The following is a 72,089-nucleotide window of genomic DNA, read 5'->3' as shown; positions in this document are numbered from 1 at the left end:
CCGCCGCAGGCTCGCCCTACACTCCATACCCCACCTTTCCTCTGCCTGAGTGAGACAGAGCCCCTGAATCAGCTGCGCCTTTAACCCCGTCCTGTCTGAGCAAAGAACAGATGCCCTCAGGTGACGTAAACGAAGAGGCGGGTCCAAATCCAAAGCTGAACCGCAGGAGCTGTGCGAACAAGGAAGAGAAAGGGAAATTTCTCCCAGCAGCCTCAGGACAGCTGATTAAATCTCCACAATCAACTTGATGTACCCTGCAACAGTGGAATACCTGAATAGACAACGAATCATCCCAAATAGAGGAGGTGGACTTTGGGAGCAACAATATACATATATATTTTCCCTTTTCCTCTTTTTGTGAGTGTGTATGTGTATGATTTTGTGTGTGATTTTGTCTGTATAGCTTTGCTCTTACCATTTGTCCTAGGGTTCTGTCTGTCCATTTTTTTTTCCCTATTACTTTTCAACAAATTTTTCTTAATAATTATTTTTTATTTTTTATTTTAATAAATTTTCTTTTATTTTCATCTTTCTTTCTTTCTTTTTTTTCTCCCTTTTATTCTGAGCCGTGTGGATGACAGGCTCTTGGTGCTCCAGCCAGGCGTCAGGGCTGTGCCTGTGAGCTGGGAGAGCCAAGTTCAGGACACTGGTCCACAAGAGAACTCCCAGCTCCACGGAATATCAAACGGTGAAAATCTCCCAGAGATCTCCATCTCAACCCCAAGACCCAGCTCCACACAACGACCAGCAAGCTACAGTGCAGGACACCCTATGCCAAACAAATAGAAAGACAGGAACACAACTCCATCGATTAGCAGAGAGGCTGACTAAAATCATAATAATGTCACAGAAACCCCAAAACACACCACCAGACGTGGACCTGCCCACAAGAAAGACAAGATCCAGCCTCATCCAACAGAGCACAGGCACTAGTCCCCTCCACCAGGAAGCCTACACAACACACTGAACCAACTTTAGCCACTGGGGACAGACACCAAAAACAACGGGAACTACGAACCTGCAGCCTGCGAAAAGGAGACCCCAAACACAGTAAGCTAAGCAAAATGAGAAGACAGAGAAGCACACAGCAGATGAAGGAGAAAGGCAAAACCCCACCAGACCTAACAAATGAAGGGGAAATAGGCAGTCTACCTGAATAAGAATTCAGAATAATGATAGTAAAGATGATCAAAATCTTGGAACTAGAATGGAGAAAATACAAGAAACGTTTAAGAAGTACCTAGAAGAGCTAAAGAGCAAACAAACAGTGATGAACAACACAATAAATGAAATTAAAAATTCTCTAGAAGGGATCAATAGCAGAATAACTGAGGCAGAATAACGGATAAGTGACATGAAAGATAAAATAGTGGAAATAACTACTGCAGAGCAGAATAAAGAAAAAAGAATGAAAAGAATTGAGGACAGTCTCAGAGACCTCTGGGACAACATTAAACACACCAACATTCGAATTATAGGGGTCCTAGAAAAAGAAGAGAAAAGGAAAGGGACTGAGAAAATATTTGAAGAGATTATAGTTGAAAACTTCCCTAATATGGGAAAGGAAATAGTTAATCAAGTCCAGGAAGCACAGAGAGTCCCATACAGGATAAATCCAAGGAGAAACACGCCAAGACACATATTAATCAAACTATCAAAAATTAAATACAAAGAACAAATATTAAAAGCAGCAAGGGAGAAACAACAAATAACACGCAAGGGAATCCCCATAAGGTTAACAGCTAATCTTTCAGCAGAAACTCTGCAAGCCAGAAGGCAGTGGCAGGACATATTTAAAGAGATAAAGGAGAAAAACCTACAACCAAGATTACTCTACCAAGCAAGGATCTCATTCAGATTTGACGGAGAAATAAAAAACCTTACAGACAAGCAAAAGCTAAGAGAATTCAGCACCACCAAACCAGCTTTACAACAAATGCTAAAGGAACTTCTCTAGGCAGGAAACACAAGAGAAGGAAAACACCTACAATAACAAACAAAAAAACAATTAAGAAAATGGTAATAGGAACATACCTATCGATAATTACCTTAAATGTAAATGTATTAAATGCTCCAATCAAAAGACATAGACTGGCTGAATGGATACAAAAAAAAGACACGTATATATGCTGTCTAAAAGAGACCCACTTCAGACCTAGGGACACATACAGACTGAAAGTGAGGGGATGGAAAAAGATATTCCATGCAAGTGGAAATCCAAAGAAAGGTGGATTAGCAATTCTCATATAAGACAAAATAGACTTTAAAATAAAGACTATTACAAGAGGCAAAGAAGGACACTACATAGTGATCAAGGGATCAATCCAAGAAGAAGATATAACAATTGTAAATATTTATGCACCCAAAATAGGAGCAACTCAATACATAAGGTAAATACTAACAGCCATAAAAGGAGAAATCAACAGTAACACAATCATAGTAGGGGACTTTAATACCCTACTTTCACCAATGGACAGATCAACCAAAATGAAAATAAATAAGGAAACAGAAGCTTTAAATGATACATTAAACAAGATGGACTTAATTGACATTTATAGGACATTCCATCCAAAAACAACAGAATACACATTCCTTCAAGTGCTCATGGAACATTCTCCAGGATAGATCATATCTGTGTCACATATCAAGCCTTGGTAAATTTAAGAAAATTGAAATCGTATCAAGTATCTTTTCCAACCACAAAGCTATGAGACTAGATATCAATTACAGGAAAAAAATCTGTAAAAAATACAAACACATGGAAGCTAAACAATACACTACCTAATAACCAAGAGATCACTGAAGAAATCAAAGAGGAAATCAAAAAATACCTAGGAAAAAATGACAATGAAAACATGACGACCCAAAACCTATGGGATGCAGCAAAAGCAGTTCTAAGAGGGAAGTCTATTGCAATACAATCCTACCTTAAGAAACAAGAAACATCTCAAATAAACAACCTAAACTTACACCTAAAGCAATTAGAGAAAGAAGAACAAAAAACTCCCAAATTTAGCAGAAGGAAAGAAATCATAAAGATGAGATCAGAAATAAATGAAAAAGAAATGATGGAAACTATAACAATGATCAGTAAAACTAAAACCTTGTTCTTTGAGAGAGAAACAAAATTGATAAACCATTAGCCAGACTCATCAAAAAAAAAAAACAAGGAGAAGACTGAAATCAATAGAATTATATATGAAAAAGGAGAAGTAACAACTGACACTGCAGAAACACAAAGGATCATGAGAGATTACTGCAAGCAACTATATGCCAATACAATGGACAGCCTGGAAGAAATGGACAAATTCTTAGAAATGCACAACCTTCTGAGACGGAACCAGGAAGAAATAGAAAATAGGAACAGACCAATCACAAGCACTGGAATTGAAACTGTGATTAAAAATCTTCCAGCAAACAAAACCCCAGGACAAGATGGCTTCACAGGCGAATTCTGGCAAACATTTAGAGAAGAGCTAACACCTATCCTTCTCAAACTCTTCCAAAATATAGCAGAGGGAGGAACACTCCCAAACTCATTCCACAAGGCCACCATCACCCTTATACCAAAACCAGACAAAGATGTCACAAAGAAAGAAAACTACAGGCCAATATCACTGATGAACATAGATGCAAAAATCCTCAACAAAACACAGGCAAAGAGAATCCAACAGAACATTAAAAGGATCATACAACATAGTCAAGTGGGGTTTATCTCAGGATTGCAAGGATTCTTCAATATATGCAAATCAATCAACGTGATACACCATATTAACAAATTGAAGGAGAAAAAACATATGATCATCTCAATAGATGCAGAGAAAGCTTTCGACAAAATTCAACACCTATTTATGATAGAAACCCTCCAGAAAGTAGGCATAGAGGGAACTTTCCTCAACATAATAAAGGCCATATATGACAAACCCACAGCCAACATCGCCCTCCATGGTGAAAAACTGAACCCATTTCCACTAAGATCAGGAACAAGACAAGGTAGCCCACTCTCACCACTATTATTCAACATAGTTTTGGAAGTTTTAACCACAGCAATCAGAGAAGAAAAAGAAATAAAAGGAATCCAAATCGGAGAAGAAGAAGTAGAGCTGTCACTGTTTGCAGATGACATGGTACTATCCATAGAGAATCCTAAAGATGCTACCAGGAAACTCCTAGAGCTAATCAATGAATTTGCTAAGGTAGCAGGATATGAAATTAATGCACAGAAATCTGTTGCATTCATATACACTAATGATGAAAAATCTGAAAGTGAAATTAAGAAAACACTCCCATTTACCACTGCAACAAAAAGCATAAAATACCTAGGAATAAACCCACCTAAGGAGACAAAAGACGTGTATGCAGAAAATTATAAGACACTGATGAAAGAAATTAAATACTCTACAAATGGAGAGATATACCATGTTCTTGGAATGGAAGAATCAACATTGTGAAAATGACTCTACTACCCAAAGCAATCTACAGATTCAATTAAATCCGTATCAAATTACCACTGGCATTTTTAACAGAACTAGAACAAAAAAATTCACAATTTGTATGGAAACAAAAAAGACCCCGAATAGCCAAAGCAATCTTGAGAAAGAAAAACGGAGCTGGAGGTATCAGGCTCCCTGACTTCAGACTATACTACAAAGCTACAGTAATCAAGACAGTATGGTACTAGCACAAAAACAAAAATATAGATCAATGGAACAGGATAGAAAGCCCAGAGATAAACCCATGCACATATGGTCACCTTATCTTTGATAAAGGAGGCAAGAATATACAGCGGAGAAAAGACAGTCTCTTCAATAAGTGGTGCTGGGAAAACTGGACAGGTACATGTAAAAGAATGAAATTAGAACACTCCCTCCCTAACACCATACACAAAAATAAACTCAAAATGGATTAAAGACCTAAATGTAAGTCCAGACACTATCAAACTCTTAGAGGAAAACATAGGCAGGACACTCTATGACATAAATCACAGCAAGATCCTTTTTGACCCACATCCTAGAGAAATGGAAATAAAAACAAAAATAAACAAATGGGACCTAATGAAACTTAAAAGCTTTTGCACAGCAAAGAAACCATAAACAAGACGAAAAGACAACCCTCAGAATGGGAGAAAATATTTGCAAATGAAACAACTGACAAAGGATTAATCTCCAAAATTTACAAGCAGCTCATGCAGCTCAATATCAAAACAACAAACAACCCAATCCAAAAATGGTCAGAAGACCTAAAGAGACATTTCTCCAAAGAAGATATACAGATTGCCAACAAACACATGAAAGAATGCTCAACATCATTAATTAGTAGAGAAATGTAAATCAAAACTACAATGAGATATCATCTCACACCGGTCAGAATGGCCATCATCAAATAATCTAGAAACAGTAAATGCTGGAGAGGGTGTGGAGAAAAGGGAACCCTCTTGCACTGTTGGTAGGAATGTAAATTGATACAGCCACTATGGAGAACAGTATGGAAGTTCCTTAAAAAACTAAAAATAGAACTACCATACGACCCAGCAATCTCACTATTGGGCATGTACCCTGAGAAAACCATAATTCAAAAAGTGTCATGTACCAAAATGTTCATTGAAGCTCTATTTATAATAGCCAGGACATGGAAGCAACTTAAGTGTCCATCGACAGATGAATGTGTAAAGAAGAGGTGGCACATACATGCAATGGAATATTACTCAGCCATAAAAAGAAAAGAAATTGAGTTATTTGTAGTGAGGTGGATGGACCTACAATCTGTGATACAGAGTGAAGTAAGTCAGAAAGAGAAAAACAAATACCGTATGCTAACACATATATACGGAATCTAAAAAAAAAAAAAAAAGGTCATGAAGAACCTAGGGGCAAGACAGGAATAAAGACGCAGATCTACTAGAGAATGGACTTGAGGATATGGGGAGGGGGAAGGGTAAGCTGGGAGAAAGTGAGAGAGTAGCATGGACATATATACACTACCAAATGTAAAACCGATAGCGAGTGGGAAGCAGCTGCATAGCACAGGGAGATATGCTCGGTGCTTTGTGATCACCTACAGGAGTGGGATAGAGAGGGTGGGAGGGAGGGAGACGCAAGAGGGAAGAGATATGAGGACATATGTATATGTATAACTGATTCACTTTGTTATAAAGCAGAAACTGATACACCATTGTAAAGCAATTATACTGCCATAAAGATGTTGAAAATAAATAAATAAACAAAAAAGAAATACTTGAAAGAAAAATAAGTATTTTCTTTTCTTTTGCAATTTCAAGCTTTTCATATAGCACCATTTTCTCTATTTTTCTCTGCAATCTATATCTTACAAATGATGGTCTCCTACATTTTATGGAAAAAAACAATCATATAACTCCTTCCTGTTTAGAACTAATAATTAATGATGCTAATCTTAGTTATGTTTGTACTTTCAAGAAAGACTAGATGTAGAAAATTTTTATTTAAATGGTAAAACTTCAAATGTGAGTGTCAGGAGGCTACTGGCTAATTTGTCAATCTAATAGAGAGTCATATGAAGTGGAAGGTTATAATTTTTGTGTCTTATCCCTACTGAATAACCACCGACTTTCAAAAGTAATCATTGGTTGTAACCTTAAAAATGTCGCTGTGTTTCAACTTGGTGATATAATTCTTAAAAAGTTAAGATAACAAACATCATTTGCTGGAGCAGTTGATAACATACCCATCGTTCCCTCTCACCTTTTAAATTTGGCACACAGTAATTTAGATTTGACTATGTGCCTGACACTTTTCCCAGTGCTTTGCAAATATTAACTATATAGTCTGCATTAATAAGAAATTTTTGAGGTAAGTCCTATTATTAACCCCATCACATAAATGAAGAAGCTGTTGTTAAATGTGTCATGTCAAATACATGGTTGATGAAGATCATCTTTCAATGGATTCTTAAGGCAATATATTCAGAATTTAAACATTAAAGCAACTTTTCAAAGAACAAAACCTTCCTCATCATAATTTGGAAAGGAGATAAACATTTTTCAATGTATAATCCTTAAATTAAAAAAAAAAATTTATTGGAGTGTAAGTTGCCTTACAATGTTGAGTTAGTTTCTGCTGTACAGTAAAGTAAATCAGCTATACATATACATATACCCACTCCTTTTTGGATATCCTTCCCATTTAGGTCACCAGAGAGCATTGAGTAGAGTTCCTTTTGCTATACAGTAGGTTCTCATTAGTTATCTTTTTATACATAGTAGCGTATATATGTCAATCCCAATCTCCCAATTCATCCCACCCATCCTTTCGCCCCTTGGTGTCCATATGTTTGTTCTCTACGTCTGTGTCTCTATTTCTGCTTTGCAAATAGGTTCATCTGTACCATTTTTCTAGATTCCACATATATACATTAATATATGATATTTGACTTTCTGACTCACTTCACTCTGTATGACAGTCTCTTGGTCTGTCCATGTCTCTGCAAATGGCACAATTTCGTTCCTTCTTATGGGTGAGTGATATTCCATTGTATATATGTACCTTATCTTCTTTATCCAGTCCTCTGTTGATGGACATTTAGGTTGCTTCCATGTCCTGCCTATTGTAAATAGTGCTGCAATGAACATTGGGGTGAATGTATCTTTTGGAATTACGGTTTTCTCTGGGTATATGCCCAGGAGTGGGATTGCTGGGCCATATGGTAGTTCTATTTTTAGTTTTTTAAGGAACCTCCATGCTGTTCTCCACAGTGGCTGTATCAATTTACATTCCTACCAACAGAGCAAGAGGACTCCTTTTCTCCACAACCTCTCCAGGATTTGTTTGTAGATTTTTTGATGATGGCCATTCTGACTGGTGTCAGGTGATACCTCATTGTAGTTTTGATTTGCATTTCTCTAATAATTAGTGATTTTGAACATCTTTTCATGTGCCTCTTGGCCATCTGTATGTCTTCTTTGGAGAAATGTCTATTTACATCTTCTGCCCATTTTTTGATTGGGTTGTTTTTTTGATATTGAGCTGCATAACCTGTTTGTATATTTTGGAAATCAATCCCTTCTCAGTTGCTTCATTTGCAAATATTTTCTCCCATTCTGAGGTTTGTCTTGTTTATGGTTTCCTTTGCTGTGCAAAAGCTTTTAAGTTTAACTGGGTCCCATTTGTTTATTTTTGTTTTTATTTTCATTACTCTGGAATGTGGTGGGTCAAAAAAGATTTTGCTGTGATTTATGTCAGAGTGTTCTGCCTATGTTTTCCTCTAAGAGTTTTATAGTATCCAGTCTTGCATTTAGGTCTTTAATCCATTTTGAGTTTATTTTTGTGTATGGTGTTAGGGAGTATTCTAATTTCATTCTTTTACATGTAGCTGTCCAGCTTTCCCAGCACCACTTGTTGAAGAGACTGTCTTTCCTCCACTGTATATTCTTGTCTCCTTTGTCATAGATTAGATGACCATAGATGCGTGGGTTTATCTCTGGGCTTTCTATCCTGTTCCATTGATCTGTAGTTCTGTTTTTGTGCCAGTACCATACTGTCTTGATTACTGTAGCTTTGTATTATAGTCTGAAGCCAGGGAGCCTGGTTCCTCCAGCTCCATTTTTCTTTCTCAATATTGCTTTGGCTATTCAGGGTCTTTTCTGTTTCCATACAAATTAGAACAAAAAATTTTACAATCCTTAATGTTTTTGTTATTTACTATACCAAGAAACTTGGAACAAACAGTCAGATGATTGGAGTATCCGATTTGGTGGGATATTCTCTTTCCCAGGATATTTCAGGAGTATGGAAATGGACTTTATCTGACAGTAGAATTTTGGTAGAGTCTTACTACACAATCCTTGAATATATGAAGATGTCATCACCTGGAGAATTATATAGCTTTTATTATCTCATAATTATCTCATAATTATTTATGAGGTAAATAATTAATAAATAATTATTTAATTATAATTATGAGTATTATTCATATTATGAATATTTATGAACTATTATCTCATGATATTTATGGGGACATAAAGCCCAATGCCTTTTGACCCTTTGTGAGGAATGAGATCTATCACCCTGTGATCTTGAAGCACCTAATTTCTTTCATAGTAACATTCACAAGCTTGTGCCATGTAATCTATTTTTAAGAATGAAATTCTGCTTACCAAAATATCTACACTTTAAAATTGGAAAGTTATAAAGTCATAAAATAAAATAAAGACTACTGATTAGGATTCTACCATTGGAGATGCCCCATTTATTTTAGTCACAAAGAAGTTATTTTACTAACTGCCTTAGCTTTTTTGATATATTGAAGATATTGATTTCTCTTATCAGAATTTTTTAAAAATTCAAAATATGTCCCTATTTCTCTGTGATCTGATATCTTAAGAAATAATTTAAGAGGTTATTTGTAGCATGTAAGCAATATTCCAATCAGTTGGCAAAAAAATAAGACATTGACACTTGGCACTAGTTGAATTCTGGACATAGATAAATTAATTTTAAATTAAACTGTTTAAATATTTTAATTAATTAACAGTGTATAATCTTTTGCTAACATTTTACCATGATTTTTCTTGACTGGCTCTTCTGATTCTTTTTCTTTTAACTGCTGAAAATAGTTAATAAAACAGACTTCTGATTACAGTAAGAAGATCCTTATATGCTTTTACTTGAGTCATTTGGTGTTTACCTTTCTAATACGGATAAACAACACATTAATTTGATTTTTACATATGAAGCTTATTAAAAATGTACTGAAGGTACGATAACTGTACCTTATCAATATTTGAATATTCTTCTTACAGAGAGAGTAAGAAAGATAAATGGATTGCTTTGCTGTATATTGTAAGACCTGTTCCTTATTTCCATTAAGTTTGAACTATCAAAAACTGATAGAAAATGATATTAGAGATAGATTATAAACCCATTACAAAGATTGATTAGATATTAACAATTTTCTATAATTGCTTCAGATAGCTCTTTCTTTCTCTCTGCATGTGTGTATATTTCTCTCTTAATGTAAAATTCAGCACATTAAACTAGATCCCTAGCTTCTGCCCTTTCTAAGACTGTCCACACTCACAGTAACCAGTCTTTTGAATTTGGATGTATCCTTCAGTTTTGTGTCTTTATATACATCTAAAAATCTATATTCTATTGTTTTATAAGGATTTCTATTGTTTTATAAGGATTTGAATATTTGGTATAATATACTACATACATATGTATGTATGTGTATATATATATATATATATATATATATTTCCATATATATTCTTTTTCAGATTCTTTTCCATTATAGGTTATTATAGGTTATTATAGGATATTGAATATAGTTCCCTGTGCTATATAGTAAGTCCTTGTTTTTTTTTTATCTATTTTATATATAGAAGTGTGTATCTGTTAATTGCAAACTCCTAATTTATCCCTCACCTGCCCTTTCTCCTTTGGTAACCATAAGTTTGTTTTTTATGTCTGTTAGTTTATCTCTGTTTTGTAAATAAGTTCATTTGTATTATTTTTTTAGATTCCAAAAATAAGTGATATCAAATGATATTTGTCTTTCTCTGTCTGATTTACTTCACTTAGTATGATAATATCTAGGTCCATCCATGTTGCTGCAAATGGCATTATTTCATTCTTTTTCATGGCTGAGTAATATTCTGTTGTGTATATATACCACATCTTCTCTATCCAGTCATCTGTTGATGGACATTTAGGTTGCTTCCATGTGTTCAATATTGTAAATAATGCTGCCATGAACATTGAGGTGCATGTATCTTTTCAAATTAGAGTTTTTGTCTTTTCTGGATATATTTTTAACAATAAAAGCATAAAATTTTTAAATGCCTTGAAACATGGAACTATCCAGTAGTGTCTAGTACATGGCAAAGAGCACATTGTTGGTAGAGAAAATGGCAAGGTCAAAATGGCAAACATTATTAAATGCATGTTGTGTCCTGAATACTGCAAGTACTCCAGGTTGGCTGAAGCACAGGATGCATGTGTAAGGTTCTAATAGAGATAAGTCTGCAAAAGCAGATTGGGCCATATGGTAGGCTGCTGCTTTGATGACCAGCCTTGAGATTGTCTACTAGTTAAAAACATTTCTTCTTTAAGTGCGTTAAATATTTCTGTTAATCCATGTTGCTTAAACTTCTTTTAATTAATATATCTTTCCTATGAAAATTGTGCAAAGGCAAATGTTAGCCTTACACTATGGGAATTGCTCAAATTCTTATTTTTTTTATAAAAAAATAATGATTCCTGAATTCAGTTTACTCTAAAATGTACATTAAACCCATAAATATGTATTCCACTTATTTTCACACTGATAAATTCCAAATGCTCTACCATTCTGTATGTAACTGTACTGAGATAATACTACCAACTTCATGTAGAAAATAAAACCATGATGTTAGAATTTTCTTACTCAAACATTCTTATATTTCTCTTTTCACAAAGGATGAGAAAAAAGAAGCCAAAATATACTAATTTTTGGTCCCAATTATACTAGACAATATTTACTTTTATTCTTCAACTTGTTGCTGACTTTTTGAATCTGGTTAGGTAGACAAGTGCTTATTTTCATATTACCTTACTAGAAGTCTATCTTACTAGCAATAAACTTGTATTTGAAGTTCATTTAACTGAGCAGTATAGGGACAAGCAATTAGAACTATCTCTGGGAAGAACCTATAAAAGGTACTAGTTTGCTAAGGATGCATCATAAGACTTACTCTCTGATATTCAGGCAGCAGGCAGTGCCCAATCCTTTTAAGATTGTACTTTCATTTTCTGTTGGCCCCATTAAAATTTCCAGAGATGTTTGTAGTAGAGGGGATTACAGACAGTGGCAAAACCATAAATCCCTAAAGGAGAGTGGTGTGGACATCGTAAAAATACATGTGCTAGACCAGGCTAGTTGGTAATGCAAGAATGGTTCAAACTACTAATACACAGTAAGGGAGAGTCACAAATTTGAAACATAGTATATGGGCTAAAGTGAAACCATCTCAACTCTTAATTAAATAATTACATAGAAATTGTATATCTTGACCTAATAAACAAAAACTGTGGTGTTTAAAATTTTATTTATTTGTTTTTTTTTTTTTGTCTCTTTTGATTTTTTTCCATGAGCTTTCCTTTTATATAAAAGATCCTGGTACACTTTTCTCTGCCATTCAAAAATAGCTTTATATAGAAGCTTTTCAGGGAAATCTAGTCTCTCTCAAACAGGTACTTTTTTTTTTTTTTTTTTTAAAGGATTTTCTTATTTATTTATTTATTTATTTTTGGCTGTGTTGGGTCCTCGGTTCGTGCGAGGGCTTTCTCCAGTTGCGGCAAGCGGGGGCCACTCTTCATCGCGGTGCGGGGACCGCTCTTCATCGCGGTGCGCGGGCCCCTCTCCATCGCGGCCCCTCCCGTCGCGGGGCACAGGCTCCAGACGCGCAGGCTCAGCAATTGTGGCTCACGGGCCCAGCCGCTCCGCGGCATGTGGGATCCTCCCAGACCAGGGCTCGAACCCGCGTCCCCCGCACTAGCAGGCAGACTCCCAACCACTGCGCCACCAGGGAAGCCCCAAACAGGTACTTTTAATAACCTAATTAGATTGTCTGAGTGCTTCACTGTTACAATGATAGACAATATATAAACACCCCGGCTGTCACCTGAACACTCAGCATAGCCAAATTTGCATCTGAATAGTCGACACAATGTATTTTTTGCTTTTGGATCCACTGCATCATGCATTCTTTTAGTCTTTTGTAAAAGAAAAATCTGCAGCAAAATTGCAGAAAGCCTTGTTAATTCATTTTTTAATGAATAATGCCCTTTGGCATTCTCTTTGATAGTCATTGTTTGCTGGAATGAACAGCGTACACTTCTCTTTTGGATTACTACAGCCCTTTTCAAGCTTGAATATGCCTTGGGGGTAAAAGAGAGAGTTATCCATTTGTACACAGGAGGGAAAGTACTTAGATGAATACCAAAATAGAAGTATTGGGGTGCATAACAAATTTGCTTAGTGGAGATTGAGGGCTAAGTGACTTTGTCCATGGAATAACATTTTAATAGGATGTATAAATTAACGTTATACCTTAACATACAATGTGAAATAAATAATTTAAGCAGTTTCTACGACAATATAACAAATAGTAATTTCCAAACTATGTTTTTCTTTGTTTTTGTATACTTTTATGGGCCAAAGTTGAAGTCATTTTAATAAATATTCATGGAGTGGGTACAAAAATACAGTTACTGTGTAAAAAGCTGAGGATATAGGCAAGCATGAAATGTAATCTCTAACTTTAGGATTTATATCCTATTAGAGGAGATGGACAAGTACCTATGATAAAATATGATTAGTGGCATAATAGAAACACAGCAAGTACAATTATAGCTAAATGGAAAGAGCGATTCATTTTGTACAGAGGGACATCTGGACAGATTTTACAAAACATGTAACACTTGAAATGAGAATTTTGAAGCACTAGTTGTCTTGTGTAAAGGGGTGTCAAAGGCTTTCAACAGAGGGAGCACAGCAGGCAAAATACTGGGTCAACGGAAATCCTTGGGTAATGGTGAGGATGAAGATAAGAGGCAGGTCTGGAGGAGTCTGGGAAATGGCAAGAGATGAGGCTGGGAAAATAAGATGTCAGGATCAGTTTCAACTTACATTTGCCTTTGTAGAATAGTCTATTCTAAGATCTGACAATCTGAGGCCCATGATGATTCCTGGACAGTTATTTATATGTGTTCATCAATTGTTTTGAAACAGTTGCCATTGAATACCAGTGAATATTTTAATAATTTGGAATCAGAACAACATTTTAAATTAGCTCCTTATTCTGGTAATTCCTTTCTGTATTATTAACTGGTCTATCCCAAGAGTAACGTCAATGAAGCAAGAGGATAAAAATTACATAAATATAATAGGGTTTATAGGTGTGGAATTAAAGATTCCATCCCATCAAAATGTTCAGTCAAGGATGGAGGATTCCAAGGTCAATTAAGTTTGGGAGAGTAAATAATAAATTTTCTTTTTACAAGAGTCACATTCAGAATGAAGTTCTGAAAATTTTGAACTAGACAATCTTATATAACTTTGTTAAGCTCACTTGTTTGAACAAAAATATATATTTTTTCTTAACGTTAAAAATGAATGACAGATATCAGAGATGCATGATTTACCAGGTGAAACATGAACCAATTATTTTTTTCTCAAGTCCATTTTCTTGCCTGTCTGTTGCTGGTCTTTGTATGACAGGGGCTGACTATATAGGCTACATTGTCCAAGTTCCTGTAGTAGCAAACTTGTGACTGAGTTAAATCAATTAGGAAGCAGTGGTGCTGGATTAGAGGGTGGAACTAAGGGAGATGCCAGGGTATTTCCTTCCTTTCTCTGGCAGATCCCATATCCCCCCTTGGCTCCAACTCTGAGTAAAGGGCCTCTAAATGGTTCCAGCAGCTTGTGGTTCACCCATTTTCTAGGTGCCAGTGTCACCACCTCTTGACTTTATAATACACTTGGAGCTTGCAGTGTCTCCTGCTGTTGCTAATACTTCACCATCCCCAGTTTGACTTCACAGCTCTTCCATTATCAGTGTGACAGACTCCTTCTATATCAAACATTTTGAGAAAGTTTCTGTTTCCTTAGATGGAATCTGACTGATACTGCACCTTAAAATTCTCTTCTCAGATGTTAGATTTCCACAATTGCTTTAAGAGTTTAGTATTGTATCCCTTCCTTACACATAAAAGACTGTGAGATAAAGAGTCTGTAATTCTATCAAGTTTTAGTGAATCCAAAACCAATGCTGCTTCACATTAAAAATGTCATTTTGCAAAAGCCCTCTCTAAGGAAGCAAGGAGAAAAGGAATATGAATATAAAGGAGTGCTTGAACTCCCAGCTTCAGTCATCTTCCTCATTACCAAGATGCACACTAAATCTTATTACAACTCAGGTTTGAGAATCTTGTCTTTAAGGTCTTCATCAACAGCATCTACAACCTCCTGCCCTTATCATAGAAGTCAGAACGGAGGAAGGGCATTTTTTCCTCCTAGTCCAGATTTTTAAGATGACATTCCAACCTACATTTTTGTTGAAAGCTATTTGAAGCTATGTAAGTATATTTAAAAACTATGATGGATACAGTATTGGCACAAAGCCCAATTTTTTTCCTTATGTATCTAAGTCTGTAATAAGAAATAATGCTGGTTTTTGGGAATTCCCTGACGGTCCAGTGGTTAGAACTCTGTGCTTCCACTGCAGGGGGCACGGGTTCAATCCGTGGTCAGGGAACTAGGATCCCACAAGCTGTGTGGCACGGCCAAAAAAAAAAAAAAAAAAAAGGGAGAGAAATAAAGCCGATTTTAGTGTTGTATGTATGTCTTCTAACCTGTTAACAGTCTAGTCTGTTAGCATTTAGTACTAGTTCTAGCTAGGCAACATTAAGTGACCCCTGCCTCCTTTTGGAAACTAAAAAAAAAAATTTTTTTCTCTTTTATCCTAGATAAAAAATTCAAGCCATTAGGAAATACTGAGAGAAGACCATTATAATTTGTTTTTATCTAGGTCTTTTTTATACAGTAGTGTTTTCTTTTTCATTGTCTCTTCCCACCTGCTACTCAATGACATAATTAAAACTTAAAACATCAAAATCACTTCTTTAGGGACTTCCCTGATTGTCCAGTGGTTAGGACTTTGCCTTCCAATGCAGGGCATGTGGGTTCGATCCCTGGTTGGGGGCTAAGCTCCCACATGGCTCGTGGCCAAAAAACCAAAACATAAAACAGAAGCAATATTGTAACAAATTCAATAAAGACTTTAAAAATGGTCCACAACAAAGTAATCTTAAAAAAAAAGATAAACGTTAAAAAAAATCACTCCTTGAAAAATATACAATATTCCTAAGCAAGTTGAACTCAATAGGAGTAAGATCTTCAGAAATTAATGCCAAGTGTCTAATTCTTTACCTCTCTCTCTCCATGATTAATAATAGTGATCCTATTCTCTCTCTTTTTTAATTTAACAATTCAAAAACAATGGTGGTATATATTTTATTTCTTTTGGTGAATCAGTAGACAAAATGCTTTTCACTGACATCAAATCTCAAAACAGTGATTTCAAGGATATATTTCGAACAGGGGACATTCACTGGAAAAATAGTTGTGTTTTTAGGTAGCTGACTTTTCCCCAAGCTTTGACAGATTTTTTTTTTCTTTCTTTTTAGTGTTCTTTTCAGGGAACAGTAAACTTTCAAAAACATGTCAGAAACCACTGATTTTTATATGTAAGATTCTTAGGCTTTGAACAAAGTGATATTTTGTAGGATCAAAAGTCTTGTAATTTTGGGGGTTAACAATTAATTTTCTCAACATTTACTGTACTGGAAACTCTCTTTTGAGATGTAGAAGATGCACATATGAAATTAATTAACCATGAAGTAAAAGTTAATCATGCACAGGGATCATACAGGTTTCAGTTAAGGCAACTTCAAACATTGGAAAAGATGGAGTATCAACAGAAAGGAGCATCTAGTTAAAATCTGAAAAAGGAAAATGTATCTAAATTTGGTGCAATTTCAACATTTTGTTTGAACTACCCTTTCAAATACTCATTCCAACAGAAAGTTATAGGCAATGAGATAACACAGAATGGAAGTAAGCAAGCCACATGGTTATACAGAACCCGTCTAGCAGTATTATTTTGGGAGTCCTAATAACACTTACCTTAAGATCAAAAAAATCTCATTCTAAGCCCTTAAAAATTATGTTAAAAAATCTGTGTATACATATGTTCATGTTTTACAAAGTGATAGGGACAAATTGAAATTCAATAGACTAGACTACTTTGGTCTTTAGGGAGATATTAGAAAAATTTTCTTATTTTAGTGCAGCTAATTAATTATAACTCCAACTGTAAATATAGTTCTGTGCTTGTATTTTGTATATGCAACATGTATTTAAGGTTGTGCCTACACAGTGAATTTTAGGCAATAATTTATTCAATGTAATGAAATAAAAATGAAAGTTATTCTCCAAACAGAGAGGAATCTAACTCTCTAATGTTCAGCACAGGGTCTCTTCATTAAAGACCTCAAGTGATGTATGTTGAGTTCATGTCTGAACCCTGGTACTTACTGTGTATGTCACTTTGAATATATGGTTTACACTTCACTTTGGAAATCATCTAAAATAGCTTCATCATAACACCCTTAGAACATTAAAGAAGGTAACGTAAGTTATACGACTCAAAAGACTAAAAAATTGACAGTGAAATTTTAATCCTTTTTTATTCAAAATCTGCTTATTCAGTTTAAGGTGCTTTTAATCACAATAACACAAATGGACTTTGTGACTTTGACAGTTTAAAATTCTTAGATATTTCTGAATGACAACAAATAAAGTATTGTATTAGATTTATTTAGAAGCCATGTTTACTCCAAAAGCAATAATTATATGGCAATTTATTCCCAGAATTTTACTTTCCAAAATGAAAAGTAAAGTGTTCATTTTCTTCTTATAGTTTATCAAACAAATATTTAATAATAAATATGTTCCTGATATTGATGTGGATCTGAGTATGTATTTTACAAAATAAATTGCAGTCACTTCAGATGACTTATATACTTACTTCTTTAGAGGTACAGATTTTATACACTTGTGTGAAAACAGAGCCTAGAAAAATAAGTGTTGGTAGAGCTAGTGGAAATGTAATCTGTCAGAAGGATTTTGTTAAAGTAAAACAGCTATAATCTATTCGTTTTGCAAGATCTCCTCCAAACTTATACCAAGTTGGCTACAATCTTGGATGTACTCCAAAACTAATAAACAGAAATGGAAAATTCAGAGGGATTACAGGGAATCAAACAATACCTTTCAAACGTGGTAATGACTAAAACGAGGACACTCCATGTACTAATAATGAAATTTATCTTTCAGAATTCTCAGGCTTCTGGATTTGGAAAACAAGCAGAATAGCTATTCTTGTTGGATAAAAATGTTCTTTTATATAAGTGCTGTCTGAGAGGAGGTGCTTCACAAAAAAGCAAACAAACAAAAAAATGAACTGAGTCAAATCATTCTAGGTCCTTATGTAGAATGATAAATAATAGAGCAGAGTTAATGCTTAAGGAGTGTACTATAGACACAACTTTAAACCACTCAGCAAAACTAGGAGGATTTTTCTTAAACTCTATAGATGAACAAATTAAGCCATGGGTTTATTAAGAAACTTGCTCAGGCTCAAAAACCCAAAAAGTAAGAGAAAGAATTTATTTATTTATTTTTATTGGAGAATAGTTGCTTTATAACGTTATGTTACTTTCTGCTGTACAGCAAAGTGAATCAGCTATACATATACATATATCCCCTCTTTTTTGGATTTCCATCCCATTTAGGTCACCATTGAGCACTGAGTAGAGTCCCCGGTGCTATACAGTATGTTCTCATTAGTTATATATTTTATACATAGTATCAAGAGTGTATATCGGTCAATCCCAATCTCTCAATATCTCCCACCCACCTCCTTTCCCCCTTGCTATCCAAAAATTTGTTCTCTATGTCTGTGTCTCTATTTCCGCTTTACAAATAAGATCATCTACACCATTTTGCTAGATTCCACATATATGCGCTAATATACTATATTTGTTTTTCTCTTTCTGATTCACTTCACTCTGTATGACACTCTCTAGGTCCATCCACGTCTCTACAAATGACCCAATTTCGTTCTTTTTTATAGCTGAGTGATATTCCATTGTATATATGTACCTTATCTTCTTTATCTATTCCTCTGTTGATGGACATTCAGGTTGCTTCTATGTCCTGGCTATTGTAAACAGTGCTGCAATGAACACTGGGGTGCATGTATCTTTTGGAATTATGGTTTTTCTGGGTATATGCCCAGGAGTGGGATTGCTAGGTCATATGGTAGTTCTATTTTAAGTCTTTTTCAGAAACCTCCATACTGTTCTTCATAGTGGCTGTATCAATTTACATTCCCACCAGCAGTGGAAGAGGGTTCCCTTTTCTCCACAAACTCTCCAGCATTTATTGTTTGTAGATTTTTTGATGATGACCATTCTGACCAGTGTGAGGTGATGCCTCACTCATTGTAGTTTTGATTTACATTTCTCTAATAATTAGTGATGTTGAGCATCTTTTCATGTGCCTCTTGGCCATCTGTATGTCTTCCTTGGTGAAAAGTCTCTTTAAGTCTTCTGCCCAGTTTTTGATTGGGTTGTTTGTTTTTTTGATATTGAGCTGCATGAGCTGTTTATATATTTTGGAGATTAATCCTTTGTCAGTTGCTTCATTTGCATATATTTTCTCCCATTCTGAGAGTTCTTTTTGGCTTGTTTATGGTTTCCTTTGCTGTGCAAAAGCTTTTAAGTTTAATTAGGTCTCATTTGTTTATTTTTGTTTTTTATATTTATTACTCTAGGAGCTGGTGGGTCAAAAAAGATTTTGCTGTGGTTTATGTCAAATAGTGTTCTGCCTATGTTTTCCTCTAAGAGTTTTATAGTGTCTGGTCTTGCATTTATGTCTTTAATCCATTTTGAGTTTATTTTTGTGTACGGTGTTAGGGAGTGTTCTAATTTCATTCTTTTACACGTAACTATCCAGTTTTCCCAGCATCACTTGTTGAAGAGACTGTCTTTTCTCCATTGTATATTTTTGCCTCCTTTGTCATAGATTAGGTGACCATAGTTGAGTGGGTTTTTCTCTGGGCTTTCTATCCTGTTCCATTGATTTATATTTCTGTTTTTGTGCAGGTACCATACTGTCCTGATTACTGTAGCTTTCTGGTATAATCTGAAGTCAGGGAGCCTGATTCCTCTAGCTCCATTTCTCCTTCTCAAGATTGCTTTGGCTATTCCAGGTCTTTGTGTTTCCATACAAATTGTAAAATTTTTTGTTTTAGTTCTGTGAAAAATGCCATTGATAATTTGATAGGCATTGCATAGAACGTGTAGATTACTTTGGGTAATATAGTTATTTTCAAAATATTGATTATTTCAATCCAAGAACATGGTCTATCTCTCCATCTATTCATGTCGTCTTTGATTTCTTCCATCAGTATCTTATAGTTTTCTGAGTACAGGTCTTTTGCCTCCTTAGGAAAGCTTATTCCTATGTATTTTATTCTTTTTGTTGCAATGGTGAATGGGATTTGTTCCTTAATTTCTCTTTCTGATCTTTTGTTGTTACTGTATAAGAATGCAAGAGATTTCTGTATATTAATTTTGTACCCTGCATCTTTACTAAGTTCATTGATTATCTTTAGTAATTTTCTGGTGGCATCTTTAGGATTTTCTATGTATAGTATCATATCATCTGCAAACAGTGACAGTTTTATTTCTTCTTTTCCAATCTGGATTCCTTTCATTTCTTTTTCTTCTCTGATTGCTCTGGCTAGGACTTCCAAAATTATGTTGAATAATAGTGGCAAGAGTGGACATACTTGTCTTCTTCCTGCTCTTAGAGGAAATGCTTTCAGTTTTTCACCATTGAGAATGATCTTTGCTGTGGGTTTGTCATATATGACCTTTATTATGTTGAGGTAGGTTCCCTGTATGCCCACTTTCTGGAGGGGTTTTATCATAAATAGGCATTAAATTTTGTTAAAAGTTTTTTCTTCATCTATTGAGATGATCATATGTTTTTTATTCTTCAATTTGTTAATATGGTGTATCACACCAATTGCTCTGTGGATACAAATCCTTGCACCCCTGTGATAAATCCCACTTGATCATGGTGTATGATCCTTTTAATGTATTGTTGGGTTCACTTTGCTAGTATTTTGTTGAGCATTTTTGTATCTATGTTCATCAGCCATATTAGCCTATAATTTTCTTTTTTTGGTGATATCTTTGTCTTGTTTTGGTATCAGGGTGATGGTGGCCTTATAGAATGAGTTTGAGAATGGTCCTCCCTCTGCAATTTTTTGGAAGAGTTTGAGAAGGATAGGTGTTAGCTCTTCTCTAAATGTTTGATAGAATTTGCGTGTGAAGCCATCTGGTCCTGGACTTTTGTTTGTTATAAGATTTTTAATCACAGTTTCAATTTCATTACTTTGATCGGTTTGCTTTTAGTTTCATTGATCTTTGCTATTGTTTTCTTCTTTTCTGTTTCATTTACCTCTGCTCTGATCTTTATGATTTCTTTCCTTCTACTAACTTTGCATTTTGTTTGATCTTCTTTCTCTAGTTGCTTTAGGTATAAGACTAGGTTGTTTATTTGAGATTTTTATTTCTTGAGGTAAGATTGTATTGCTCTAAACTTCCCTCTTAGAACTCTTTTTGCTGCATCCCATAGGTTTTGGGTTGCTGTGTTTTAATTGTCATTTGTTTCTAGGCATTTTTTATTTCCTCTTTGATTTCTTCAGTGATTTCTTGGTTATTTAGTAGCATATTGTTTAGCCTCCATGTGTTTGTGTTTTTTACAGTTTTTTTCCCCCTGTAATTGATTTCTAATCTCATAGCTTTGTGGTCAGAAAAGATGCTTGATACTATTTCAGTTTTCTTAAATTTACTGAGGCTTGATTTGTGACCCAAGCTGTGATCTATCCTGGAGAATGTTCCATGTGCACTTGAGAAGAAGATGTATTCTGTTGTTTTCAGATGGAATGTCCTATAAATATCAATTAAGTCTATCTGGTCTAATGCATTATTTAAGGCTTGTGTTTCCTTATTAATTTTCTGCCTGGATGATCTATCCACTGGTGTAAGTGGAGTGTTAAAGTCCCCCACTATTATTGTGTTACTGTTGATTTCCCCTTTTATGGCTGTTAGCATTTGCTGTATGTATTGAGGTGCTCCTATGTAGGGTTCATAAATATTTACAACTGTTATATCTTCTTCTTGGATAGACCTCTTGATCTTTATGTAGTGTCCTTTCTTGTCTCTTGTAAAAATCTTTATTTTAACGTCAATTTTTCTGATATGAGTATTGCTACTCCCACTTTCTTATGATTTCCATTTGCATGGAATATCTTTTTCCTTCCGCTCTCTTTTAGTCTGTATGTGTCCCTAGGTCTGAAGTGCATCTCCTGTACACATCATATACATGGTTCTTGTTTTTGTATCCATTCAGCCACTCTGTGCCTTTTAGTTGGAGCATTTAATTTATTTACATTTAAGGTAATTATCAATATGTATGTTCTTATTACCATTTTCTTAATTGTTTTGGGTTTGTTTTCATAGGTCTTTTTCTTCTCTTGTGTTTCCCACCTAGAGAAGTTCCTTTAGCATTTGTTGTAAAGCTGGTTTGATGGTGCTGAATTCTCTTAGCTTTTGCTTGTCTGTAAAGCTTTTGATTTCTCTGTTGAATCTGAATGAGATACTTGCTAGGTAGAGTAATCTTGGTTGTCGGTTTTTCCCTTTCATCACTTTAAATATGTCCTGCCATTCCCTTCTGGCTTGTAGTTTCTGCTGAAAAATCAACTGATAACCTCATGAGGATTCCCTTGTATGTTTTTTGTTGCTTCTCTTACTGCTTTTATTATTTTTTCTTTGTATTTAATTTCTGTTTGGTTGATTAATATGTGTCTCATCGTGTTTCTCCTTGGGTTTATCCTGTATGGGACTCTCTGCACTTCCTGGACTTGATTATTTCTTTTCTCATGTCAGGGAATTTTTCAACTCTAATCTCTTCAAATATTTTCTCAAACACTTTTTCTTTCTCTTCTTCTTCTGGAACCCCCATAATTCAAATGTTGGTGAGTTTAATGTTGTCCTGGAAGTCTCTGAGACTGTCTTCATTGCTTTTCATCCTTTTTTTTTTTTTTATTCTGCTCCTTGCAGTTATTTTGACCATTCTATCTTCCAGGTCACTTATCCGTTCTTCTGCCTCAGTTATTCTGGTATTGATTCCTTCTAGTGTATTTTTTATTTCAGTTATTATGTTGTTCATCACTGATTATTTATTCTTTAGTTCTTCTCATTCCTTGTTAAACATATCTGGTATCTTCTTGATATTTGCCTCCATTCTATTTCTGAGATCTTGGATCATCTTTACTATCATTACTCTGAATTATTTTTCAGGATTGTCTATTTTCTCTTCACTTATTTGGTCTTGTGGGTTTTTACCTTTCTCCTGTGTCTGCAACGTATTTCTCTGTCATCTCATTTCATCTAACTTACTGTGTTTATGGTCTCCTTTCTGCAGGCTGCAGGGTCATAGTTCCTCTTTCTTCTGTTGTCTGCCCCCTGGTGGGTGAGATTGGTCCAGGGCCTTGTGTAGGCTTCCTTGTGGGAGGGACTGGTAGGCACCAGCCTGTGCTCTGGTGGGTTGAGCTGAGTCTTTTTCCTCTGATGGGCAGGGCCGTGTCAGGTGGTGTGTTTTGAGGTGTCTGTGAGGTTAGTACGACTTTAGGCAACCTGTCTGCTGATGGCTGGGACTCTGTTCCTGTCTTCCTGTTTTTTGTGTGAGGTGTCCAGCACTGGAGCCTGCAGGCAGTTAGGTGGAGCCAGGTCTTGGTGTCTAGATGGATACCTCTGGAAGAGTGCATGCCAGTTAATATTCCCTGGGCCTGGGAATTCTCTGGTGGTCCAGTGTCCTGGACTTGGTGCTCCCACAGTGGAGGCCCAGGCCCAACCCCTGGCTGGGGAACCAAGAGCCCACAAACCGCACAGTGTGTTCAGAGAAAAACGAAAGAAAGAAAGAAAACAAAAAGGAAAATAAACCAAACAGACAAACAAAACCCAAGACAAATAGCAAAAACAAAAAGAACAACAACACAACACACACACAAAAAAAAAAGAAGAAAGAAAACAAATAGGTACACCAAATCCAAGACAATTGATAACAACAAAACCATACTAACAGAAAGAATCAGACAGAAATGAAAAATATAAAGCAAAGAAAACATAAACAGATTAAATAAATAAAAACAAAGAACAAAAATAAGAAAAAACACATAAAACAACAAAAAGTAAAGTAAAAATAGAAAAATTTTAAAAAGATATATTAAAAAATTAAAAATAATAAAAACACCACCAACTGAACAAAACAAAACAAATGAAAAAAAATATTAGGAATAAGAATATTTTCCTGGGACCTCCTCTGTCAGTGTCCTTGTTCCCACAGTGAGCCACAGCCAACCCCTGCCTCCCCTGGAGGCCCTCCATTTCCTCTAGGTAGGTCTCTGGATCTGCTCTGGTCACTGTGGGAACAGCTCAGACTCTGACCTGACCCAACTCCCATATGCACTTGCCCCCAAAGTCCACCGCTGCTAAAGGCACACCGGTCTCATTGTGAGAACACTTGTTGTGTATTCAGGTATTCCACTGATGCAGGATTTACCAAGCTGATAGCAGGGATTTAATCCACAGCTTGTACAGCTGCACAGAAAGATTTCCGTTCCTCTTCCTTAGTCACACAGCCCCTGGTGTTCAGCTTTGTTTTTGACCCCACCCCTGCATGTGCGTCACCCTCAGCTGTCTGTTCCACATCCAGGTGAGAAGGAGTGAAAGCAGCATCTGATTGGGGCACACTTACTCACTTGGACTGGGGAGGGGTATAGCAGCTACAGCCGGGGTGTGTGCAAATTGCCTGTGGCAGCGTAGGCCAGCAGGCAGTTGCAACAGACTGGGGCATGCTCGCTCTGGTGGGAATCCCTCCCAGTACCCACAGAGGCAGGGGCTGGCATGTGGGTGCAGTGGTGGCTACCCCCCTTACATGCCACTCAACAATGGTGCCTCATTTCCTAGGTAGACCATGCTTCCTCTAGGGGCATTCCTGGCTGTGGAGCCTTTCACTCCCATCCCCTCTGTTGTATCTGCACAGCCAACAGTGGTCCTCTCTCCAGATCTGCTCTCTTAACCTCGTGCTTTAGCACTCAGCCCCTGTCAGCACTGGTGGATTCCCATCTCATGCAAGGGCACCCAGAGCTGATTCCCAAGGAAGCTTTGGGATGAGCAGCGCGGAGGGCCCTGGAGGCTATGCAGGTGAAGGAGGCCTTGGCTTGAGTGCCTGCTCAGATGTGTGCCCTTCCCAGTGCCTGCATGGGCTGAAGAAGCCAGCAGGTAGGGAAAAGGATTGCAATGTTTGCCCCGTCCCTTGTGTGCCACTCAACAATGATGCCTTGCTTCTATGGTAGCCGGGCTTTTTCTGCAAACTTTCCTGGTTGTGGAGCTCCTTACTCCTGTCCCTTCAGGCTGTCCTTTCACAGCCAACAGCTGTTCCCTCTCTGGATCCACACTCCAGACCACCCTCTCCAGCACCCAGTGCCCCTCCGTTCCAAGAGACACATGACTCAGGCTGCGGTGCGCCAGGCTGCGGCACGGACCATGCGCACAATTCTTACTTTGTCCTGCCTTTCACAGACTGTCCACTGCATCCTCCTTTGATCCCCTGAGGGTCCGTTTCTCTCCCAGCTGATTTCCCCAACGTGAGGGGGTTTTTCTGAGTGCAGGGGCCTCTCCTTACCTTCAGCTTCCCACCAGGGTTGCTGGTCCCTTTTTTGATTCCTCTTTTCTTTTTTTCTTTCCTTCATCCTACCTGGTTGAGAGAGGATTTTTCTTGTCTTTTTAGGTGTCCAAAGTCTTCTGCTAATGATCAGCAGGTGCTCTGTGAGAACTATTCCATTTGTAGATGTATTGTTGACGTACTGTGAGGAGAGACGAATTCTGAGTCCTCCTATTCCACCATCTTGACTCCTCCCCCAGGAGAAAGAATTTAAACCCAGGTTGTCTGGCACAAAAGTTCAGGCAGTTAGCTACTCTCAACACTGTCTCTATAGGTCATGAGTTAAGTTTAGCCAAATAGGTTTCTTTTTGACTGTTTTTAATGTCTGGAGAAAGAAGAAACTAACCTTCATGATACCTTTTTTTTTTTTTTTTTTGGCTGCATTGGGTCTTTGGTTGTGGCACATGGGATCTTCGTTCTGGTGTGTGTGATCTTTTGTTGAGGCACGTGGGCTATTCGTTGTGGCGTGCGGGCTTCTCTCTAATGGTGGCATGTGGGCTTAGTAGTTGCAGCATGCGGGCTCTCTAGTTGTGGCACGTGGGCTCCAGAGCATGTGGGCTTAGTTGCCCCACAGCATGTGGGATCCTAATTCCCTGACCAGGGATCAAACATGCGTCCCCTGCATTGGAAGGCATATTCTTAACCACTGGACCACCAGGGAAGTCCCCCTTTATGATATCTATGTGCTGAAGCAATAGAAGAAAAGATAAACAGTGGGTCTTGAGGATTCCTTTCATTTTATGATGAAAGAAACTATGTCTAAACAAATGCAAGAATTAAACAGGAAGAATATTGATTTTACTGTTTTCAGGCAAATCTCAACATACTAAACACCTTCTTTGTGTATAAAATTGTGCTAGATACACATGACCCAAGTTCAAGTTAGTTTGTATGTCATTGCAGTAGGACATATACATATGAAGTAAAAAAGTAACCGTGCAAAGTAGGATTCTTGTATAATCAAAAGACAGGATTAACTATAAATGTTCTAGAAATTTGGAGGAAGGTAATGTTACAACATGATAATAGAACAGAAATAAAGTAACTATTAATTGAACCATGAATAATGTGTGAGTTTCAAATTAATAAAGAGTATGGGGGATGGTATTTTGAATGAGATGGCTATGAGAAGCAAGGTCCTAAGACAGACTTTGACTTTGGACATATGGGTAGGTATGGAGAGAGAACCTGAAGAGAAGTGAAGAATGAACCACTGGAAGATAGCTGGTACAATCAACATTTATCAAATTAAAGCATGAAATATCTCCAATAAGAATTTAAAAGCAGGCTCAACAAGTTAGTCATATTATAGTATCCATAGAAAACTGTGAAAGGCACTAGATCTGAAGTCATTCATGGTTCCAAGCTGAAGGGAAATGAGACCTGAGAACATATATGTCATAAGAAGTCATAGAAAAGCTAAAAAGAAGGCTAGATCAAAATCTTTAACCTGTTAGCAATGAGGAACTGCCCATGTTTTAGATCAGAAAAATGGCATTATGAATAATATTTTAGGAAGGAAGAACTTGCAGTTAATTTTTAGGTCAAGAACTCATTTGAAATTTTGAGATTTCCTTGAAAGCTCAGGAACGTTTCTCTTCAAAATAATTATATGCATTTATACAACATTTCTTGCTATATTACAGGCATTCAGAGACACTTAGAATCCAAGTTAATAATAACTTTTTATAGGATAGAGTATATGTGGTATGAACTAAAGTAAAGATGAGATATGAGGCTGTAGCAATCCAGGTATGAATTGATAAATGTTCCAAGTAAGAATCGAAAAGAATGAATGGATCTCAGATTAAAGAAAGAAGACTCCAAAGGACTGTGGTTTTTTAGTGTTATTTCTTAATTAAATTAAAAATGTAAAGCTAATTCATGTTATGGTTTAGCTAAGATGTTTTTATTTTATCTATTGAGTAATCCCATGTTTATTAACAGGTAGGGTTTTAGGAATAAAAACAAATAGTTTTAGTAGTTTTTTTTCAATATATGAAAACTGGAGCTCATATAAGTTTAATTATTGCAATTTCAATCTTCCTAACACCAAAACTCATGACTTTTCCACTTACGTGCCTAAGATACTGACTCACTGATTTTTTTTATCCATTAGGTCACATAATTTTTCTGTTCTAAGAGAATTAGAAAATTCATGATAGAGATATGCTGTAGGAAGAGAAGAAATTGAGTCTACATCATGAGCTTAAAGCAGTGCAGCTTTACCTCATGATTTCTGTAGGACACTAAGCTAGGTACAGTGTGGCTGGGTTCTCTGCTCAGGTATCTGTTGGTTTAAAACTTTGAGTACTTCCTTGGGTGAAATCTGAAACTGGCCACCATATATGGAGGGCAAGAGGAGACCTAAGAAAGGGGCAGACAAGTCCAGATTAGTAGGTAACACTTATAATAAACAAGGGAATTAACATCTGAGGCTTGTCTTGGTCAGCTGCAAAATGAGTAGCTCTCTACCCCCAGCCACCAGAATCTTAAAAGTTTATATAGAAGCCTTAACTAAGTTCAGTCGTGTATTCAGTCCAGATGATATCAACAACACATTTTTCTCTCAAAACTGCATCCTTGAAAACAGCTCTTTCTTTGAGATGGTGGGCAGAAGTACATTTTAAGGACAAGGGAAGGGGTGAGAAGCCTTTGATTGCCCTCATTTAGTTTTGGGGTCAACTTGTAGTCATTTCCTCTTGATAACCTCCTTCAAACAGTGTCATTAGGCTGAAATCAAGGCCAAGTCTATAGTTATCATCTGGGGCTTTTGGTCCTTTTCCAGCCTTAATGGTTATTGGCAGAATTAACTTCCTTGTGGTTGTAGGACTGAAGTTTCCATTTTCCAGCTAGCTGTAAGCCAGGGATCACTTTAAGTATCTAGAAGCCACCTTTAATTCCTTGCCATGTCATCCCATAGGCAGTTCACAACATGAAAGTTTGTTTTCTCCCATGCCAGCCAGAGTCCAATTTTTGACATTCTCTGCTGTGACAGGTCAGAGAAAACTTTCTTTAAGGGGTTCATATAAGTCGGTCAGGCCAACCCACATAATTTCCCTATCTTAAGGTCAACTGTTTTAGGACATTAATTATATCTACAAAATTCCTTCAAGCTGCACCTAGATTAACGTTTGATTGAATAACAGGAAGAAAGTGTGTACCTAGTAGGAATTTTGGGGGACCATCATAGAACGCTGCCTTCTATATTCACTAAAATATGAATATAGCTCAATAAAGTAAATAAAGAGGTGCAATAATTTTCCAAATTTTCATCTTCCTCAAGAAATAATCAACTAATCTATTAATGCTTATCTCATTTTAATACATTTATTTTTTATTCTTGTCCCTCTCCAACATTAATAATGAGCTTTCTGAGGAGAGAAATTGTGTATTATGTATTAAGTGTCCCCGACAAGTAGCACAATACTGGGTAGATAAAAGTTACTCAACATGAATTCATAGAAATTATACTTAATATCAATAATTTCAAAATATTTAAAACACTTATCCATGTATCTCACTATAGACAGCCATCCTTTTCTGAGGAGATGGTTTTGTGGAAAGTGTGAATGTTAAGAATGCAGAAATTTATAAACAATATTCAATGATATTTTACATAGGAAGAAAACCAGACCCTATAAACTTTGTATAATCAGTTAGAAAGTGGCATTTTGTGCTTTAATTTTAGAATAGATCTTTCTGACTAAGGAAACATTTGGATATGTTTTTTAAAATGTCAACAGTACAAGAGAAAATGTCATGTCTGTTTTTAATCTTTCCCCCCACTTCATTTCTGACATCTAGAAAAGACCCACTAAAGCTAGCAAGAGATAAAAGGAAGAGGTAGCTTTGAGCCATCTCCATTCTTTGCTCTAACATGGGTCTGTCACTGCCACAGCTTCACTGAACATGTGTAAAAGTGTTAATATGTCAAGAGTTCTATCACCATTTGCCCCTAATCTTTTTCTTTCCTTTACTAAGAAACGTGGGTGAACAAATAAAATGTAGGGACATATAAACCAATACTTATTAATATATTTATTCAAACAATCCATTACTGTTTCCAAGTTACAAAGAGAGCCAAATCATAATTTCTAAAGAGTTGTCTGAGCAATACTGAGAACCAGAAAAATCAAGTGGACTTTTTCTTACCTTCACATTTCTTTCTTCTAATTTAATTTTTTAAAGATTTCAGTACAAATTAAAAAAGATCTTAATAAAAACTATATTGTACAGGTATTTTTTCTTCTTCATATCCATAGCTTGTATTTTCATGCCTGGAAATAAAAATTTTAATACAACCTAGGATGTAGTTCAACTGCTGATATGAAATTTTACCTCCAACTCAAGTACAGTCTTCAGTCTTAATGCAGTTTTGGGCTAACCATCAGACACATTGTTTCTTTTTCCTTCTTCCTTTGTTTTTAGATTTGTATTTTTTTCTAAATTTGCTAGAAATTGTGGAAGTTTTGTTCAGATAACTGAAAATAAGTGAATTTAAATTTTTAATTTGAACGTGAAACAAATTCTACAGCTATTCAAGAAAACACTGAATTTCTGAGTAGGATCCAACATGCAGTTATCATGGAACAATATTAAATAATCTTTAAAAATTTTTGTTCCAAGTGTTTGATGATAAAAGTAAAAATGCTGTTCAATTTATTTTATTTTTAATAGCACCTTTACTCTGTAGGGTGCAATAGTCTATCTTCTTTATGTTTGGTGTAAAGGTAGAATAAATTAAGTTTAGGATGAGATCAAAGCATTTTAAAAAAGGAAATAGGATTGATTTTCCCCAGAGATTAATATGACTTTAATTTGAAGTGGGGAAACATCACAGCCTCCTTTGGGCTAATTACAAGGTCATATAAACAAGGCCATTTAAAAAATAAATTAATTTGAAAATAGACATCTTTCTATACATCATATATGGGAATAAAAATTGTTGTTACTACATGCAGAAAACAAGGGAACAAATAAGAGTTTGAAAGAAGAAATAAGGAAGGAAGAATAATGCCTAAAATGAGAATAAATAACAGTGCTGTTTAATATTAAAAAAATTGATAGCTATATGTTGCAATAAACCAGATTCTGTACTACCTTTGGGCATGCAGAAATTGCTCTATCATCTTCCTCATGTAGCTAGTACTCCCTGCTTTGAGTAGCCAGCTTCCTCTCCACCTAGATGTTGTAAAGAATCCTCTCTCAGCTTCCTGGACTTCATCCATTATCTTGGAGAAGATAAGTGTAGCAATCCATCAAAAAAAACACCTTTGTTTTTTTTCTAAAATTGAATACAGTTGATTCACAATGTGTTAGTTTCAGGTGTAGAGCAAAGTGATTCAGCTATATATATATGTCTGTATATATATACATATATATGTGTGTATATATATATATATATATATATATATATATATTCTTTTACTCTTTTCCATTAAAGGTTGTTACAAGATATTGAATATAGTTGCCTGTGCTATATAGTCGGTCCTTATGGTTTATCTATTTTATGTATGGTAGTGTGTATCAATTAACCCCAAAATTCCTAATTTATCCTTCCCCTGCTCTTTCCCCTTTGGTAATCGTAAATTTGTTTTCTGTATCTGTGAGTCTGTTTCTGTTTTGTAAATAAGTTCATTTGTATCATTTTTTAAGATTACACAAGTGATATCATATGATATTTGTCTTTGTTAGACTTACTTCACTTAGCATGATGATCTCTAGGTCCATCCATGTTGCTATAAATGGCATTATTTCATTTTTTGTGGCTGAGTAATATTCCATTGTATGTATACACCACATTTTTGTTATTCATTCATCTGTCAGTGGAAGTTTAGGTTGCTTCCATGTCTTGGCTATTGTAAATAGTGTTGTTGTGAACATTGGGGTGAATATATCTTTTTGAATTAGAGTTTTCATCTTTTCTGGATATATGCCCAGGAGTGGGATTGCTGGATCATACGGTAACTCTGAAAAAGGAACCCTCCTACACTGTTGGTGGGAATATAAATTGGTGCAGACACTAAGGAGAATGATATGGAGGTTCCTTAAAAAAAAAACTTTGTTCTTCACTTTCATTAACTTTGTTATACTCAAACAGACTGATATCTTCTAACTTCAGCTATAGAGGCAAGAACTTAATGTCAAATCAGAAAAATGTTGAATTCCTCCATAAGTCAAATGGTATATGGGTATGCCAGATATTTCCAACTTTTAGCCAAAAGTTTATGGCTTGTAAATATATGGTACACAGAGTGAACCAAGAGATAAAAACAAGACCCTACACAAGTGAGCTCATTGTTTTACCCAAATGCTTAATCTAGGTAGACGTTGTAGCTATGTATTACTTCTGGCCTTACCTGAAATGACACAGGCATAGTATCAAACTGGTAAAATTTTAGTTTTATAATATTCTTAGCATACCTACGTTTTCCTCACTGGCAATTATTAGATGATAGAAGGAACCATTCTACAAAATATAACAAAGAACTTGGATAATTAGGCTCTTAAAAAATAAAGTCTTTTTTTTTTTAAATTATGACATTTCAAAAATTTGTAGACCCCAGGGATCCATTCTTGATAAACATTTATTTGCCTTTCACATATTTTCTGAGAAATATTGCTTAATTGTGTAACATCAAGATCAATTTTTTGTGGTTACTCCCTGAAAAACATCTCTCATGTCTAATATCTCTCCCTTATTTTCCCACTTCCATTTCTAAATAATGTCCAATCTTTATTGTTTTCCTACATTCTCCAGAATCTGTTCTTTTAGCAGAGAAGATAGCCTCTGGCATCAGGAATTTGACAGTTCACAGGAGAGAAAGAAGCTTGATAATTAGTATATAACTTTATAAATGCTATGAGAAATGGAAGTAAAAGTAAATTAAAAAGTACAATAAATATACTGAAGAGGAAACTTTAACTCATATTAATCCAGCTTTGTGATTTCAAGTTAATATGGTTCTTGACTTTCACATTAGTCATGCAATTATATCTACATTCTTTAGCATGACACCCACAACTCCACACTCTTTCATCAATCAAGCAGGCCAGTGTCATATCCCATCAATTCCTTTGCCTTACCCCTTTTTATATGCCAATTACATTAATATGGCTATCCTTATATCATTATACCTCTTGTACCTTTGTACATACATATCATGACTTAGCCTAAAATACTTTTATCCACCAGTTGGGGCCAGTGGATCACTTGTTAATACTCAGTTCAAATCATTCTTCTATGATACTTCTACCTTTCAAGGCAAGACTTGGATCCAACAGTTCCATTATTCAGTTTGTCTTATGATATATGAATATATATAAAAAATATATATTTCTTATATATATCTCACTTATTTGGTATATATATACACATATATACACACAAATTATATAACATATATATAATATATCTTAACAGAACTTACAATATTTTATAATTATTTTATTATTAGACACAGTCATTGAGCCCCAAATGCTGCATTTACCTACTATTATAACTTTATATAGAATACATGCTCTATTAATGTTTCACTAAGTTTTATGTATCTTTTAATTCCAAGTGGTGCTTGCTTCTGTAAAATATTTTTTGAAAAACATAGAAGTAAAAGTAGCTGGTACATTGAACAAGTGTTTTTAAAAATGTAAAAATAATCAAAATATGACATTTTGTTTTGGTCTCCCACTTGTCTTTTCAAACTTCTCACTGGGGTAAATGCTTCCAGTGGATAAAAACTGAGAGAACATTCATCTTCTCTGGTTATTCTTAGGTAATAGTCAAACAGTTGAAGTGGTACAGCACGGTCTCAATTCAGACCTTAGAGCATCCACCTCAATGTATTAATTGACACTTCTGTTTTCATTCCAAGGTAAAGTTTCTCCACTTCTCTTCCATTTAGAGCTTGCTCCTTGCAGCCTTCATCTTTGAATTTGGTGAGGAGGATGCGTTTGCTTCTTTCATTTTAATTACTCCATATTTTTGACTTAGCTCTCCAAAACCATGAGGGGGAAGAATCCAGGGAATAATAAGCTCTTCCGTGAGTGGTAGGGTTCTTCTTCCCAAGTTAGCTTTCCACTGTCTGGACCCAGCTGTGCTTGAAGCAGATCATTCATTTCCATAGATATCTTGCTGTTTTTTTTTTTTTAAATAAATTAATTAATTTATTTATGGCTGTGTTGGGTCTTCGTTTCTGTGCGAGGGCTTTCTCTAGTTGCGGCGAGCGGGGGCCACTCTTCATCGCGGTGCGCGGGCCTCTCACTATCGCAGCCTCTCTTGTTGCGGAGCACAGGCTCCAGACGCGCAGGCTCAGTAGTTGTGGCGCACGGGCTTAGTTACTCCACAGCATGTGGGATCTTCCCGGACCAGGGCTCGAACCTGTGTCCCCTGAATTGGCAGGCGAATTCTCAACCACTGCGCCACCAGGGAAGCCCCTTGCTGGGTTTTTTAGAGGCTCCCCAGCTGGAGTCCTCCAGCTGTAAGTTTCCAGAGGCTGCTGATGGTTTTCAGCAGTTAACGTCACACAAAATCTCTCTGCTGAACTTTGAAAAAGTGACCCCAGCCCGATAATTACTTTGAATACTTACTTGGCCACCTTGTTTGGAATTTCATATCAAGCGTGTCATGGTCCCACAGTGAAAAATTCCAATTACACATTAAATTTTATATAATAAAGAAAATGAAATTTGATTCCCAGTGCCAAATGACCTACACAGAAATAAAAACAGTTAATAGATTTGTGCATGTTTTCCAAACATTTTTATGTATGTAGAAACATATCTGTGCACACTCACATGAACAGACACACAAACACGTATATGAGTGTGTATGTATGCATGTGTATATCGGCCTATGAACACTGTATATGCATATATACCATATATGTATATATTCAGTGCACACACACAAATATATATAAATCTATATATAGACTTTAGCAACTTTAGTCATGTAGAATCTGTGCACATCTAAGTCTACATATTAATTTGCTTGGATGTTATAATATCTGTTATAATCTTTACTTTTCTTTTGTTATTTTATTTTTTCAATACCTAAACAGGGAACATATTTGAGAGAGAACATCTGTTACTTGGGTAAGCCTTGAGTGACCTGCTTAACTGGGAATCACCAGAGTCCAGGTGGACAGACTGTGGCAGTTGTGTTAACAAGCACTAATGAATGAATTTGGCTATAACTGTCCTCTGCATGGAAAGGACACAAATATTAACACAATGTGAATTACTGCATCTTCTCAGTGGGCTCCACAGTTCAGAGAGGGTGCTGACAACCATATGCAACATTTTATATCTCTTTAAATTGCTTATTTTAGTATCATACAGACATATCTTTTGTTAGAATAAGGATGTGGGGGATTTACATATGAGATAAAATTGTATAAAATCTCTCTCCCCCTGAACACACAAAAACACCCACAGACATATACACACACATACACATGACACATAGTATCTTTTTGATTTTAAGAGCTCTTCTTCACTACAGAATTTTGAGATAATACACAAATAGGTCAAATAAGATATCTGAAAATCATCCTTTCCACTATTTGAGATACCTTTGTTAAAATTTTGATATGTTTTCTTCCCTGTTAATATGTCAATTATATTTCAGTAAAAAAATAAATAAAATATACATTATACTATTCATTACTACCTAAAATTATAATAATTTTGGTTTCTTAAATAGCATTGACCTCTGAGGTGCTGTTTAGGATTACCATTACAAATAGCAATGTGGAAGTCTTTTTTGTCCTTTTATGAACTCTGATTCATTTTTCAGTATTTTAAAGATGTATAGCTAAGTAAAGGAATTTTATTTGCTTTAATTTTGGCATATTTTGTTACAGGGGAATTTGAAAAATAATTCCGTAAGCCTTTGCCTTTCCTTATTTTTTATTTTGTGAATATTCTACTCTGTCTTCTATAACTTCATAGCTGTAGATCTCTTATGTTTTAATATCTCCCAGGTTTGTTTCATCTCAGACTATTGTCTTTGTTTCTATTTGTGTACTCTATTTTTCTCTTGCATTGGTGTTTCTTTATGGAGTTGGCAGCTTCTGGATCTACTATCATCCTGCCAAAGAAGAGAACTTCTCTGACCATCAGGCCCAATACCATCCTCTTCCATGAGACAAAATTCACCCTGCATTTCATTCAGGTTTTCAACAATTAACACACACAAACATACACACATTATCAGCCCTAACCCACATCCAGCCATCTAACCTCTTCCATTCCATAATGTTCTGTATTCCCTTGCTGCTAATATCACTTACCTTTTAACACAAGGTAACTTTTCTCCCCCAAACTTCCAGACATTTCAGTGCCTTCTGCCACTGGTACTCCATAACCAGCAAAACTCCCCTTATTCTCGTACTCTATTATAAAAAACCGTTCACTTCCTTGGCTTACACTGATCTAAAATCTAATCTCAAGAAGTATTTACTTCCTTATCTATTATGATTTTAGGTTACAGGAATTAGGAGTGTTGTCTCCTTTTGTTTATCATTGTTGCTTACAGTCTATTGTTCATCTACTCATTTGTAAATTATGTTTTGTTATGGCCTCTCTTTTTCAATACCACAGTGGGTGATTTCATCATTGATGTGCACCATTCAATACAAGAGCTTCTCAGTTACTTGACTGACTTTCCTGTACCAAACTAATTATACTAGTTTCACCTCAGTTACTGACTGCCAAAATACACACTGGAGTTTGTTGCAATCTGGCAGCACCAAATCACTAAAAGAAGTATTTTGCACTGTAACCACAGGATCCTGTTCCTACAGCTTGTTTCAGCTATTCTCTAGATACTTTTTTTTTAACCCATTGACCTCTGTAAATTAAAGATGGAGTAAAGCCCCCACTTTACTTATTCTACTTATGTCTGAGCTAATTCCATCTCACCTGTCCCTTCTACCATAATAGAATAACACATGAGCCCTCCAACCCAGCCATATGTGCTTTTGGACACTATTCTGCCCTGTGTTTTTGGAAAGCGTACACTATCATCTTTACTTCTCTCTCTTGATCTCTCTCCCTCCCCTGAACGATCTCACTCTCTCTTTCTTTCCTCCCTGTATATTGTAAATATATATATTTACAATATTGTGTAATATTTGTAATACTTACAATATTTACAATAATTACAATATTTACAATATTGTGTTAGTTTCAGGTGTACAGCAAAGTGATTCGATTATACATATGTATATGTATATGTCTATATTCTTTTTTTTGATTCTCTTCCATCATAGTTTATTACAAGATATATATTTTTAATATTTGTCCTTTGTCAATTGGATACTTTCCATTGTTTTAACAAAATCTAAAATCTCTATATTGAGTGATAAAATGAAAAGAACTAAAACACACACACACGCACACTCCTCCTCTTTATACCCTTAATTAGGCTATCCCTCATTTTCTCCCCAATTATTCTCTTTATTTTTTTTTTCTGAGTTCATTCTTTCCATTTCTTAACTCTCATAGCCCCCATTTACTACCCAGATCACTCTAATTAGGTTTATCTCCTCATTGCCATCCCCAAGTAACTTTTGCAAAATTCTTCATAACCTCCATGTTGTTAAATTCAAAAGCCACTTTTCAGTCTACAAATTTCATGCCCTTTTAGCAGCAATCAATTTTGTTAGCAAGTTCCTACTTTTGTACACCCTTCTTTTAGGTTTTATGACCCCATACTTTCATAGACTTTCTCTGACCTTTTTGACAAACAGTTTCTTCCTTCTTTCACTGTCTTTTTCTACTCAGCCATTTACATTGGGGCATCATCAATCCCTATTTTCATATTCTCTTCTCTTCCCTTCTCCTTCAATGTCTTTCCCTAGATTTTCTCATCCATTTCACACTTTTAATGATCTCATATATGCTGATGATATGTAAATTTATACTTCTAGCCTAGATAGTTCCTCTGAGCTCTGGAACAATATATTTAAAAACCTACCTGACATTTGCACTTGAATGTCTTAAAGATAGATCAGAATTTTATGTCCTTAACAAACTAAAGATTTTTCCGTATTAAAATACAATTTCCCACCTGTTTCCTCTATCAGTAAATGGTAACAACATTCATCCATTTATGCAAACCAATTACCTAAAATTTATACCAGATAATTTACTCTCTTTTAACCAGCATCTAATCCACTCTAAATTCTGCAGATTCCATAGTGGTAGATATGTCATTCTGAATATATCTTATTCTTTCTGTTTATCCCCAGCTTCACTGCCAGCATCCTCATGCAAGCTCTTGAAATGACTTTTTGACTGTTCTAGCTTCCACTGTAGTCCATCATCCATTCACCCTTTTCCCATCTGTTCTTATTATGGAGTGATCATTTTCAAAATATATCTCAGCATGTCTTTCAGGTACTGAAGTTAAAAGGCATCCATTTGCTCATGGAATAATAATTAAAATCACTAATGTGTTCTTTAATATCTCTCATGATCTATCCTTAACTAGTTTTTCACAGTCATCTCACATAACGCCTTCTCCACTCGACCCCAATTCTCTGTACTCAACTCACTGGCTTTCTTTTAGTTCCTTAACCGCTTCATGCAAATCTTGCAATGGTGTCTTTCCACATGTTGTTTTTTAAAAACTTTACTTAGTTCATTCCCACTCTTACTTTAGATGCTTCCTAACTCAATTGTTGCTTTCTTTGGGAGGCAGTTCTGTTAGACACACACATTTCATAGCACCATCTACTGATTAGAGTGTTAATTTAGTATTCATTTTATGACAATTTGGTCACTGTTATTCTTCCTGTGTAAACACAATAAAAGCAAGAGCCCCCTCTCCACTTCTGTTCACTCTTATAGTCAGATGCCCACCAGAGTCTTAGATATATTGTAGACACTCAATAAATGATTTTGTGAAAAATATATGTCTTTTATCTCTTATTTCAGAAAGCTCACATTTCTTTTATGTTATTGAGGATGCCAAGCTGTGTTCTTTAAAACGGATTTCAATAAATTATTTTCTGAAAATTCAGTAGAATGTGTTCTTTTTCCCTTTGTCTAAGGGATTTGTTTTTCCAATAGACCTAAAGTTTGGATGTTTTCTCTTTGCTCTTTCTAGAATGAGGAGAGATACATGTAAATACAGTATTTATCTGTAATTTCATGTGTGTGTCCTGGATTCATCATCTTGGTTATATTGGAATTCTTCATCAGTTCCACAGCCTGGAAACAGTCTGAAATGCAGAGTTCTTAGACTAATTTCCAGGTCCAGAGATGTTCATCAAGTACAATTTTGATTGGCCAGACTTTACCACATAATATTTTTTTTCCTGAAGCTTTGTTCAAATAAAAAATTCTGCATTTTCCAGTTGTATAAGTATTCTTCCTGATATTGTTCCTCCAAGGGAGATCTACTTTTGGAAATCTCTCACTCTAAAAAAAAGTGTCACTCCAAGTTTTCTTGCTAATCTTATTAGATATTTCAGTCTCTGAATGGATAAATAGAAATAAATGAAAAAAAAGGAGACAGCTTTTTGCCTTCCTCATGAAAGAACAATAAAATAATAAAACAAAATAAAGATCAAATCTTTATTTTATTAATATAAAATGAGTACTCACAAATCAAGGAGCAAAAGGCAAATGAACCTAATAGAAAACTAAACAAAGTGTTTGAAGAACAATTTTACAAGAAAACAATTAAAATTATTGCTAAATGTATGGATAATGGAAATGTGTTACCCCTTTCCAATCCAACCCAACATGGATCACGGACTTACGTGTCAAACATACAACTCTAAAACTTTTAGAGAAAAAAACGTAGGAGAAAATCTTCTTAGACTTGACACCAAAATCACGGTCCATAAATGAAAAACTGATCCATTGGACTTCTTTGAAATTAAAAACTTTTGGTCTGCAAAAGACTGTTAAGAGCCTGAAAAGGCAAGCCACAGAGTGGGAGAAAATATTTACACACAACATATCTGACAAAGGACTAGTATCTAGAATATATAAAGACATCTCAAACCTCCACATAAAAAAAAAAAAATTCATTAGAAAATGGGCAAGAGATATGAAGAGATGTTTCATGAAAGAAGATATAGAGATGACAAATAAGCACATGAAAAGATGTTCAACATTATTAACCCCTAGGGAAATGCAAATTAAAACCACAATGAAATAGACTACACAGAATGGCTAAAATAAAATATAGTGACAACACCAAATGCTGGCTGGGATACACGAAACTGGATCACTCAGACATTGCTGGTGGGAATGTAAAACAGTACAGCCACTCTGGAAAGTTTGGCAGTTTCTTTTAAAACTAAACATGCAAGTACCATATGACCCAACAATTACACTCCTGGGCATTTACCCAGAGAAATAAAAACTGATGTTCACATGTTCACACAAAAATTTGAATGTACATGAATGTTTATAGCAGCTTTATTCATTATAGCCCCAAACTGGAAATGAAGGAGTTGTTTTTAAATGTCTTTTAACAGACAAATTGTTAAACTAACTGTGCAACATCCATACTACAGAATTCTACTCAGCTATAAAAAGGAAGGAATTCTTGACACACCCAACAGCCTGGGTGAATCTCCAGGGAATTACGAGTAAAAAGGCCCATTCCTGAAAAGTTACGTACTGTATGATTCCATTCTTGAAATGACAAAATTATAGAAATGGAGAACAGATTAGTGTTCCAGGGGCTGGAAGGAAAGGAGAATGGGGAGTTATTGTTTAATGGGGATACAGTTTCAGTTTTACAATATGCAAAGAATTATGGAGATGGATAGTGGTGATGGCTGCACAACAGTGTAGACATAATACCGCTGAACTGTACACTTAAAAATGGTTAGGATGGCAAATTTTGTGTTATGTGTATCTTAACACAAATTATTTCTTCCAACTACATATGAATTTACAATGACCTTGAAATTAGAAGTTTAAATTAAAAAAAGAAAAAAGACTAAGCAAAAAGTCAGAATTCCAATACAATGCAAATGGAACACTTGCTGGAAAAATACACAGGAAATATTAACAGTTGTTACTTCTGGACAGTACGATTTGGAAGTTTGGGAGAGAGAACTGTACTTTCCACTTTCCACTTTCCAATGACTAAATGTCATTTTAGTACTATTTACATGAGTGTGTGTGTGTGTGTGTGTGTGTGTGTGTTTGTGTAATCATAAACTTAATACTGTTGGAATTAAACTGTACATACCAAAATATGTAGAAGAAAAAAATGAAAGAAAGAAAACAGGCATGGTTGACCTCATGCTGAAGAGACAGGTACTCAGTTTCTCATTTTTGTTTGTTTGCTTTGTGTTATTGTCACGCTGGTTATCTATGTCTAGCAAGAGGAGGTGGAAGTTGGGGACCTGGATAGAATAGGGTATTAGACTGACAGAGAACCATCAGTCACCAGTTGTAATTTTTAATAATATTGTAGACGGAGGATGTACTGAGATTTTTGCAACAAATTGGCTATTTCACTCTCTGTTTTATTATATTTTTGACTTTTTTTTTTTTTGCTCTTATAGGTTTTCTAGTAAATATTCAGAGGCACGGTATTAGGTCGAACTAACCAGATATCATTTTAAACAGAAATCAATAAATGTATCAAATTAAATATTCTAAAATAATAGGGTTTAGATTGAGGACACCTTAAGCTAGTTATTATAGGTACCCCAGGACTTGGTATATTTAGGTATATATTTAGGATTAGGAAGCAAGAGGACATTCTGTGTCACAGTCTTCACATTGTAATTAGCCGTGGATAGGGCACTTATGTTCCTATCTTAGTTTTAGATTTGTAAAATAAAGCAATAATGCCAGTCCTGCTAACTTCAATGCATGACATTTTTGAAAAAATGTAATGCACTCCACAAGGGCACAGAAGTTATTAACAGTGGAAACTGGTCTTCACCGGAAGGAGTAGCACTGGAAGGAGAGGACCTCCAGTTGTCATGTGGATATGGCAACAGCCTCTTGACTGGTGTCTTTGAGTCTAATGCTTCCTTTTTCAGGCCATTCTCCATACAACGATTTAATAATATTTTTTTAAAAAATGAATTACTTCATATTACTTTTATGCTTACAAACCTCTGATTGCTTCCTATCACATTACAATGAAATATAAACTCCACCATGATTGATGACCAGGTTCAATCCCCCTGCCTAACTCCTTAACCCCATCTCATATTCTCTCCATTGCTTCCACTACTCAAGGCAGCTAAATGTACTTTAAGCACACCAGTCTCTTTCTCCATGTTCTTCCTCTTTACACTCCCTGGAATATTTTTAACTTGGATGTTTGCATTGTTTTTCTTCTCACATTATTTATCTCTGCTTAGATACCATCTTTTCTATAACTGCTCTATCAAAATATTTCTGCCTATCAGTCATTATCTCTTTACCCCTAAATAATGCTATATATTTAAGTGTTTAATTGCTAATTGTCTGAATGATTCTACCAGCATGTAAGTTCCATTTGGGTGGAGACTCTGTTTTCACTAATTTATCCCCTGAGACTAAAACAGGCAAATAATAGGTTCACAATACATATTTGTCAAAAGAATAGATTAATGAGTACTTGGCTGAATAAATGACATGTGATATAAAAACTACTTAGCTGTCCTGCTTTCACTATGTTTTACATAGATTTTCTTTTTTTCCTTTGACATCTAATTTATAAAGATAAAGTTGCATCTCATTTTAATAATCCGTAATAAATCACTCTAAAAATTGGTGATTATTGATTCAGGCTTTAACTGAATTAGAAAAATGCAAAGCTACATTTGCCATCTGATCGGCCATCAGGACACATTGACACTTATTTACCTTTTCTATAAAGTAAAGTTTTAAAATATTGATTTGGTCAATCTGGAATCACTCTATGTTTCCCACTGATTATTTTTTGCCAACAGCACAGTCAAATGCGATGATACATGTAAGCGTCCCACACTAACATAAGCATACAGGCACACTCATACTCTAGAATTTCCTAATACTTCCATCTGTTGTGTTGTGAAGTTAGTAGACAGAGGGTACAGCAGTCCACCAGGCCTCTGAAGAATTTCTCTCATTTTCACTTAACAGCTTTATGTAGGAGCCTCAATGTTGGCATCTGGACAGTATGTCTCCACATGAGCTCAGTGCTGCTTTATGAACCTGATAACAATAAATTTGAACTTGGTGGCTTCTTGTGTGTCCACTTGATTTAGTTTTAGTTTTATTTGGTTTTGAATTTTATACACACATGCATAAATGTCACTGTCTATCCTATATGCAAAGTAAGACTTCTTACATTTATTTATATACTTAAGAAATATAGATCTGAATAAAAAACTGTAAAATATTGGTGAACTAGTTAACAAATATTTAATGAAGATAAATGAAATACATTAAACCAAATAGCTTTATGATTTCTTTTTGCTTTTATTAATGTGCCAGGAATTCTAGGTTAAGTGCTTACAGGCCTTATTTATTAATTATGAGAGTGGGTATGGATGTCCTTATTTCTTAGATGAAGTGAGTGAGCCTGAGAGAATTATAATAACTTTGCCAAGTGCACACAGCTGAAAAATGATAGCACTAGGATATGAACTCATGACTGACCTAAAGCCTATAGGCTACTCGCTACTACCACTATATAACTTTGGAAAACTCACTTAGCCTCTTTGAGCCCAGGGTTACACACCTATAAAATGCAGTATTTGTACCATTCTTATCTGTTCCTGGATAAGGTTGGGGTAGTGGAAGGCTTTGTTCAGCATGGGCTTCTATCCTTGGCTCGTGACAACCTGATAAAAGATAAGGTCTTTTCAATGTCCTGTTGCTTTTTCTTTTTTTATGTGTTTGGGGACATAAAATAGTAACAATTCCAATACTTCTCACTTAGAAAATAAGAGATTTGCTATATTTAACTAAAAGGATTCTCATAAAATTAAATGAATGCAACATACATCAGCTAAGAGAGAACACCACTTTAAGTGTCTCAACAGAACACAAGGCTCTCACCATTCATACCCTCTTCAACCATTTTGCACAGTCTTTGATGATCTGACTTTCTGCTTCCAGAGGGATGGGACCAAGGAACGAGGGCTCTGAAGATGAGGTGACAGCAGATACATAGTCCCTAATCTGGTGACCTCTTGAGATTTTATTTCTGCCAGTTCCTGAAGAGTTGGAAATCCGTCAGTCAGTTGTTCTTTTGTAATGTTAAATATGTTATATGATTGATGCTCCAATTGCTGGTAAGCGAGGAAGGGGCAAAACGTCAGCTATTGGCTTTATTTCAGGCATCAGGGTGTGGTCTCCATTGCAGTATGGATTGGCAACTCAAATAAACATAGGTGTTTAGATTAAAACTTCAAACTGATTTTGAAATGCATACAGAAAATTACATCTTAGAATAGCCAACACAACACTGAAAAAGAAGAACAAAGTTGAAGGACTCTCACTACCTAACTTCAAGACTTACTTTTAAGCTTCAACAATCAAGACAGCATATTATTTGTGAAAAAATAAACAAATAGATTATGGAAAGGATGAAAGAGCTTAATAATAGAACTACACAAATATAGTCAGCTGATTTTTGACAAAGGAGCAAAGGCAATTCAATGGAGAAAGAATAATATTTTCAACAAATGGTGCTGGGACAATTGGACATCCAAATGCAAACAAACAAAAACATAGACAAAGACATTATGCCTTTTAGAGAAATTAACTAAAAGTAAATCATAGATCTAAATCTAAAATTAAAAGTATAAAAGTTCTAGAAAAATACTTAGGAGAAAACCTATATGACATTGAGTTTGGTTATGAGATTTTAGTTCATTAAAAAAATTAATAAATATTTTAAAACTTCTGCTCTGTGAAGTCTCTTTAAAGAGGATAAAAATATAGTCCATAGACTGTGAGAAAATATTTGCCAAACACATATCTGATGAAAGATTGTCATTCAAAATATACAAAAATCCCTTAAAGCTAAATAATAAGAAAACAATCAACCCAATTAAAAATGGGCAAATGCTCTGGACAAACTCCTCACCAAGGAAGATAAACAGATGGTAAATAAGCATATGAAACAATGTGCTACATCATTTATCATTAGAAAATGCAAATTAAAACAAGAAGAAGATACCACTGCACATTTATTAGAATGTCTAAACTCCAAAGACTAACAACACCAATTGCTTGTGAGAATGCAGAGTGACAGTAACTCTCATTCATTGCTAGAATGAATGGTAAATGATAAGACAACTTGGGAAGACAGTTTGACAGTTTCTCACAAAGCTAAACACAGTTTTTCCTATGATCTAGCCATCAAAGTTGGGGATCAGGATGAACTCATGTTTAGCTTAATATGGCTGTAGAAGGTTACATATAGAAATATTTAAAGATATGCATATATGCACAGGTTAGTTTGCACACATATAATTCCTTGTTCTGGCAGCTGAGAGGGCCTAGAAGCAACAAAATCCCATTGGTTACAAGTACACTAACCACCCAGATCTTGGTTTCTAATACCACTCTCCAATAAAAGGAGGTCTCCTTGGAGAAATGGCTGATTCTAGAACTGGGGTAAGAAATACACAAGATGGGCTCATAGCATAGTATAGTAACAGAAACTAAGGAAGTGCTCAAACAAACAAGCAAACAAAAAACACCATAGTAATAAGAATATATCAACCGGACTTAGGGGCCAGTAGTCAAAGCTGCAAGAATTTGATCAACAAAATAAATAATAAATAAATAAATAAAGTAGTTTTGGATTATAACCCAAAATTTAAAATAAATATCTAGGAGTCCATATTAAATGAATAAATGATTGAATAAATAAATAAGTGTGGGATAATAGAAAAAAGTTTTGTGCAGAAAAATTCCAAATAATTTACGTAGATAATTAAGTGAAGCATAACTATTGGGCTATACATAGTGACTTCCTTCTAAAATGCAGAGTATGAAACGGGGACTAGTGGTGGTTACAGTAGCTTTACAGTCAAGAAACCTGATAAACACTCCCCCAACCAGGTGATCAAGGTTAACATCAACAGTGATAAGTCATGTAGATTGATACAATGTACCTTTGATATGATGCGATTAAAATGGCACTGGGCCTCTTTTATCTTCCTCCCAAAACACATATCCTCAGTCTAATCATTAGAAAAACATCAGGCTAATCCCAAAGTCCCAATGGGACATTCAACAAAATATCTGACTAGTATTCCTCAAAACTTTCAAGTTCACAAAAACAGGGAGAGCCTGAGAGAGTATCACAGTCAACAGGAGCCTAAGGAGAAATGATGATTAAATGTAATGTGATATTCTGGGTGGATTCCCAGAAGAGAAAAAGAACACTAGGTGAAAACTAAGAAAATCTGGATAAACTATGAACTTCCATTAATAAAAACACGTAAATATTGATTTATTAATTTTGACAACTATAACAAGATGTTAATAATAGTGGAAACTGTGTGGTGGGGTGTATGAGAACTCTGCACTATCTTTAAAATAAAACATTTATTTAACAATAGAAGGAGAATTCAATTTGACAGAATTATAGTCTCTTCAAAATGTTTGTATAAGATGGTCATTATCATTATCAGTAGCAGCAGCAGTAGAATCAATATTTCAGAAGTTAAGTTCAAAATATAGTATTCAAACCTAAAACTAATGTAATGTTGTAAATTAACTATATTTTAATTAGAAAAAGAAAATATAGTATTCCACAAAAATAAATTACCTATATGCAGGGATGAAACAATCTCATTCAGAAATATAAAAAAATAAAATAAATATTTAAAATACATTTTGGCCTATTAATTGACACAAAATATAGAAACTACAAGGTTCCAAGTTGGCAAGAGTGTATTAAAACTAGTACTTTTAAAGAGTGAAGGTATATGGGCTTCCCTGGTGGCGCAGTGGTTGGGAGTCTGCCTGCCAATGCAGGGGACACGGGTTCGAGCCCTAGTCTGGGAGGATCCCACATGCCGCGGAGCAGCTAAGCCCGTGAGCCACAATTACTGAGCTTGAGCGTCTGGAGCCTGTGCTCCGCAACAAGAGAGGCCATGATAGTGAGAAGCCCGCGCACCGTGATGAAGAGTGGCCCCCACTTGCCACAGCTGGAGAAAGCCCTCGCACAGAAACGAAGACCCAACACAGCCATAAATAAATAAATAAATAAATTAAAAAAAAAAAAAAGAGTGAAGGTATATTGTGAAGAGGTTCAATTTATTTGCAGAGTAATAAAACATGATAGTGATTGACTCCATTAATACTAATTCTAGAAATATTTTCTAATGAAATAAATTATATTTGAATAAAAGTCATATGCATGATAATGTTCTTTGCTATGATATTTAAAAAACAAAAAAAATGAAAATATCCTAAATGCACAATTTTAATAGAATGAGTAAATTAATTATGGTTTATTCATTCAGTAGAACATTATGGAACCTATAAGATAGGCATAACATAGTCTGATTCGTGTTTTAAAGAGACTACTCCAATTGATTATTGAAAATATTCTGTAGATGGGAAGCAGCTATCCATTTAAGATACATTGGAATATCCAGGCAGAAAATAATGGGCATTTGATACAGGAAAGTGAAATTAAAGGTACTGAGAAGTGGTTATAATTTGGATTTACTTTGAAGATTGGTTTGAAAATTGTTTCTGATGAATCAGATATGAGACGTGAAGTAAAGAACAGGTCAATTATTACTCCAAGGATTTTGCCAAAAGCAACTGAAAGAAAGGAGTTAGCATTCAGAGAGAGGAGAGACCACAGAATAGCAGGTTTGGGAAAAGAAAGCAAGCGTCTGGTTTTGGAAATTTTAAGTTTGAGATATTTATAGTTTGTTTTGAAGAAGAGATATTTTACATCAGGTATGAATACGAATGGGAATGATCCATAATTGGAGAATAAAACCCATATGATTCAGAAAAAATTGGAAATAATTGTTTGAGTTATTTTCTTTAGTAGGTCTGATGATTAGGACACAGTTTACAAGTAGGGTATTGATTTTAAACACGAACCAAATATTGTTATTCAGACTAACAGGAGAGAAGACAAAGTAGATAGACATAGATGCAGGTATGTGGATGGAGGCTGTGATTGGGGCATGGGGGTGTTCTTTTCTTATTGCTTTATTGTGAGTAAGTGGTAATGTGAGAAAGAAAATTGGTGCATATGTGAGGGAGGATTAGAGGGAAAATGTTTATCTAGGAGAGTGCAAGAGTAAATGGAGTAAGGCTAGAGGACTAACAACTCACTAACTTTAGTGGTGATAGATTTAAGGAGAGAGCAGTAAACTTGCTTGTAGATTTCTCAGCAGCGTGGCTAGCATTATGGCTGCAGGCTTGAGTTAGTGGAGAATTAGAATTGAGGATGGTTAGCATTGCAGGTGTAAGATGTGAGACTAGAGGATCAAAGGAATTTTGGTGTTTCCAGGAAGTGATTATATTCATGAGCCATGGCACCAGCAATGGGTAAAAAGTAAAATTAGGACATGATGGTAAATGAGAAATAGAAAAAAAGTCAAAGATAAACGGGTGATAAGAATAGTTTCACTGAAGAGTTATTGTAAAGAATGTATTAGAAAGATTGAAAGTAAAGAATTTAAGAATGGAACACTTGGCATTGTAAGGGAAGTAGTGCAGCTATTGGCAATGTAGAAGTGAAAGCTGTTGGGATGGCATGTAGGGTATGTTAATTTATTAATTGAAGGAGAGAGTGGAAAAAAAGAGAGAGGAGTGGGGAGAGAGAGGAAAATCTTGGCAATAGGAAGAATTATTTATGTGATATTGAAATTACCAAAATGTATGTCACAGTATTGGAGAGTGGAGCTGTTTTTTAGAATCAAAATCTTCATGGAATGATGGGCAACACTTGGGATCCTACAGGTGACTGCATGTCTTAAAAATAAAAGAAAGATTAAAATAAATGAGGTAAGCATTCAACATAAAAAGTGCATGAGGGGACTTCCCTAGTGGCACAGTGGTTAAGAATCCGCCTGCCAATGCAGGGGACACGGGTTCAAGCCCTGGTCCAGGAAGATCCCACATGCCGTGGAGCAACTAAGTCCGTGCGCTACAACTACTGAACCTGCGCTCTAGAGCCTGCGAGTCACAACTACTGAAGCCCACGTGCCTAGAGCCCGCGCTCCGCAACAAGAGAAGCCACCGCAATGAGAAGCCCTCACACCACAAAGAAGAGTAGCCCCCGCTCACCACAACTAGAGAAAGCCCACGCGCAGCAACGAAGACCCAACGCAGCCAAAAATAAATACATAAATTTATTAAAAAAGAAAAAGTGCATGAGAAGATGGCCAATCTCTAAAGAAATAATGGTAATGCAAATCCAAACTATTTCATAGTTATTCAGTTCACACACACACACACACACTCACATACACACACAGTGGTGTTACCAATATCTGGAGAATTATGAACTCACATACACTGCTTATGGACCAATAACTACATGACCACTTTGGAAATAAATTTGATTTTACTTAATAAATGTGATGATGAACATCTTGTCAGACAGGCCCTGTGTTGGAGGAGGGCATGGAGATCATATGACCACAGGTTGACCCAAGAGCTGGACCAGGGCAATCACAGGCTTCTCACTCCCTCGTCTGTCCTTGAAATGTACTTCTGCCCACTGTTCCCACAGTGGGAGTCATTTTCAAGGATGTAGCCTTGAGTGAACAATGTGTTGAGACCATCTGGATGGTATACATGAATGAACCCATAAACTTTTAAGATTCAGGGAGGTGGCAGGGGGATGCAGAAATCTACCTGTCTTGTGGCTGTCCAAGACAAGGCTATTATGTAAGTTCCCTTGCTTATTGAACCTGCCACCTACCTATCTGCAGTGGTCTGCCTCTTTCTTGGGTCTCTCATTGCCCTCTATGTATAGGGTCCAATTTACCAACTAACAAACACCCCTGTAATTCTACTTGTAGCAACAGGTCCATAAGCTGCATTTCCCATGCTTCCTTGGACTTAAAAGATATCCAGGTGACTCAATTTAAAAAACGGTCCCAGACTCCTCTGGAGAGATCCTGCAAAAATTTGTTAAGAACATTCCCCAATTAAGGAATAATAAAATGATTCTTATCACTTGAGACACACCACCCTAGACAAACCCTAGCACATGGGAACAATGGGAATTCAGACATCTGTTGAAACTTAGTTTATCACAAATGAGTCAACTGAAATATCATAAATAGAGGTACATTCATATAATAGATTTAAGTTCTTAAAAAGAATAGGTAGACATAATTTAAAGGAGTAAATCTCAAAAACAGAGTCAGAATAAGAAAGACACTATATTTTCCTAAAACATGACAATAGGAAACATGCCAACTAATACTGTATTTTCCCTATCAATACATATATAAATAAAATATGAGAAATCCATGAAAATGATAAACACCATATTCCAGACAGTGGAGACTACCTCTGGAGTACATTAACAAAGAAAAATGGGATGGATAGAATACATGGAGTTTCAAATCTATCAATAATGTTTCATTAAAAAATAAAAATCTGAATATGTCAAATAGCACTTTATGAAGATGTATAAGAATTTTATATTATCAAATTTATGTAGTTTATATAAACCTACATTATGTAGTTTATATAAACCTATATTTTTAAAACTACATATTTATATTTGGACTATTTCATTAACATTTTACATTCATTAAATATAATAACTTAAAATTCCCTGTACCAACAATGGCCACAAATAAAGAATATGCTCCCTGATACTGATGATTTTTATCTTTTGTTAACAGGAACACTTTCTATATCACTTTATTATTTTGTTGCCCAAATATAACAACTATTAAATAAATATCTAATTAATCATGGTTAGTCTATAAAACAGTTGTTAGTCTTGTACTAGAAAACAAGCACTATAAAAGAGGATCTACCTATAAACTAATAAGCAATCAAAATCTTGCTATACACATGTTTTTAGATTATCGAAAATGTCTTTCAGAGTTTAGAGGCAAGTTGGCTACATAAGTAACATGTTAATAAAAAAAATGTAAAAGGAAAATTTTCCCTCCCACCAAGTGTTATGATATGGTAGTTATGATATTCTCATGATACTGGTACTTTGGACACAGCATTATGCATCTGTCCTTCCTGCTTCATTTGGAGGTCCTTGAAGGCGAAGCTTGGATCCTTCATTTTTGTGACCCAAGAAGCTAGACCCCTGTTTAACACATACTAGTGGCTCAATATATGTGTGAATTGAATTCATGTCAGATGCAGGAACAAGAAAAAAAAAAAAAAAGACAAAAAAAGGATAACAATTCACAAAGGATTCCATATTCTAATTCTTGCCTATGGTAATAGATGACCAAGTGCTGGAAGCTTGAATTAGCAACAAAACACAATACAAAAAATAACTATCTCATTCGCTCCCTAAGGACTGTCTTTACACTGACATGTGCACGAGATCACAGCTGAACATAAAAGACCCTTCTGCTATTTTAAAAATTCAGATTATCATTGTGCTTAAAAATATACTCAGGCTATCTTTACTGTATTTATTTCAATATATAGTCCACATGGCATGTGACATGGTTACTATTTTCAAAAAATATAAATTTGTGACTGGCACTGCAGGTAGAAATATGAAGAAAAGACACTATCTTGTTTAAAGAAGAAAAATGGAGGCTAAGAACTTCCATCTCATAAATGGAAAAACAAGTGATGTTCTTGGGATTAAATAGGTTTTTTTTCTCCCCTAATTAAAAACATCACATCTCCATCAGCATAATTTTTCTCAGTGCACAGAGATGCATCTTTAGTGACGTATTCAGAAAGTTTACCCACAGAATACTTGGTCACAGACACTTTATTCAAGGATATACATGGGACCGTAAGATAAGGCAAGTGAATGTCTGCAGAGTTTGCTATTAAGACTAAAATGTAATGTTCTCTTACTGCAGGTATTAGAGAACTAAACACCACTTACTCTTGAATGTTCTTTTGCTTTCTCTTGTCCACTAGGTAATTTGCTCTATTAAGACAGTCTTTTATCATCTGCCTCCAAATACTTAGTTAACACTATCTGCAGGGCAGTTGTTTAACATTCTGAACCATTTCTAACCAATAGTAGTAAAAAATATTGAATGCTGTTTGACAAACTTAAAAATTATCTTTTCAGAATGATTCCCTGAAGGAATATCTTTGTGTAACATGGAAGCAAAATCTAAAACTATTTTTGATTACTTGGCATATTTTCTCCAAAACTAGATTTATTTTAAAGTGAATCCTTGTTTTTCTTTAAAAAAGCCTCAGCAATGTCTATATAACTTTCGACTGATTTCAATATTGTAAATTGTGGGATAAATTTCAGGGCAGATCATGAAAAATCATAGCTACATCTAAATGAAGGATTGCTGATGCATCATCTCATTTCCTTAACAAGATGGGAAATAAAATGCCTTTTTTCCTAAAAGATGCTAGATTTATTAGGAACTCACATATGCAGAGTCTCCTGATCTAAGATACTTTGCTGATTTCCTTTTCTTCTGCTCTGTGTATTTGATCTCATTAGTAAGGCTTTACTAACAGGTCAAGTTTAGGTTCAAATTTAATAACTTCCTACTAGTCTCAAGTATTAATATTTTCTGTACAGATGCCAACACCAGGGGTGTGTGTGTGTATGTGTGTGTGTGTGTGTGTGTGTGTGTGTGTGTGTGTGTGTTACCTACATGGTTAACTACCGGTCTTTATTTCATTTCTTTCTAGGAGAGAAAGATAGAGGACACCCTGATTATAGGTAGTTATTTAGCATTTTGTGATACTGTTGACTTATTACAAAGTAAATACTAGATCTGCTAGGAAATCTAACTTATATTTAATCCAAATTACATAGTTGGGAGCAACTCAAGGGAAGTGTTTTATTTTGACGCAATAGGTTTTTGTTGTTTTTTTAACTCCATAGTATTATAGAGATAATGACTCATGTGACACTACTCCATGAATAGGACATCAGACAATTTAAGTTTAGGCTGTCTCAAAATGAAATAATCTTGGAACTTTGATACCTAGTCTTTGATTAGGTTCCACATCAGATCAGTGTTCTGTTAAATGTAATTTGATACAGTATAGAATTATAATCAGTCTTACAGACACACACACACACATTATTCTATGTTAAGGAATAATTCTTCAAAAATATTGTTTAAAAAAGTAACTATGCTGTGTGTTTTTAAATCAAGGAACCACCTTAGCATATGTTCCTGCTAGGGAGATATAGCAAATGTAAAAATAATTATCTAGAAGATAATTATGTTTAATTTATTTGTAAATTTCCCACTTAGTTATTAATATATGTATAGGAATGGAGAGCATCAGAATATATCTGCATGATTAGAATGATTGCAACCATTATTAATCAAAACTTTTTATCTTATATAATTTGAAGAGCCTTATGAGCAAATGGTGTTCAAAAATATAAGCATACCTCTTCCATGGAGAGCATTATAATAATTTAAAGTTGCTTATTTCTCTGCAGAGTCTACCAATAATCAGCAAATTATTGGCAAGTCAAAAGTTTTTTTATGTGTAATTAGAATTTTCAAGGCATCATCTGCTTATGGCTACAAAAGAAGTCACAGAAGAACAAAACCCAACTTTGACTGGTGTGTTGCTTCTGCATGTTAATTCAAAAAACTCCCTCCATTTTTGAGGGAGTATCTGAAGGGATCTTATGTATACAGAAATCCCATGTTACCTGCAGGAATAATGTTCTACTGCCCCACACCAGTACCCCTCAAGTACTGCCTTCACTCTGTACTGCTCCACTAGGTATAAAGGGTCCTGTCATTATTAAGGAAAATTATTCTGCTCCTCTGTGCAGAATAGTTCTCTTCCAAGATCCACAAAATGGAAACCTGAGCACTGGTCTGAAAAAGTCAGAAAATGGTCCTCCTCATGTTGTGTTAATGGCATGCTATTCAGGCCATGTGGTCTTGCCCATTTTAATGCCCAGGGTTAGATCCAGGTGTATTATAGTGACTTAAATTTGCTTTAAAATACTTCAGTAGACATATGAACTTCACATATTTTTCATCTATATCTTTTTAGTAGTTGGTTAACAATTGAACTACCTTAAACCAACAGGGAGGTCCCATTTCAGAAAGAGCTACAAAAGAGCTTCAGCAATCTTTATTTCTGACCAAGCAGATGTTTTAGTAATGAGCATAATGGATGTTATAAATTATTTTTGTAGGTTTAAACATAGATATTCAAAATGTAGAACTTGGATATAACCATTGCTCTTTGTATGGAAAGTAGATGGCCAATGCTCTTTGGAATGAATCTTCTAAATTAGGATTCAGTCCAACTCTGTGTACAGATGCTTACTGGAGAATTCTGCTACCTAACTCTGGCTATAAATTTAGGTGTATTGTGCCTGAAGTATGTTAATGTACCTGCCTCTAGTGAAACTTTCATTCTAGGCCCTGTCATAACACCTAAAAGCATAAAGAATTGAGATTACAGAAGAGGTCATTTGGCTGTTTCTGTGCATGCTTACTAAGAGATGTTTGTGTAGCAGAATTCAGTCTGTGACTTAGTTCCATTCCACATAGTTGGAAAAGGGGAGGAAAAGGAAAAATAGAGAGAGTGCATATATGGTCCTTATTTACTTCTTACTGTTCAAGGTTAACAGTATTTTCCAGCAAGAATTATAATAATCCTTACTGTTGGAAATGGCTCAGGTCAGTTTGCACAGGGTAACAGCCAACAAGCATTGCTCAAAATCTCTTGAAAGTTGTGTTGCTGGATTTCACTTTTCCCACCTATTTTCTTATTCTACTAGGATGAATTCTCTTGAAGGAGGTTCCACAGCACCCCTGTAAATTAAACAGAGTTGGTCCAATCCACAAATATATGCCCTAGTGTATACTTGACTATATTTCCATCTCCAAGGGAACAAAGCCTATCTCCTTTCCCTAGCTTCTCTGTACACATTCAAACCATTTTTAAAAGACCATTTCCACAAGTTTTCCACATAGGTCCAGGGATGACTAAACCCCTAACAAAGACTTAGTATAAGTTAATATCTCCACCAGATAAGAAAAAATATAAGCACTATTCTATGAGTTATATGTGATGTGTGGTTTAGTATTTATTCAGTGTGATATGGAGCTACACACAATTTGGGGGAATCATTAGTTTTTAAGGGGACCTCCTGAAGAGTACTCCTATTAGTTGTCAGGTTTTACACCTGAGGATCTGAACTAATTTCAGCTAACAATTTAATTGAAAAAAGGGACCTTCTTGGTGTCTCTACCTTTTAAGGAGCATTTATGTCAATTACAAATAAACAAATGAAACATCTTTTTTTCCTAAAGTTTTATTTCTTTCTTTTTAAGTATTTGTGAACACTGGAAAATACTCCTTCCCAACATTTGTACCAAGTGTCTACCTTGGTGTGTCAGATAATGCAGGATGCCAGTTAAATTTGAATTTCAGATAAACAACACATAATGTCTTACTATAAATACGCCCCATGCAATATTTGAGATATACTAAAAATTATTTATCAGAAATTCAAACTTAAGCAGATGTCTTATATTTTGTTAAATATGGCACCTCTAGTCTATAAACAACCAATAATTATATGAGGAATAGCGTAGCATTATGGAGCTGATTTATTTCAGTAGCAAGCTACCATATGTGTTCATATATATACCATATATATGTACACACATACATATGTATATATAAACACATATCTCATATATGTGTATTATAAACACACAATAGTTTTAGGCAATTTAGGCATTAAAAAATTCATGTTGAAGGAAGTGTATGTTATATATTTTTCCAACCTACATAATTTGAGGACATGTTCTCTTTGTGAAGGCATTGTCTACTGCCCCAAATCTGAAGATAAACAGCACACATCTCCCTTTACCCAATCCCACTTTCTCTGAATCTTTTAGTTGAAGAAACTTTTCACTTCAAAAGTAAGTATAAAGCGAGAAATATATTCTCCTGGGCAAAACTCTGAACCAAACTCTAAGCTCACTGATTTGGAAAGCTCATATTCCCGTCAGCTAGCAAGTCTTAACTTTCAGTTTCTTTCTTGATTCACTTCCTGTATACTGTATTTTAAGTCCTCTCCTCTTAATCTTGTTAGCTGGATTAGTTCACAAGAACTGATTTTCCATTTTTTGTTTTCTGGGTTTTATCAGTGAGATTTATGAGTCTAACTGCAAATGTAGACTGTCCATAAAAGAAAATGCTCTCTGTATTAGACCCCATTTTTCTAGTGCCTCTCTACTCTCCTTCCTTTGCAAATGTAAGATATTCTATATTCCCATCAATCATGTTGGGGACCAAATGAGCCTCAGTGCACTTGCTTTTAATATGTTGCTTCCCAAGACCTTTCTCTAAGGAGATCAGTGTACATCACTAACATTATCTAATTAGTTCTCACAACATCTATGGGAGGCTTTGGTATCCTGCTCTTGTAGCTTCCAAACAGTAACATGGCCGTTAAGATCATATAGCAAGTTTTGAAAACCCCTCAAATTGTTCAAAAGAGCTTATAAAAATTTTCATCCTTCCCCACCCTCACTTCACTATGAATCCACACCTGCCTCCTTTCTCTTACCTTCTCCCCTAGGTTTCCCCTTTTCAGTGTCCTAGTTCTAACTACCATATTATTTTTCTTTTAAATATATATCTTTGTGATGTTAAGGATTTGTAGATTCAAATGCCAGCTCTTCAGTTAACTTAGCTCCTATGGGCAAGTTATTGAAGCTTTTTTGAGCCTGACTTTTTCAAATATAGAAAATACTTTTTTTCAGTGTTATCATAAGAATACAGAGTAATGAACATAAAACATTTGACACATTGCCCAACATTTAGCAGACATTTAGTAGCTTTCCTTGTTATTGTTAGAATAAATAGATTGAGGCCTGGTAAATACTTGCCATATAGAAAGTCCTTATGGAATTTTTATGGAATTCAACATTGGACTCTCCTCAGTTACTGCCTTCATTAGACAGCATACTTAATTTACATATCTGAAACTTTGGAAGATAAAAATAATAACTTCTAGACAAATGATTCTACGTTTTGGCCCTTCCACATTTTATCAAGACATTAAATTGCTTCATATAGAGGAAAGAACATGGGGAGACTTCAGGGTTGAATTTGCTACATGATTTTGGGTTCATTATTTAATCTAACTAAATCTTAGTTTTCTCATCTATAAAATAATTGAGATCATAATCTATACTCTGCAGTTGTAAGGATTAAATGAAATAAATTTTAGGATGTACCCAGTATGTTGTTGGTACCTTCAGGTAATATAGTGTTAGTGACAATATTAAGGGAGAGAATATCTTTAGGAAATTTTAATGGCAGGCTCTTAAAAGCTCTTACTTATCAACAAGTCTACTTGTAGATATTCTTGAGGGCACTAATCATTAAACACTAATAATAATTTTTGTTATTAAAACTTAATTATATAATTTATGTATTATTTAAATGCTGATTATTTATTACACAAAATTCAGTTGTCTGGAAAATCTCAAGCTCCTAAAAAGGTATGTCCTAATTCCAACATACAGAAGTAGCAAAATAAAATGTGTTCATGCTTTCATCACAGTTTGTTCAATCTCTTTGGTCATTTGGAAATGAATCTGTGTGATCACCTAACACATTGTGCCTGCTGCTAAGTACTTTAATAATATTAGTTCTCTGTGCTAACTGTAGGGTCATCTATAAGATTTCATTGCTCCTGCTTATTTTAGTGTTCACTACGATATTTAGAGTACTCTAGCCTGCCTATTTTATATAAAGTCCATGGATACCACTTTCATTTTGACCTGTCACCTTAGAGTTTCCATTTCAATTTGAAAAATTAAAATTGTTTTTTATGAGTATTTCAAATTACAGGTTTAATATTTTGCTCTGAACTTACTCCAGGTTTTCATAATTCATATGAAGATATGATGATCAAACCACCATTTAAATAAAAACCAAAAAGAAGAGTTCATCTTTAACCTTCAGACAAAAATGAAGGGCCAGTGTACTGTATTTATTCCTACCTTATGAAATTTCATTTATTAATTTTTCTTTGTGTTTTAAAGTGACATATATAAACTGAGTATTGAAATCAGAATGAATGGATTTAAATATTATAGTGCAGTTTACTCCTTTACATGCTCTCCTAGGCATTTCTAAATAGTCTAACCTCCTCGAACAGTTTTAGTAGAATTTTTATGCCTAAGAATTTTTTTCTTAAAGCTATAAATTTTATATTTGAATAGCACCTGTCATGTATTAGATTGACCCAGTGGAGTGGTTTTGCATTATAGGCATGAAAGATAAAACTTTTACTCAACTTAAATATGCACCAGATGTTTTTTAATCACACTCTTCACTGAAGTTATTGGTAAACTTTAAACTCAGCTGTAATAGAGATGAGAGAATGGGCTAAATTCTATCCACAGATATTCATACAAAACTCTATAGAAATCAATTACATTTTTATTAGAGTTCTGTGTGATTTTCTGAGATTTGAAATTGGCTTAACCTTGTTTAAATAACTTCAGTCCAGCATGGAATGTGATGGGAAAATTAGTACATTTACTGGTGAAGATAAAATGGAAAACTAGTCAAAAATGGAAAATATTCCTATTTTTTACTCTCTTCTGTCTTCTTGTTGACTACCTTGTTGAATATATGACTTTCTCCTGCATTAACTTAAATTAGTGATGAGCATCTTTTAATTGTACATTTTTCTGGTTTTGAATGACTCAAAATAAAGTATAATCTGCTATAGACCATAGGCCGACCATCTGTAAACCAGATGATACAGTAAGAAACGGAAAGTATGTAACCCTGGTGGGCCTCTTCTCACATGGTATACAAGTAGTAAACCAATGTTTCTAGTTCTTCTAACTTGGCAATTTCCTTGCAATCACTACAAAACTCAAACTTCAGGGGATTCATGGAGACAGAGATGCGTCACCAGACCTCCCCTATAGGACTGAGGCATACCCCTCGCTGCTGGGCGTGTTGGCTGGCTATATAGCTGTATCACATCTCTCTCTGAGTTTCCCTCATAGTAAAAAAGCTGCCTCTATTAATGTTATGACACCTCCCTGAGGCAGTCTATATCCAATGACTGGTCAATGAAGAAGGTACAAAGCCTGATCCCCTTACATCATTTTGAGGCAACTCTGTAGGCCATTCTAGTTCCAGAGTTCAATATGAAATCATCTGAGCTTTCTATTGAAACACTTCACATTTCAACATCTCTTTCTGCTTAATCTTGCTTCACTTATTTTATTTTAGGTATAGATATTGAGTGCACTCTCAAATAATATTCCTGCATGCAATTCAGTACAGTTTCTGGCTCTTAGTCTTTAGGATACTAAAACAACAGCATGGTAGGGAGTACCTCCATTGAAGAAATGGGGAGGCACCATGACCTGCATCCATTCTTTCACTGTGGCATTATCTGGAATGTATTTGTTGAACTGCTTGATAGTTGATTTGGTAGCAAATCTGTGGAACCAGCATTGAATCAGTTCTGAATAATTATTCTCTCTAGTCATCAGGCTAGGCCTTTCTAGTGTGGCTGACTCCATACTATTCATGGCCTGGTTTCATTTATCTTGTACTTTAAAAGATCTAAAAACTAAAATAGTCTGTGCTCTGTATACAAAAGCAAGCAATCAATTAATCTAGGAACTATTCTAAATGTTCATGTGAATGAACTCATTTATTCATATCAAGTATATACTATTTCTACCCCCATTTAACAGATGAGGAATCTGGAGCACAGAGTGCCGCTATTTTACTCTACATGATTATAGTCAACAACTAAATTGTTTTGAGAAGGGAACTGAGAGGATAACCAGGGTGTATAAGGAAATAAGATTTAATTTTTTTCATAGCCATTATTTGAGAAATTGGCTTCACCTAGAAATCTTTTAGATCTAATAAATTTTGTTGTAGCCTGCTTTAACTCTCTCTTTCCTCTGTCTTTAAAGTTTTTGGGTTAATGAGGGCTCTTCTTTGAATAGGACAAAGCTGACACATATGAGACTTTCATTTTTATGCATTAATTACTTCAATGAAGATAAATAAATTTTAGAGTTGGAGAAATCAAGGCCGTTCTAAGTTAAATAGCTCATTTGGAGATTTACTTATTTTAATACAAGCATTGGGCTGTATATTCTCTTGATGAAAGATAGCATGAGGATGGCTGTTCCTCCTGAAAGGACTACATAAGAATTAATGTATTCCTGAAAAAAATAAAATACCAAGAAACTGAGTTTTTTTTTTTTTAAAAAGAAACTTTTGGCAAAGAAATACCTTCGGAAAAAAAATCCACAGATTATTGTTGAATTAGATCTAAATTCACTTTTGCTATAAAAGTCTGGGTGTGTGGTTTATCTTAAGGGAAACTCATGAATACCTTGTGAGGTATAAATTAAAATGAAATGTAAATAATTTTTATTCAAATAGAATCTGTTATATTGTCATTTCTTCTACTTTCCTACTTTAATAATTTCACTGAATTCTTCTTTTCATCTGAAAATGACAACTCAGTTCCCCCAAAGTAATTGATTCTAAAAGTGAAAATAAACATACAAATTAATAATAAAAATCATAACAAACCACATTTGTGGTAAAAGATGAATAAGAATTGATAAATTCTGTCCTTAAACTTACTTATTGGGCTTCCCTGGTGGCTCAGTGGTTGAGAATCTGCCTGCCAATGCAGGGGACACGGGTTCGAGCCCTGGTTTGGGAAGATCCCACATGCCGCGGAGCAATTGGGCCCTTGAGCCACAGCTGCTGAGCCTGCGCGTCTGGAGCTTGTGCGCCGCAGCAAGAGAGGTCGCGAAAGTGAGAGGCCCGCGCACCGTGATGAAGAGTGGCCCCCACTCGCCGCAACTAGAGAAAGCCCTCGCACAGAAACGAAGACCCAACACAGCCAAAATAAATAAATAGCGTTCCCTTAAAAAAAAAAAAAAACAAAAACTTACTTATTACCATTAATTATGTACTATTATACAAAGGTGCAATTCTTCTTTGTTATAATTATAAACACATAAAATAATTCACCCTTAGTTGTTTGAATATTATCCTCAAGCAAAGGATTTTAAAATAAACCATAAACACTGACTTAAATGCTGCAGATGGATACTTGGATTTACATCAACTTCTGTCAGTTTTCACTTTCTGTTAATTACCATAATAATCTCCTCTCATTAGAACTAAGTGTTTTGGACCATATGAAAATGCCTGATTCTATCCATCTATCTCGTTTTTATTCTAAACTCAGTTTTAAGGCAGAATAGTTAGATTTAATGCTAGTATAGTTTATTTTGAAAATGTCAAAACAGTGTGATTAACAGTAACCAGTTCTATATGTTGAGTTCTTCTTTTTTTCTTTTTTTTTCCCCCGTTTTTTTGCCTTGATGGTCACATGCCAAGAGCATGTATTTGGGAGAGATTTGACTGGAGGTATTGTTTTTATCTTTAGAATAAATTTCTTATTTCTCATGCAAATTTAACAGGATAAGGGAAGCTTTTGTCTCATTGGCACGGGTATTCAGGTTGATTTGAAATATTTAAAAGCATATTTTAGAGATGTGCTAATTTTTAAATTGAAGTATAGTTGATCTACAATGTTTCAGGAGTGCAGCAAAGTGTTTCAGGTATACATATATCTATATCTATATCTATATCTATTCTTTTTCAGATTCTTTTCCAGTATAGGTTCTTACAAGATATTGAATATAGTTCCCTGTGCTATACAGTAGGTCCTTGTGGTTTATCTATTTTACATATAGTAGTGAGTATTTGTTAATCCCAAATTCCTAATTTGGTCCTCCTCCCTCCTTTTCTTGTTTGGTAACCATTAGTTTGTTTTTTATGTCTGTGAGTGTATTTCTGTTTTATAAATAAGTTCATTTATATCATTTTTTACATTCCACAAATAAGTGATGTCATATAATATTTGTCTTTGTCTGACTAGTATGATAATCACTAGGTCTGTCCAAGTTGCTGCAAATGTCATTATTTCATTCTTTTTATGGCTGAGTAATATTCCATTGTATATATAGACCACATCTTCTTCATCCATTCATCTGTCAGTGGGCATTTAGGTTGCTTCCATATAGCGGGTATTGTAAATAGTGCTGCTATGAATATTTGGGTGCATGTATCTTTTCAAATTAGAGTTTTTGTCTTTTCCAGATATATGCCCAGGAGTGGGATTGCTGAATCACATGGTAACTCTATTTTTAGTTTTTAAGGAACCTCCATATTATTTTCCATAGTGGCTACAACAGTTTACATTCCCACCAACAGTGTAGGAGGGTTCCATTTTCTCCACACCCTCTCTAGTATTTATTATTTGTAGACTTTTTGATGATGGCCATTCTCTCTGGAATGAGGTGATACTTCATTGTAGTTTTGATTTGCATTTCTCCAGTAACTATCAATGTTGAACATCTTTCCATGTGCCTGTGCTAATTTTTAGTCAGTAAGGATGTCTTTATATGTAATAATAATGCTAATAGTGTATTCAGATAGTGTTAAGTTCACTGTTTCAAGGTTGTGGATTTTTCTTTTTCATTTAAAGTTTGTATGAATCTTTAAAGAAGGCCAGATATTATTTGACACTTACAATCTGATAAAAAAGGTATTTTTATTTTGGCTTTTCTTAACTTGAAAATAAAATATGTAGTTTACTGCAAGTTTGATACTAGGCCATCTTTGTGAAGTGCTCTTATTAACTCAGGAAATTTCAGTTATAAAACAACAAAATCCAAACGATTAAAGATTTTCCAATGTGAAAATTCAAACATCTTTTTTTTTTTTTTTTACACTTAACAATATCTACCTTTTTACTATTTTCAGATGTGGTGTATTTAACTAGTTAATACATATTACTGTTAATAATATTATCAGTTATATGTATATAATTAATAGTATATAATTAGGAATTAATAATACTATAATTAAATTTAACATATTTAAGAACATGCAATGTGCTCCTTTGAAGATATTGAAATATGCATTTAAAACTAAACATCTTCTTAAGTAAGATCATTCAAATCAACAGAGCCCATAATGTGTTGATGTGAACTAGCTAATTAATGATGGTTTATATTAGGTGAGTATTTTATAACTTTGAGGAAGTTTTGTAAGGTCCTTTTAGATAAATTAATCTATTCCGTTCATACAAGAACTAAATGAGTTAGGTGCTATAATTATCTCCATTTTACAGTTGAGGAAACTGAGTCACAGGATGGTAATGTGCAGAAAATCACAGAGCTATAGAAAGTGAGAGAACTATAATTTGACTAAATAAATATAGATATACAAATACATATATTTCTGGATATTATCTTTTATTCTGGATATCGCCCATTTTGCATTTTAGTGGTTTCTTTCCTTCATGTGATTACATTGTATTTGGAAGGAATTTAGATCTTTTTATTTTAAGAGACACGGCTATAGTTAAGCATGAACAGTATATTCTATATTACTTAAAGTAAGGAGCTTGACATATAAGCAAATTAATCAACTTAAGGTATTGTAATGGGGACTGTGCAAATAAAAAATGTCCAACTCAGAATCCATTTACATAATCAAAGAAGAAGAGAGCCTTGTTGTATAATTCATAATTCTCAGTTAAAAACGTGAAAATAATTTTCTTTATCATTGGCCTAGCTGTGAAAATCAGAGAATTTGAGAAATCTTTCAATAATCACTGAATATTACTATTTAAGGCTAAGCACTATTTCAGGTAATGGACAAAATAGATAAGTAAAATAGTTATTTCACAAAAGAACCTCACTCTCTAGTTGGGGACATGCATATTTAAACAATAAAGTCATATCACTTTATAAACATTTTCTACAATAGAAGAAGGCATTAGTGGTGTGAAAATACAAATATGATGTGTGTGATCTGGCTGGGTGACTCTGGAAGGTTTTACTCTTTCCTTTCACAAATAATATTGAAGATCTACTGACATGACATACTGTCTTTGTCTGTTGGGGTACACAAATAAACAAGGCAGTTTTCCTGTACTTTCCTGAACTATGTCTTACAGACATAGTTCATGGTCTGAAAGTCAAGGGGGAAAATTATGTAGAAAAACAAATGAGTGATGTAATAGAAGGTCATATAAAGACTTTTGGGGACAAACATCAGTATCAAAGTAGAAGACTGCCAAAATAACACGGGGTGATAGCCAAAGGACATATGTGAAAAAACAAAGTATAGGAAAATGCAATACACAAAGAATTGTTTCCAGTAGAGCATACATGTATGGACTGACAAGGTGAAAACAGCAGACATAGGCAAGGCCAAATCAGGAAGGCTAGTAAAATAATTACTAAGGAATTTGGACTTATCCCTTACGTCATTGATTTCTCTTTATGTCATTTATTCTGAAACTTCCATTTACATAAGAAGAAAATATTCTGATTCTCTGTGTTTAAGTTATACCTTTGAGAAAAATTTTCTAAGTGATGGGAAAAACTGAAATTAGATTATTAAGGAAGCCAAGATAATAAATGATTAAAAAACCTGAGCTGTGACAGTAGGCAGGAGAATTAAAAACATGGAATCATTTGAAACAATCAATATTATTAAAATTTTAGTGTCTGTTGGATGAGCTGATGAAGGAGAAAGGAAATGAACATGATAAATTTATTTTTAATCATTTTTCCACCATACTCTTTGCACTAATATGGTCCTGTTGATATTTTTTAATGGTTTGTATGCATAGATAGCCTAGGGGTAAATCACAGCTTCTGACCTTCTGCGTGACCCATGTTAAAGACTATTTTATGTGAAAAAAATGCTTTGTGGCAATAGATAAATAGCTCAGGGGTAAATCACACTTTTTCACTTACTATTTGAGCTATATTAGAGACTATGCTATTTGACAAGATGTGTTTTGTGATATCTGATAAAGTTTACTGAACTTTTGTCTTGTATAGAAAGAACAAAAATTACTATTCCCCCCATATTCTTGGCCTTGCGATTGGAAAAAAAGCTTTGAAACATATTTTGCCACGTAACAAAACTACAGAAGTCTACAGCTTACTTCTGAATTTGGAGTACATCTCCAAACATTGTTACGGAGCGCTAGGGTCACAATTGAATAATATTTTAGCAATGCCATTAGTGTAGATTAGACATACAAATGAATTTACAGTTTCCGTTAAGAATATTCTGATATTCTGCCCTCCTGCCACCCCTCCTTGTGTTATTTTATACTCCTTCCCATTTATATTTTGATCAATCTGAAAAGACACTTGCTAGTCAAAGAAGATGTCCAAGATCAAGAGTATGGGAAATATGTGAATGAAAATAGAAAACTACATTAATTGCTTCACTCAATTCATTTAGTGTTTGTGTCAAGCTGCTTATTCTTTAATAAAATTAAGAATTTAACTGCTCTCCAATTGGGTCATTCTAGCTGTAGTAATCACGTGTGTTTTATGCAGTTCATATTTTCTATTGTTGCTTGTTTCTGAGCACATTATAGTCATCTATAAATTAAACAATGAGGAAAAGCCCAAGGCTTCATGATTAAAAAAAAAAAAAAGAAAGTTGTGCCTTGGGAAAAAAGTTTGAACTGAAGGTCTAGGATTGAACTTTTCAATTAAATTGGCTCTTGTTTTCTTTCTTTTCTTCCATATGCTTGGTTTATATTAAAATTTGACATTTTAATCATGCTGTGAGTGAACTCCAAATGAAATCTGTACCCAATGTACATAAGTGATAAAAGATATGAAAAATGTCACATTTTTTCTTTCCAAATTTCAAAAATTCATTAGGCACTATTTCCTGAATTTATAACTGCTTGAATGCATTAGATTGGAGTTATGTATAATTTAAAATTCTTTCAGCACTTCTGTGTGAATGGTTTTTAAACAATACACTTGTTTGCATTTTTATTTAATTTTTTTATTGCAGTGCATTCTAGTTGTGAAATGATTTTGATTATTATATTACCAGAGCTGAATGACACAGAACAATTTTCATTAGCCTCCTCAGCCAGGAATTTAAGCATTCTTTGTTACAACCTGAGTAAATGCCTGAGAAATTTTTCTCCTACTATTGTGTAATGTGTAGCCTATACTCTAGCTAAATTCGACTCATTATTCTTTGCTATGTATGCCTGGAACTTGCCTTTATGTTTTCATTTATACTATTTTACTGATTGCCATGTCTCCCTCCACTTTAATTCCTTCTTTCTACCATGTTTCAGCTTCTGTCCCAGATTTTTAAATGGTTAATAGTTTCCTAACCAAAGTTGTCCTCTATCTCATGAACCACAATAATATGATACATATGTAAATTATACAATATTAGAAGTCACGTTACTTATATGCATACCTATTTTGAAGTTGCCTCATTGTCAGCTTCTTCAAGTAGACTGTATGCAATAACAAAGGCAATGTGTTATTCTTCTTTTAATCTAATTAGCACAGTGGGAGAAAAAAACTTTATAAATAAATATTGGAATTGATTTATTCTTCCCAAAAATTTTATTTTTTGTTCTCTTTGTTTTTTTCATTCTGAGCCTCTTCTACTCTTCTTAGATATATTATTTACCACTTATTTAACTTATTGATATGTTGTGAGCTTTCTAAAATCAGAGAATATATCCTGTGTTTTGATTTGATCCACTCAAGTCCATAGCACATTATTGAACATATAATAGATGCTCAATAAAATACTGTGGATTTACTTAATTTCTTTGATGACTGTGATTTTATTAGAACATAAGAAAGTCCATCTGATACAGAATCAAATTTCCCCTGGTATTTTTAAGCTAATGCAATATTATTCAGATCATACGACATGAAAGAACTTAGAGTATAATGGCTAAAGGTAAAATAAAACATTATAATGAATATTAAATTATACAAATACTATAACCAATTTATTATTAATACAATATATTTATCTTATTATGGATTACATGCTATTTCTTTAATGTTATGATTTTTCAAGTTATGTACAGTGAAATGTTGTATAGGAAAGAATCAGAGTAAAGTCTGTATTATCCAAACAATCAACATAAAATGCTAGATTGCTAACATTTTTCTGATCGATTTTGAGTTGAGGGTGGCAAAATATAACTCATTTGGTTAACCACTGATCACTATATTTTTACTTTGGTAAAATATAGTTGAAAGAGATAATAACAACTTACTTTTCCTGTGAAATCCAAAAAGCAAGCTAACTATGAATCTGAATAGATTCTGGAAGTATCAGGTTTACATGTTTTCTTTCTGTGTGTTGTTGAGCTGTTGATTTCTTTGTTTTTAAACAATGTGTTTATGACCTACAGCTTGCCAGCCTCAAAGCAACAGCACTTTTAGTCTTTTTTAACCTGCAGTGGCATCACTTCTACAGAATTATGACTTCATTCATCAGCAGGCTTGCTTTAAGACTACAAGAGTCCAACTTCCTGCTCAGAAAATGTGCTAAAGCTTCTGGCTGAGCCTTAAGACATTTTAGAAGCAATTCTTCACATGACAGAAAAGGCACCAAGCCATTCTACACATGCATAAATCTGTAAATTATCTAAGTCTGTCACAAAATTCATGTCACTTAAGGGAAAAGTATGCTGAGAGATTGCAGTTCCAGCACAGAAATTGCTATTTTTTTTGTTTAGTTTTGTTTTTATGTAAAAAAGCTTGCAGTTGATCCCTTAAAATTGATGGGGGGGGGGAAGAAAGAAATGGAAATAAAAACAAAAATAAACAAATGGGACCTAATGAAACTAAAAAGCTTTTTCACAGCAAAGGAAAACATAAACAAGATGAAAAGACAACCCTCAGAATGGGAGAAAATATTTGCAAATGAAGCAACTGACAAAAGATTAATCTCCAAAATATACAAGCAGCTCATGCAGCTCAATATCAAAAAAACAAACAAGCCAGTCCAAAAATGGGCAGAAGACCTAAATAGACATTTATCCAAAGAAGATATACAGATTGTCAATGAATACATGAAACGATGCTCAACATCACTAACCCTTAGAGAAATGCAAATCAAAACTACAATGAGGTATCAACTCACACTGGTCAGAATGGCCATCATCAAAAAGTCTACAAACAATAAATGCTGGAGAGGGTGTGGAGAAAAGGGAACCCTCTTGCACTGTTGGTGGGAATGTAAATTGATACAGCCACTATGGAGAACAGTATGGAGGTTCCTTAAAAAACTAACAATAGAATAACCATATGACCCAGCAATCCCACTACTGGGCATATACCCAGAGTAAACCATAATTCAAAAGAGTCATGTACCACAATGTTCATTGCAGCACTATTTAAAATAACCAGGACATAGAAGGAACCTAAGTGTCCATCGACAGATGAATGGATAAAGAAGATGTGGCACCTATATACAATGGAATATTACTCAGCCATAAAAAGAAACAAAATTGAGTTATTTGTAGTGAGGTGGATGGACCTAGAGTCTGTCATACGGAGTGAAGTAAGTCAGAAAAAGAAAAACAAATACCTCATGCTAACACAAATATATGGAATCTAAAAAAAAAAAAAAAAGGTTCTGATGAACCTAGGGGCAGGACAGGAATAAAGACACAGACATAGAGAATGGACTTGAGGACACGGGGAGGGGGGAAGGTAAGCTGAGACAAAGTGAGAGAGTGGCATGGACATATATACACTACCAAATATAAAATAGATAGCTAGTGGGAAGCAGCCACATAGCACAGGGAGATCAGCTTGGTGCTTTGTGACCACCTAAGGGGGTGGGAAAGGGAAGGTTGGAGGGAGACACAAGAGGGAGGGGATATGGGGATATATGTATGTGTTTAGCTCATTCACTTTGTTATACAGCAGCAACTAACACAACAATGTAAAGCAATTACACCTCAAAAGTTTAAAAAAAAAAGAAATTAGGGGAAGATTATAATTTCTTGAAAAATTGATAAATAGAAGTTTAATTTATGAAATATGAATATCTGTGAATTTTTACAGTGGATGAAAGCAAACTATGGTGAACTGAGCCTCCACTCTCTTAAACATTCTTAATAGCTTTTTTCTTCTTTGGTGGTGATTGTCATTTTGAATTGGCTTAGTGGTGATTTTGCTCATTTAAGTAGAGAATGTGTATATAGTGGCGTATTGGGTGAGGAAGGTGGGGAAGCTAGAGCAGAGGAAACCAAAGCAGATACATTTTACTATGTGAAATGGTAAATGGGTGCTATTATTGGCACCTTTCGTAACTAAAATCGAAGGTTATCGCATCCTAATTTAGTCACATGCTTGAGGCACTTAACCTCACAGCTATCAAAGGTCTGCACTGTGGAAGACCTCAACACTTCCATACTATAGAATATTCAAGTTCCTTGTTTCTGTGCCCAGTTGTGTAGCTGCATTCCAACTTCAGAGCTCAGTACTTTTATGAAAATGCAGCTTTTGAGAGTGCTGAAAGATACAGCATCCCATGCTGCTCAAATGAGGAGAAAAAGAAATGTTTCTAAGAAAATTATACTAAGTACAGTTAGCATGTAATGATCAAGATAAGCTCTTCAAAGCTTTTAGGTGTGAATCCAACCTCTTAAAGAGTAAGCTTGCAAATTATTCAGTATTATACTTGGAGGAATGTATTCCTAAAGCTGAAATTTAAGACATTTTCCTGCAAACTTCTTCCCTGATTTTATCCATTTTATCTAAGTTGCTAGACGGTTGATGATTCATCCTTGAGTGTTTGTTCTTAGTAAAGTTCCTAACATGATGGCAATTTCAAAAGTAAGAATACAAGCCCTGCTTCAATAGTGAATTCTCAAGTTCTTTACTTAAGCACACTTCATTACAAATGGTCCAAAGTAAAATTTAATTCAAAGTTAGATAATTTTTACCATCCAACACATTGAGGAAATTATACTTCATACTTCTACCTATGTTTTAAAAAACGATTCTAGAATCAAACACTTTAAAAAAATTTCCAATATCTGCCTTTGGAGTTTATTCATGCTTTTAATCATTTCAATTAATTCAAATAAGTGAGACAGATTATTATTACACCACCAAAATATAAAATTTTTAAATAAAAAGATATGTTAAAAATAATTAAACTGTTACATCTTAAAATTAATTGTTGTAAGAAATAATACTATTCTTTATTCAGTTTCCTTCAGTGGTAACATCTTGCAAAACTATAGTACAACATCTCAGCCAAGATATTGACTATGATACAGTCAAGATACACATGATTTCCATTACCACAGAATCTTTCATGTTGCCTTTTTATGGCTACGTCCACTGGCCCACTCTCATACCATGAACAATTTCTAATCTGTTCTCTATTTCTATCATGTTGTCATTTCAAGAATGTAACATATGGTAAATATATGTATCTGATGAGTCCTTGACAAGAATGCTATTCTGATATTGTTGGATGGAGGCATTCTATAAATGTCAACTACATCCTGTAGGTTGATGTCATGCTTGATTTTCTGTGTACTTGGTCAATCAATTGTTGAGGGAAGGATGTTGAAATCTCCAAATATATTTGTGGATTTGTCTATTTCTCCCTTCAATTCTATCAGTTTATGCTTCACCTGTTATGCAGCTCTCTTGCTTGCTGCATACACATTTAGGATTGCTATGTCTTCTAGGTAGATTGATGATTTTATTATTATGTAGTGTCCCTTTCTGTCTCTGGTAATTTCTTTGCTCTGAAGTGTACTTTATTTGACATTAATATAGTTAATCTTGCTTTATTTTGATTAATATTTCATGATGTTTTTTCATGCTTTTGCACTCAATGTAGCTATGCCATTAAATTTGAAATGAGTTTCCTGTAAACTGTGTACATTTTTAAAATCCAATCTGTTAATGTCTTTCACTTCATTGATTTATTTAAACCATTTATATCTAATATAATTATTGGTGAATTAGGGCTTAAGTCTCCCATTTTATTTTTTGTTTTCTGATTTGTCTTGTGTTTTTTGTTTCTCTCTTTTTTTTCTGAGCCTATCTTCAGGTCTTTTGAATATTTTTAGTGTTCCATTTTGCTTTACTTAATAGTGTTTTCAAACATACTTCATTATATAGATTTTATAGTGGTCACTCTGGGTTTTACACTATATTGGGCTGGCCAAAAATTTTGTTTGGGTTTTTCCATAACACTGTATGGAAAAACCCGAATGAACTTTTTGGTCAACCCAATAGATACAAAACTTATCATGGTCTACTGGTGTTAACATTTTTCCAGTTTAAGTAAAGTTTTGAAACCTTACCTCCCTTTATATCTTCTTACTCTCTCATTCATAATATAAATATCTTAAATATTTCTTCCACTTTTCTTCACTCTCTCCTTCCTTTTATTTTTCTTCCTTCCTTCCTTCCTTCCTTTCTTTCTCTCTCTCTCTTTTTCTTTCTTTCTTTCTTTCCTTCTTTCTTTCTTTCTTTCTTCCTTTCTTTCTTTCTTTTTTCTTTCTTTCTTTCTTTCTTTCTCTTTCTTTCTTTCTTTCTTTCTTTCTTTCTTTCTTTCTCTCTCTCTCTCTCTCCCTCCCTTTCTTTCTTTCTTTCTTTCTTTCTTTCTTTCTTTCTTTCTTTCTTTCTTTCTTTCTTCCTTCCTTCCTTCCTTCCTTCCTTCCTTCCTTCCTTTCTTTCTTTCTTTCTTTCCTTTCTTTCTTTCCAATACACTTTCTCTCTATTGTTCAGATTGGGAAATTTCTGTTGTTCTATTTTGAAGTTCACTGATCTTTCCTCTTTCCTCTTCATTCTGCCCCTGATCTTATCCATTGAGTTTTGATTTGTTATTATATTTTTCAGTTCTGAAATTTCCTTTTCATTATTGTTTATATCTTTAGGTAGAAGTAGAAGTCCAAGTTCCCCACTAAGCCTCTGTTATCACTTGAGGGGCATAAGTGTTTTTCATTATTGCTTGGTGGGGGTGGGATTTCTGAATATCCACTATATGTCTAATGATAGCACCCTGGCTGTAAATAATGGGAGTACCTAGTTACAGCTCTCTAGAACTCTGCTGACACCAGGGTGGTGATGAAGTTCATGACTCTCCACTAGGCTTCCACTGACACTACTCCAGTGAGAATGAAAAGGTGACTGTGTTGCTTCTTGGTAAGCTTGGAATTTTAGTCTCCCATGTAATTCTACTTGTATGACAAGTTGGTTGGGTGCCTCCTTTCTCTCTGATAGTGTGAAAGTTTATGCTCTTCAGTCTCTGCCAGTGTGAGTGGGAATGGGACCACAGTATTTTTCTGTGAGGTTAACCTCACATAGAACAGCTGTTATGTAAATGTATTCTCTTTTACTAGGCTGCCCATTCCTGGTCCTTTGGGACTTTTTATATCTGTGCTTGTTAGCATTTCAAGTTTGTTGACTTCTTCAGCTCCAAGTCCAGGATATATGAAGTAAAAAGAAAAAAAGAAAATTTACTAATTTGTGTAGTTAATTTAGGAAATTCATGGAAGTTGATATTGGAGGATAAAAGAGAATACTATTGGTGCCATGGCCCATGGAGAAATGCCTGGATTTTGGTTATTTTTTCCAATAATTAGGATACTTCAATGATTG

This window comes from Balaenoptera acutorostrata, chromosome 5 (assembly GCF_949987535.1).
Source record: "Balaenoptera acutorostrata chromosome 5, mBalAcu1.1, whole genome shotgun sequence".
Taxonomy (NCBI): Eukaryota; Metazoa; Chordata; class Mammalia; order Artiodactyla; family Balaenopteridae; genus Balaenoptera; species Balaenoptera acutorostrata.
Note: the sequence above shows the minus strand (reverse complement) of the source record.